This window comes from Ciconia boyciana, chromosome 11, assembly GCF_034638445.1.
Source record: "Ciconia boyciana chromosome 11, ASM3463844v1, whole genome shotgun sequence".
Classification (NCBI taxonomy): domain Eukaryota; kingdom Metazoa; phylum Chordata; class Aves; order Ciconiiformes; family Ciconiidae; genus Ciconia; species Ciconia boyciana.
In genome coordinates, this window is record NC_132944.1 from 11,985,900 (window position 1) to 12,057,988 (window position 72,089).

General features: G+C 40.7%; 1 protein-coding gene across 1 annotated transcript; it reads right to left on the reverse strand.

The window, feature by feature from the left end:
• Window positions 1-4,810: 4,810 nt before the first annotated feature.
• Window positions 4,811-60,576, reverse strand: CHL1 (cell adhesion molecule L1 like). Its single transcript, XM_072875785.1, has 26 exons — window positions 60,486-60,576; window positions 58,384-58,489; window positions 56,560-56,750; window positions 47,662-47,784; window positions 46,388-46,558; window positions 44,545-44,592; window positions 42,467-42,587; window positions 39,207-39,391; window positions 32,973-33,104; window positions 32,184-32,321; window positions 31,378-31,489; window positions 30,515-30,681; window positions 28,830-28,995; window positions 27,539-27,663; window positions 24,609-24,710; window positions 24,202-24,399; window positions 23,268-23,338; window positions 20,627-20,849; window positions 17,931-18,046; window positions 17,559-17,763; window positions 17,197-17,319; window positions 15,705-15,884; window positions 8,679-8,840; window positions 7,870-8,001; window positions 6,943-7,015; window positions 4,811-5,027 (listed from the first exon to the last, which is right to left on the reverse strand). The coding sequence occupies exons 1-26, from the start codon at window positions 60,574-60,576 to the stop codon at window positions 4,811-4,813; spliced, it is 3,678 nt and encodes a 1,225-aa protein (XP_072731886.1).
• Between the last annotated feature and the right edge of the window lie 11,513 nt (window positions 60,577-72,089).

Genomic DNA, 72,089 nt, shown 5'->3' on the forward strand with positions numbered 1-72,089 from the left:
AAATAATCTAGATTTACCACTCATCTGCAAAATAATGACTATAAAAATTATGCTGAGATTTCCTTTCAGAAGTGTGCAAGGATCAGTGAATGTTACTCTAACTTTAGTTGACAGAACTGCATGTGTAATTACCGTTAAAAAACCCACCTTTGTATATAGAAAGATTGTGCTAGTATTTGTTTTCATCTCAAAAATAGTATCAGCCTGAAAAGTTCTATTAAATCCTCTCATGCATTGGATCTGACACATTCAGTCCATGGAAGTAGTTATAAGAAAAAGAGCTAGTCATTAAAATTTGTGTAATAAGAACACAACAGAACAAATATCATAAATCATTAAATGATATGCTGATTAGATCCATTTAAAACTTGAGTTACAAAGAAGGTTTTTTAATTTATTATACATGTGCACACATTTTTATCCAGAGGGGAAAGTAATTTTCTGATTTGGTTCCTAATTCTGCTCTTCCTAAAGATCCAGCCCCAGAAGGGCTTCGATACACAGTCCTGTAGCATTAGACTTGCTGAAGAGCAGAGTCAAGCGCGAGGATTTCTTGAGACTGGGACTCCAAATTTTGCCAGAGAACGAAGCTGGGGCCATTCCTACAAGTTCTCGATTGTGCAATTATATTATATATATTTTTTTTTAAATAAAAACTTAGGTCTGAGATTGTAATCCCTATCAAATCAATGGTACGCTGCTCTGTGAACGCAAATGGCTCATGTGCATGGGAGCTAACACATGGGAGATTTTTCCCATTAGTTGGGAAGAGCTGATTTTATTTGCTTAATCTTATGTGCAGTCAAAACTGCACAGCTTTTTGAGAAACATCCATCCCTCTTTTGTTCCAGAGGAGGCTGCTTAAATCCGCAAGCCAGGATTCCTGGGGCCAGGGAAATGTCTCCTCCTTGCTGGATGAAATTGCAAGCTGGGATGACTGAGATATCAAATCCAAAAGTGTCATTTCCCCTCTCAGACTTGTATTGCCAACAAAATGTAATCGCATATCGTAACCAAATGTAACCGAACTAACAGCCATGGCACTAGGTAATTAATAATTCCCTATCCAACAGGGTCTGCATGCTCACACGGCTGGCTGTCCCTGACTCTCTCCTCTCAGCAGGCAGTCTGAAATTCCCTTCTAGGTACTAATTAATGAAATCACCACAAATTTCCATCAACTAATTTTAATAAATACTCCTGGCCAGAGTAAAAAGAAAAGTTATTTGATTTAATGGACTGTTTCAGAACTGCAGTACAGTTGGTACTTTTTATTTATTATACTTTTTATTCACCCTACATGGCCACACTTCCTCTCACCTGTAACAGACTGCCCCAGAAAAAAATGCAGTGACAACGACAAAAAACTACTCAGGAAAATGTAAGCTTGCTCTGTGAGTTTACTTTTGAAAGCAAATCTCTCAAAAACCATTAGTGTCCTGCACTTTCCAAGGTACACTGTACGAGTGGTACCCTTACAATAGAAAATAAAACACCAATGGGGAAAAAAAAGGAAAAGAAATGATTGGGAAAGAGAAAAAAGCTCAGGTGAGTGAGATTCCCCGGGAGTTTTAGACATTTGTTTAATATTCATTGAGTATATTCCTCAAAAGTCAGTGCGCACTGTACAAATTCCATTGCACATCTTTTTGTCACTGTATGATTTTTAGGCCCTGAGGCATCATGAAACACCAACATTAAGATTTAAGGATCTGAATTAAAATTTTAATAGAAAAAGCACTCATACCGGCACAGATGAGTAGCACATCACAGGAATGTCATAAACATCTCTTAGCAGCAACAGAGCAAGTGACAGCACAGGGGATTTATATTCATTATTCGATAATTTGACACTCACTAATATGATTTGAAATTTGTGTCTGTTTAACATAGGCATTTTCTGGGACAATGAGTCTAGTTGACCTGCAGCAACCCAAAGTACAAGAAAATGGATGACGGTGTCTGCCGATGGGTCGCATCCAGCCTCACCCACATGCGTCTGCCCAAAGCTCTGCCCTCGTTGGTGACCTTGCGGCTGGCAGACCTCTGCCGGGCTCCGGTACAGCCCTTCCCCAGCCCTCACACAGGGAGGTTAGCGAGGCTTTTGGGGGACTCCGCCCTGATTTTGTTCCCTAATTTTGCTTTCTTTCAAAGATCGTCTTTGACTAAGGACACTTCCTCACTGCCCCTCCAGGAATAATGACCGAGGATTTTGTTACCTTATGGAGCTAAGGCAGCATCTCTCCAGCAATCTGAGATCTATCACCCCTCAAAATGCTGGAGAGAGCTGTAACTTTGGTATGGGAAAACTGGTGATTCAGGGCTTCTCCAAGTACTGGGGAAAGCTGCAAGTGGCCCTGCTTTGGCCACTAGAGATTCCCAGCAGCTGGGAGATACAAGATTAGGGCACTAGCTTTAATACTCATGAAGTGTCAGCAGATATATCTCCATTTAAACCACAAAACATTTCAATGAAAATGACTGAGAAAACAAAACAACACTCGCCTGCAATTGGCGTTGCGGCAGCACGCGCTAGTGCGGACAATTGCTAAAGGAAATACATTAAAACCAGCCCGAAACTTGCAACAAAGGTTGTCACAAGCCCAACCAGTTCTTAGACCTCATCTGGTTTGGGCTGCAGCAGAGAGGAGTCAGCAGATAAAGATCCTGGTGGGAAATGTCTCTGTTGACAAGATGCCAGTTTTCACATTTCTCCAATTATGCACTCCCTTCTTTTAAAATTAGTATTTTTTTAAAAAACAATGGAAATGACTTTGGACTTTTTCAGCATTTGGATTGAGAGAAATACAGAAAATGAAACTTTATAAATAATAAAATCAAGTTCTTCACACCACGGGGTCACTGACACGGAGTGGGGTGATTTTTGACTCAGGGCAGATTTCCATTCATCCTTTTATACTCATACACACAGCACCACTGGGGTTTCGGGCTGGCTGTTTGGGGTTTGCTTTTCCCAAATAGAGGCTAGATGAAAGGTCCTTACAAGCAAAAATAATACAAAAAAGAGGAACAGATATGCAGAAGTATCAAGCCCCAAAGGTCTCTTTACTGCTTTCAGAAATCGATGAGCACAACTGAGAATTCAGGCGCCCTGGTGAGGAGCCCAAGTGTAAGGGGAGCTGAGTACGAGCCATGGGCTTTCTACCGGTAACAACCTGCATTTCTGTGGGCAACTAACGGGTCTTAATTGTAGGCATTACTGGAAACTCGTAACCATGTGAGTAATTCTTGCTTCCTCTCTTTCTTCCATTGAAGTAATGGAGACCATGAAGGACCCATTGGGGATATTTGCCTAATTACTACCACGATGCAAAATGGCTTTTAGAACCTATTCCTCCTGCAGTAACTATTTAAAAATACTATAATTGAAGTGACAGTCATTTGTAAGTGCAAGACGAAATGAAGCCACATTGATACTCTACTCAAATAAGCATATTCAAAAATACAAATGCTTTTAAAGAAATTCAGGAGATTCCAATACAAAAAGACCAAAAAAATGTGCTGTACAGCTTTGCTGAGTTAGTGTTGGAGAGGCAAAGAAAAGAACCAGATTTAAACCAGCATTCAGTAAACAAAACATAAAAGAAACTATACCGTAATATTTTGTCTTTGCTTTTGTTTTTGTTTATTTAACAACGAAGAGCTTGAAAATAAATGATCTTTTGAAAGTCAGGTAGGTCTATTTTATGTGATACTAGAAAGATGTGAGATTTATATGACTGGTATACACACAACTCCTTCTGAAAACTAGTTTTGCTGGTCCAAACTCATATTGAGAAGCAATTCTATTCATTCCTACACAGCTATACAGACTCATGCTAGCAACATGTCTCAGTTCAAAATAAAACAAGGCTGATTTTTACTTGTGTCAATATTAATATATGTACAACGTCTCCATGAAATGTATGCTAGTGCACAAATATACAGATATGAGACAGACAACAAGCATTTTGCTTAGAAATGCAGCTTGCAGAGACTCGGGAAAACAAAGTAAAATACTTTCTAACGATGGTGGATGGGAACCCTGTTTTGCCTTGCCACAGGAAAGATACTGCAGCTTAACTTATTTAAGGAAATAGTGCCAGCTACTGGACAGAAGATTCATCCACAAGGCCAGAGCTTTGTCTTTTAAGAGCAATTTTTCTGTGGATGAAGTTGCATCTCTAAGTATTGGTAACTGCAGTCAGCTGTAACCACTAAAATAATTTTAGAGTTATCATAAGCAAAGGAGTTTATTTCTTTATGAAAAATTATACCATATATAGAATATATTTCTCCAGTATTTTAAATTATCATTTTTCTCAGTAGGATGCATTGTGTCACTTTGCAGAGTAACCTGTTGTTTTTGTTTGATTTTTTTGTTGTGTTATAACCTTTGCAATGCCGAGGTCACCATACATGAGGGAATACTACATATAAATGTATGTACAAAGTGACAACAGCCATACAAGAAAAAAAATACTATACAGAGAAACATATTCCAAACCTAAGAAACACACAGAGTAGCAGTTAACTATACAGATGTAACACTGAGAAATTCTGTTTTGGTAAGACTGAGTAAAACATTTTGTATAGTAAAGAATTATTTGTTTTGTTTTAATTAGAAGAAAACACCTAGACATTAGGATGGAAAATCATCTTTTAGTGGCAGTGACTTGTTTTTATATTACCTGGATGTCAGGTTCCTGACTGGGTCAATTGGCAACCTGTTTCCAATCACATATGGTAACTGTGGAGTACTGATCAAGATAAATATCACAATTAAACATTAATCATTCTTGCTAATATTTTAGGCGTGGAGAGGAAAAGTTGCCGTAGAACTCCCAGTGCTTTCCACTGATCCTTTTTCCTTAGATCCAGAATAAGCTCCAATAAATGAACCATCTTCATTGAACATCCCTTGCTCCCCTTCTCCATAATCTACCAGACTATCAGCACTTTCGGTGGCTTTAATGTCCCCGTTAATTGACTGGAGGCTGCCTTTCAGCGGCTTTTCATCGCTGTCACTACAAAACAAAGAAATGCCTTTCCAAAAATCTAGCTTTTAATTGCAAGCATGGAAACTGCTCTTTTATTGTGAAAGAAAGCAGGAGGGAAGAGCAAGGGAAACATTTCTGTGTGGGTTGTACATTGAGAATGATCTGACCCCATGAGTCCTGCTTCATCCGGTGCACCTCAAACAGGTCATCTACACGGACCTGAATTCCCCACATATATGATTTTGTGATTATTACAACAATGGATTTGGTTAAAAAGGCAAACATCAATGAAAACTACACGTGTGTTTTGGTTTTTTCCCTTTTTGCCTTGGACAGACAGAAGAATGGACAGAAAATGAAGGGGGAAGAAAAGGAAGAAGCAAATGCTGGAAAGGATTTGAGGGATCCGTTCCAGAGATCAGTGCTGGTGTCAAGTCTTCAGCACCTTACAGAAAGAGACATTTTCATTTTACAAAACAGTGGGCAATATTCAGGGCCTATTTCTTTCACTTTTCTTTTGAGGTGGGTGGGTGAACTGACGTTAAGTTGTGGGATGAGGCATAAGCTGTAGGTTATACCTCACTGCTTTGTGAGCATTTGTTTGATTTTAGATGACTAACAAAGGGTTTTTTTTCCCTTTTTTCATTTGTTCTGCTGTTATCTCACTGTAACTGATGGAGTTTCTCTCTGCTAAAGGGGAGGAACAGGGAAAAATGAAAGCAGAATCAGAGTGTCTGTATCTGCTCACGTGCAGTCTATTTTCAATGGCAATTTCATGAAAAAGGACAGATCCACCATCAAAATTCAGGAAGAAAAGATAATTCCACTGGCCATTCCTCCTCATGGTACCGCAGAAGAACCACCAAAACAACCTGACTTCTGGCTGAACATGACATTTGGGGGAACATAGATCAAAAGATTACAAAAAAAACCCCAAATTAGGCCTCTAAACTAGGTACATAATTACTCAATTATGGTCCTGGCTAATGCCAATTCAGTGTCAAAGCTTTAGTAATGTCATCTGAGGAAGGACAGAGAAATGCACCTGAATTTCACCTCTTCAGCATATAATCAATAACGCGTATAATCAATGCAGTAAAAATATTTGCTACTTTTCTGTACATGGCATTTCTATTTATAAAAAAGACAAGTGTGGAGTTTGGGGGGAAAGGAGGGGGTCAAAGTTATTAACCTCAGGACTTTCTTACCTTTCTAAATATTTGTCCCATTAGAAAGCATTAAAAATTAAATAAAGATGAAATTATGCAGAAAACACACCCCTATTCCAGTACAAATAATGTAGTATATATAAGTGGGATTTCAACAGAAATTTTACGCCTTTAAGGCAAGAGACACCAGTTTTCCAGCATGGTTTTTATAATGATGTATTTTTCTTCATACCACAGTTATATAATATTAGTAAGCTTTAGTTATTTTAAACCAGCCAAAGTGATTATTTCAGTTCTCCTACAGAAACTTTTGCAGTGAGGTTTGTTTGGGTTTTTGCCATCTCTTACTGTATTTCAAACTTTTCTTACTTTTCTTCCACAAAATGAACATTTCCCATATTACACGATTTTGGCCTGACTGGGTTTCAGAAATCCACTGAAGACATAAAAGTCTTTCTATTGACTTCAATGGACATTACAGCAGGAACCCAAATTATCATATATATTTACACTATTCATACAATGCTAAATAAAAAAACAAGTGAAAAGTAACCACTGATACATCAACGTTTACTTATATCCCAACTTGGATGCATTTAAGTATACTGGATATACCTTTATATTCCTACTATTATCCACTCCTATGAGGTTTGCTTTGAAAATGAAAAATAGTGTTAATTGCATGCTATAAAAATGTCCTAAATAATGATGTCATCTGGAAACAAACAAAACCCCAACAAACACAAACGCTTGTCAAAGCAGGTCCTATTTACCTATATTCCCCAAAGATTTCATCTTTTATTGATTGAGCTTCGGGATCTGGATGCAAATCTTCTTTTTCTTTCACTGTACAAATAAAATAAAGCACAGATCTGTATGCCATGTTCTGCTGTGGACTTTTCTTTTTGCAGGCGCAATGGGAAAACCGCCTGTCATCACCTACAGCCTAAGCTGGAGGGCAGCAGCTTGCACTGAATGTCTGGCTGGACACAACCAGCATGCTTCCATCAAGGGTTTGGTGCCATTCCCTAATTTTTAAGAAAGCTAGCAAGTGTTTATAGAATCATAAAGTGGTTTGAGTTGGAAGGGACCTTTAAAGATCATCTAGTCCAACCCCCCTGCAATGAGCAGGGACATCTTCAACTAAATCAGGTTGCTCAGAGCCCCATCCAACCTGACCTTGAATGTTTCCAGTAGTGGGGCATCTACCAGCTCTCTGGGCAACCAGATTTATACTTAAATATTTATACTTAAATCCTCACTTGTTGCTTTGAAAATTACAGAATTGCTTTGAGTAAAATATTGTATTGTTAAGCAGTTTGGCTACCCATGGAAATTATGTCACTTAGTATGTCAAGTAGCAGTTACCAGGTGGAAAGTGAGCAGGTAGCCCTACCAATGGAGGCTCAGAGGTGCAGCTGGTGAAGGACCTTGGCTCTACAGGTGGATTAAATACTGGAAGATTCAATGAGCGCTATCAAAGGCCTTAGCAAGATCTCTGACCAGCACACAGCACTATCTCACCCAGGGAGCACAGTATCACTTATACTCATTAGAATCCATTCTGCAGATATTTATCAAAAGCTACAAATCCTAATTGGATGTTTCTGCTTGCGGCTTTGCAGCCACCAGAGATAAAAGTCTGAAGGATGCTTGTTATTAACATGTGAACATAGCGAAAGGACAATAAATCCATTTACCTGAATATTTTCCTCCTTTATTTCTTCTGACAAAGCAAATAGTTAGCAGCAGTAGGGTGAGCAAAGCGATCGCACACATCAGTCCAATAAACCACCCCTGGGTGGAAATTCCATCGTAAATGCCAGCATAGGCTTTGTGAAACAGGAGAGCAGTAAAAAAAAAGAAAATTAATCAGAGGAAAAGGGCATCACCCTACTATAACATGAATACATAAAATTTTCTTCAGTGAATCTTAATTGAATCAGACTATCACTACTTATTGTGTTCAACTTAAAGAAATGCAAGACAGAAATACGTCCAGAGCATGACATTTTTAGACTTAAGGGGAATGTGCAGTCTACAAGGCACAACGCAGACATTTTGGAAAGGTAATTCTGAGAGAGTAGTTGACTCAAAGGATTAATGCCAAACAGGAAAGCTGAACAGAGGATTGTTACTCTCATGCAAAAGCAGTTTTGCAAAAGAAATAGAGTTAAAAGTGCACCCGATACATGCAAACCACTGGACTGGCACACTTAAAATGGAATATATCACAGCACTACCCTTTCAAAATCGCATAGGAGGGAAAACTGTTTTGTAAAGTTTGTAATTGTTCCAGGCTATTGTGCGTCAAGTAAAGCATAAGACTCAGCCGAGAACCATGGATGAGTTTATGCTCCCATGGGATTCAAATGCAAGGGTCAACTTAAAAATCACAGAACAAAATTATGATTTTGGTACACTTTCACTGCACAACGTAAGATGTAACCTCAACATTTATTTACATTCAAAATAAATCTGTATCACCTTGAAGGTTTTCATGTCTCACCTCTCCCCCTTGTCTCAATTACATCTTCAAAAATGCTATTGTTATCAACCCAATTCTTAGTCACTAGACGAACTGTATACTCAGTTCCAGGCTCAAGTGCCTCAATGGGGTGAAACTTTTGGGTGGGGTTTACTGCTTCTGAAATCTTGCCGATCCCTTTACCTATGGAATGTACATATTCAAGTCATATTGATTAATTGTATTCATTGAACAAAAGGCCCATGAAATGCACAGTTACAAATAAAGTAGGTAACACACAAATATGACACACAGGGATTTTTAACATTTGTCATCAGATAATCTGGTTTGCAAAAGCAGGCAGTAAAGTAAAAAACATTCTCCCCATTTGATATTTAATATTCCATCAGATAAAATAAACAGCAGACTGAAGTAATCCTGATGTTTATGAAAGGGTTTGTACATTTCCCAGGATGAAAGTTAATATTGATGGGGGATTATGGATCTGCTTTAACTAATGCGTGATTAAAAAATTACAACTTGAAAATGGGCTTGCTTTGTATAGATAATCTGGGGTTTGATGCTTCTCCCATTGAACTGAACTCAGCAGGGAAGCACAGACAGCTTGTTATCTGGAAATGGATTCTTATGTGTCTCATGGAAAAAATTAACATTGGGATTTGTACTCATTTCTCTCCTGACACTGATTTTCCATGTCCTTTTAAATTCCACAATGCCTGCACAATGCACTGTTTTAGATATAGCTGAAGTTTGCTTTTAAATTTATATTTAGGCATTTAAATTTTCCTGATGAGTTTAATATTTGATTAAGACGTAGAAGGGAAATTCCAGTAGCCCTAGTTTTAGAGCCTTTTTACTTGCCAAACACCTACTGTAATTTCTGTTTGCATTAAGATTGCAGGGTATTAAATAAGCTTTTTTAAAGTAGCATTTGTGGATAACAGAAAAAAGGACATCTACAGAGGTTAGCAATCACTGCCTGAATATGAAAAGCCTGTTCATACAAGCAAATTCAGGACTGCAGGTTGACATGGGGGATCTCTCTAGTCAACCAATTGGTACAACACAGAGCTGTGCCTGCCCTTGATGGCAGGAGAGACATTTTGGGGGGCTGCACTTAATAAATGTAACTCTTTAATTGTGTTTAGTTGCCTAATTTGCCTGCTTTATCCAAAGTTGTCTAAACTAAGGATTGAGCACACAGTATAATGTGAAAACTACTTGACCAATTAGCACTGACAGTAAAACAATACTCATTACTACTTAAGCTAGTAAACAAGCAAAGCAAGAACTAGTAAAAAAGCAAAGCAAGAAGCTTTCGGAGATTAAGGCTTAGTTGACAGCTGAAGGAAAAAAAAAAGATTAAGACGAATCAAGCACAATCAAAGGAGCAGTTCAAGGTAAGTTTTCCAAGGCAACTGTACATGTATTACAATAAGCAGTTAAATTAGTAGACCATTGGGACCCAGAGAGAACACATACAGCTGAAATACTGCTGATACTGAAGCACAGCTTATTAGCATAAATTAATCCATCTATCGGTAATTTTTGCTAAGTGAAATATGTGAAACTGAGCTATAATTTTTAATCAAACTGCAAAATAAGCAACAGGGTACCACAGGTATATTTTAATTACATGTTCTAAAATCAAGACATCAGAAAAATGTATTTAATGGAAACACTATCCATAAAGTAACAAGAATGAATGTGAACCTTAAATCCATTATGTATTAAATACCATGTACACTTATGCATGACATGATAACCACATGCTCCAGCTTGCACACAACACAGGTCTCCTTAGGAAGCCTTTCTCCTGAACTCCTAGTAAGCAAAATGCTTAACCCTGAGCTCAGTGGTAGCCCACAGCTGTGGCTCGTTGTGCATTTTCTTAAACCAACTTAACCAGTCCGTATCTATCACCTATTTATTTCCAGCTTGTGCCAGACTCTTCTTTTTGAACGGTCAGCTCCTTACAGAAGCAGAAAGGGGGAACTGATACGGCTGACAAATAACCCCTTTTTCTGCCAGGTTATTGCTCAGCCAGATCAGCCCCTCTGGCCGGCCAGCCATGCCGCTGCCCTGGCACACCGAGCAGCGCAGGGCTGGGACGCACGTACCGGAATGAGGGTCTGAGTCCAACCTGACCTGGGACTCAGGATTTACCATTGGATCTCCAGGCTGTTTAACATCACCTATCCCAAAACACTAAACAATTTTTTTTCTTTAAAACTCGGTACAGGTGTCCAGTGAGGGGTGATTATGAGGTTTCTTTCCATGCGATTTCTTTCTGGTCTGTGTTACACACTGAATATAGCACCTACAGAGGAGAAAGCATTGCTAATTGGGGCAAGTTTGGTGGCTGGAATAGAAAAAGCAGTGTGGCATCCTGAAAAATAAAAGCAAAGATATACAGATAAGCAAAAGCTCAACATACTGAAAGGTCAGTGAGCTGCAGAAATTAGCTTTAGAAAATTGAAAGCAGTTGGGTTAGGTTTTTAATCTACAATAAGGGAAAAGAAACATTAGTAATAAAGGCATATCACCAGCACTTCTCATCTTCCCCCACTATATATCAGCCATACCTTGGGACTCGCATGAACATTAAACACTGAACTGCAATTTTACAATATTCCTACCGGGCTTCAAGATTTATGAGAACAACAGAACACACATTTTTTATACAAGCTTATGGTATAAAGGGAAAAACAATATAAACTGCCCCCAAAGACTTACAAGAGTGCTAGTTCTCCAAAAGTTAGCACATCTGTTATAAAACATACTTATATAAAAAAGCTGGCAGCCTAATAGCTAAATACTAATTGTGGGCAACATCTTAATTTATAACCATACCTGTCTAAATACATCTGCTGCAATAAATGGAAAGTTGAACTTTCATTAGTTTTCCCCTACTGCCTGGCTTTTAAAAGTGTATAAATATGCATCACAAGTATCCTTCATCTTCTGGGGTTTTTTAGTGCAGGAGGTAATTCATGCTAAACTGGGAATATTTTAAGCTATAGAGATTAGTAAACCTGCTGTGTGTAAAGTCTACTGAGACAAATTTATAGATGAGTTACTGATCAGCTATTTGTACTGATTGTCATTTGTAGGAGAAATCTGAGCTCGGACAAGAAGACAGGTTATAGCTTGTTCATCTCTTGCTGCTTCTCTTTAGCTCTCTGGGTTGGCTACCCTGGGGCAGGCTGATAGAAAAGGAAAAATTAAAAAAAAAAATATCAAAGACAAACAGTTCATCACAAATTTGCTTGAAGTACTCCAAGACTGATATATTTAGCACATTATATTTAACATGCCTATTTTTCTTTCTCAGAATGATAGGGGTTTGAAACAGTGATGCATCACATATTCCTTTTCCCATCCAGCCTGTGTGCAGCACCCGGGCTGGCAGGACAGTTCGCTGCCTGTCATTAGCAACAGGGTTTGATGGGCTACAGGTCCGCCGGCCGGAGAAGAGGCACAGAGTGGAGTGGCATAACTGACAGAAAAAGAAACTTTTCACCAAGATTTCATCAGATTCTCTTGATTGTGAGCAAATAGGGTATATCTGGGGGGTTGCTGGTAACAATACCAGTGGTTACATATGGCAAGGCAGTTGTATTTTTCCTTTTTCACTGTGCCTGTGGCAAAAGAGAACTAAAACCATATGTTTTGTTACAAATGGTTACTCTCCTCATCTTATGGTGTGTCATGAAGATTAGTACCCTCCGGATAAGATTTTCAAAAACCCTATGGGAGTTACGTGCCAACTGCCATTGAAATATAATGAAACTGGTGAACTTCTATTCTCCGGCTTCTCTGAAAAATAAAACTACAGTTGTACGGCTTCCTCTGGATGAATTTTTCATTAAGGCTTGAATTTCTGGACACACAGTAATCATTCTCAACATGTAATATGTGTTTAGTAATCCTCAAGAAACACTGGTAACTCTAGATGAAAAGAAGCTTTGTGTTAAAGAAGGACTGCTATATTAAATTAATTTTTTCACTTATGAAAGAACATTATTTCGTGTTATGCTTCTGAGGGCTAATGATCATTGGGAAATCGACATTTTCAAGGGGAAAATTAATTAGCTTGTAGGTCATTTAAGAAACACTGCCTGAAAATGGAAAATTAGAGATAAAACTCATTTTCTAAAGACAGCATACCTTCTTCTGTGGAATGAAACCAAGATAAAGCCACAAAAATTAATCCATTGTTTATTTTGCAGTACAATGCAAATATCCTTTTTCCCAGGTTCTTCATGATTGTCCACAGTATTTTATCAACAACTGATAAAGACCTTTGGTTGTCTATCAGCATTTCTTATCTGAGTTAGTTTGGCTATGTTTAAGATCTTTCATACAAAAGAGGCCTTCTATTTCATTGACTTTGTATTACCTGCCAACGCCAGTGGTGTTGGGTCATGCAACAAGGATGCTATAAATGAAAGCTTTTATATAGCCTACTGCCATTTCTCACTAATTCCAGTGGGCCTGCATTTAATCTTAGAGACAAGTATTAAAGTGTTGTTTTCCTCTGGTAAGTAATTCTACAGAAACGGCCCCTTCTGACAGAGGCAGTATTGCAGAGCAGAGGGCTCTCATCCAGGCATGCACAGGCTGCAGAATGTGGCACCGCTCCACTGGAGAATGAAGAAATAGGGATGTGAGCATGAGATGGTCCTTTCCTATCAGTATCCACTCATTGACCTTTTGGTAAAGTGTTGCTAACTCAAAGCAATGTGTTACTCCTGACAAAAACCTGAATCTGAATAGCTCGTTCACAGAGGAAGATGCTGCAGTTGTAGAGACAGGGTATGATCTGCCCATTTATCTATACAGGGAGTTGTTATTTATTTAATTGAGAGAAACTTTTTTTACTAAATTCAGCCATTCATGCCACTGCAAACTCATTGTTGGGAAATGGGTTGCACATGAATTACAGGCTGGCAAAATTATCATTTAGAGCACAACAATTTTCCCTACACAGACTTGTTTTTAGTGGTGATACATGCATACTCGCATATGTACATATTAAAAAAAGAGATTGACTTTTCTTTCTGATTCCAGACTACAGTAGCAGGGATAACTGCAAAGAAATTAAAGCAACAGCAGTGATGCAGATCAAGTATATCAATGATCAAATGTGAATGAATCCATAGCTTCCACCTCAACATCTCTACTTTCCTGGCAGAACGTGTTGTGAAATTCTGAAATACCCATGGCACAGCCTGCGAAGGCTATATTACAGCAGTGGCAGCTATTCAAAGTCTTAAAATGAGCTTTATGTTTTTATTACTAAAACTAGAACATAGTGGATATAGAATGACTGAATCAAAACCCAAAGAAACTTGGAGTGCTCTATCATGGAGTTGTCATTTCAGAGGGCACCACATTTTATATCTGTCATTTATATGGGTCATTTTAAATGATAAATTTTGACTTTTGAAATCACTCTCTTTCTTCAAAAAGAGAGATTGTTTTAATTTTGAGCAATCGCCTTGCTTCCCATACCACAGCTTAAAACCCCAAGAAGGTCACTGAAAAGAGTAATTTTTTTTTAAGCCTATCATGTTTAGTTGAAAAATATCTGAACAATTTAGCCAGCAAATAATGACACAAAACTCTAATGGCACCTCAGTGACAGATGCAGTGTCCTAATTTAGGGTGACTTGAGAACCAGCAAGGAGCACACATTAATCGCAGAACTGGACCCTTGAGGCTTTTATTAATTATACTACTCTGTTCTACAAGCATTTCACAAGAATCAGTTGTTGCCACTGCTGAAACAAAGTCTTAGGAAAGAGAACAAAATGAATGGCAATGTTATCATCCTTTTAAGCATATCAGGCAGGGATGCATTTCATAAAACCTGACAAGGTTATTTAAAGAAGTTATAGACTTTCAAGGGGCCAAAACACATTATTCTGGCTGCCCAATGAAGGGCAGAAAAGGTAACTAATGAGGTGAAATTGTATATTTTTAGCTTGGGAAAAAAAAGTATCTTTTACTTTCCTTAATGAAGGATAAATTTTAAACCATGCTGATAGATTAATAGTTACTACTACGTGAGTTCCTGTATACTACAGTGAGACTGGAGGCTCCAAGACAGTTAAGAAGGAGTTTCACTACTTGAGAAAACGGATTATAGTTCATTATTGGATCCTGAACTGGGATGTGATGAGTTTAAAGTACTTTTTACTTGTTTTACCAGTAACTGAAGAGATTCTGCAACTTAGAAGTCCAATAGGATGCTGTGCAACAAGGACCATTTTTCCATTTTATATCAACATTGTTCCAGACGGTTATCATTGCTAAAAATTATGAAGCCAGAACTCTGTTGCTTATCACATTCTCTTTCTCTTTCCCCATGGTAAGTGCACAGCAATGGTTTCTGATTAATGGCAAGGACTTGTTCCTTGGTATTGTACAGTTTTCAGACTTGCTGAGCACGGTACATTTTATTTAATTTCAGCCGAATGTGAAAGATGAGCTATCGTATAGTGCTTGCGATTTTCCTTTAAATCACTGAACATCAGTGTTTTAGGATAGTGTATAAGTGGCACAAATGCTCACTTCCAGTCTCTGATAAAATAATAATAAAATAATGGATCAAATGCACTGCAGTCAACTTTATGTTCATCTGGATTTTCCATGCCAAATACCTGGCCCTAATGTTGCTGGCATTCCCCCATCTTCATGCAAGGGCAGAAATTGTTTTTATAATATTACTGAGATCAGATTATCTAGATCTTCAACTTTCTGTTCATGACTAAATGCAATTCACTTATTCTAGTACGGCTTAAAGAGTTGATCGGTGGGAACAGAAACGCAGTACTGTACAGCAAAATGAAACAGATAAGCTCTACTTTTCTGAAGAGCCGCATGGCTGCATTAAAAAGTTCATTGATTGTTGCCACGGAAAGAAAAACAAATTTATTTCCTCTAATTACAAAGGAAATGTCAAGCCTGGAATATTCTCAATAGATTTTTCCATTATTGTTAGAGCTTCTCCACATAAAAACATATTGCCTATTAACTTACTCCCTTCAGCCATCGTTAGTCCTTCTTCTGTGACCGGCTTCCCACAGCCTTTGACTGTACAAGCCTTTACATAGAATTTGTACTTGGTACTGGAACTGAGACCTGAAAGCCTCCAGCTGAGCGTGGAGTGGTTGGTTACGCTGACGTCGTTCAGAGGTCCGATTTCATGCGTTTCGTTTACTGGAAGGAAAAAAGCAGTTGAGTCAAATCCAGCAGCTAAAGGCTACAAACATGAAATGTGTCATACACTCCTGCAAGGGAGGCACTCTGCAGTAAGTAGGAAGGATGAAGTCTGAATAAGCATATCTCACCTTCCTGCCAAGTACTTAAATGGGATTTATCTCGTCCATGTCAATCTCCCAACTACTCAGTGAGCTATTACTGTTCTTAAAAAGCTCTCTGATTCTAGATATGCACATACTGAGTGGGAGGTAAAAATTACTGTCTCCTAGATCATTAAATATATATGAATTGCTTCTTGCTTTGCTTCCAAACATCTGCAAACTTTTGCAAGCAAGTTAACGTATGGTTGTTCTGCTTTGCTCCACTCTGCCTTGGCACAGTTGGCAGCTGAAGGAGGGGTTGCTACTCCCAAACTGCCTGAATGGACGGATCCACTCTCTGCCAATAGTCATCAAAAACAAAGGGAAGATCCAGCCTTCAGCCTTGGCTTGCAAAGGCAACTGGGCAGTTCTGTTATCAGCAGAGATAGGAGGAAAGTACATGGTTGTTTTTTTTTTAAATAGGACACAGTCCAATCCTGGTCCATCCTCAAAGAACATATAAAATACCCTGAATTGTCGCCACACCTCACAGCTGGTGTTGTGACAGTCTGGGACTGATACCAGATCTTGCCTGAGGTTATCTGTTCAAAGTCTCTTCCCAGCTACTCAGTTCTTTCATAGGCAAGAAAGAAGGAAACACCCTTGGTATTTAGTTGTTTCTCAATGTGATTACTCAATACCTTGATGCAGGTGGTAGTTGTTGGCATTTCTGCTGAGGCTTTGCACAGGGAGGAGGTGCTCATTGACATAACGTGAACTTCTGAATAAATGTGGCTAAAGTGCTCTCATTACAAATTATTTTGTGTTCAGTAAGTTTCACTTCAGTAAAATGCACCTACAATTTATGGGTCTTCTTAACTACTACGTAGGTATAATTTGCAAATATGAAGTAACTGAATTAGTGTATAAATGTGGACTAGGGCGTGGCAGCAATGTGAGTTTACATCAGAAAAGTGCATGGTAGACTTCTTGCTCTGGAAGATGACTTTGGCCTGCCCTCTAGCAGGCTGCCTGCACATTGCAGTTCAAAACACACTGTTCTGATGCTATGGCTGTTATAGGGATCTCAGAAACAGCCCTTCTCATCAGCCTCTGTTTTAAATAACTGTGCACGTCAATCTTTTTTTCTTTTTTCTTTTTTTTTTTTCTTTTTTTGTTTTTAACTAATAATGCTTAAATTCTAAAATCAAAGTAAAGTAAGCACATACTTATCTGGTATTGCAAAATGTAGCCAGTAAGGTGGCCGTTTGCTTTCTTGGGAAGTCCCCATGACAGAGTGACAGAGTCCTTGTCAACGTTCAGGATCCTTAGAAAATGTGGTTGTTCAGGGACTGGAAGATACAGGGATTAGCTTTCAGAGAAGACGACTGAACAGGTCTGTCTCTACACATACTTGTTAAATGTTTAGCTTGTAAATAGTTTAGCTCAAAACCTACAGTTCCCCTTTCTAGTGAAGGGTTGATGAATATTGGAGATTTTACAATCACTTTAAATAAGAAAATCAACTTGCCTTGTTACATGGACAATTTCTATTTATGCTCCTCCATCCCATTTTCTCATTTTGTCTTACCTCCTTCTGGAGTTTCAAACACAACGGGGGAGCTTTCCGGGCCATCTCCTTTGGCGTTGTAAGCCAAAACAGTTACGCGGAATTCACTGAAGGGCTCTAGACCAGGAATCATCCCATGGTTTCTGTCTCCTACAAACGTTAGGAAGTGTTTCTCTGGGTGATGCCTTTTTCCATCCAGCATGCTTTTTGTTTTCCACCAGCTGACCTGCATTGAGATTGGCATTTCTATAACAAATTATGTTTTATGGGGCTGAACACAATATTGATTTCTCTCACCTTCCCAGAAATGAGAGACTGCAATCTATCCTTGATCTGGGATTCATTTGATAGTTTATTCAATTGTATACAATTATTTAAAGAGAAATTCGTAACCTTATAGCCTCTTAAATGTCCATGAACTCTGTCCCTTGGTAGTGCAAACCAGAAGACTCTCACCAGCGTGCTGTTTATAATATCCACTGATATGCCGGAAGGAGCAGCACCTGGAACTGTAAAAACAAAAGTGCTGCATATTAAAGACACTTACAAGAGCTCAGTTTCACACTGTTCACAGCTACAGGGCTTGGCTTTCCAGCTCAAGCTGTGGCAGTTCATGCAGTCTTACTGCAGGCAAGAAAAAAGCCATTCCACCTGCATCCAGTGGGTGAAATGGGCCAATAAACACTATTTTGCCATATCAGGGCTTTCTGCTGAAGGCTGGAATACAGGTGCACTGGGACATGTGAATTTCTACATCAGTATTTATGATTTCCTGTTTCAAGTAATGCTTACAGCAGTGAGAAGAATAAAAAAAATGATTAACACAGCACTCAAGAAGGCAATCATGAAGTTTTTTTTACAATCAATTTCATTTTACAACTAAGCTCATTAAACAGTAGGATTTTAATCACTACACAACACAGAGAGCTATTATAGCACCTGAAAAAAAGAGGCCTTGATCCATTGACAACTGAATTGCAAGGAAGATTTTCCACTGATAGATATAAAATTAGATCCATCACAGACACACAAAGAAAATAAACAGGCTGTGGGGTTTCTTTCTCTCTGCTCTCACTATCCACCACCTCTTCTGCCATACACTCCACAGGGGAGAGAAGATGCACCACCAAACCTTCCTCTTGCCCATCTCTGCGTATGCAGTGGGCATTCTCCTGTCTGAACAGCACCAAGACCTTTCCCAGCACTGAAACCTTATGCTGGCTGATAATGCAGATCTCAGTGTGCTCACTCAACAAGAGGAGTGCTCCAGAGAGCCCACCTTAGGATTTGTTTCCCTCTGTAAAGCCGGGAACATTTTTTACATCTGTGGTTATCACAGTAACTTTATTGACCGTTTCGTATCACCTACCATGGATCATGATACTCCATAACAGCTTCTGCGAGAAGCTGCAGCAAGTGGAGAGGTGGGAGAAGCAGCACCTATACTACTGCTACTGGGGAGCGACTGCTGTGGGACGTGGCGGGTTAAATCAAGGATGCGGCTGTCTGGTCATTTTAATAAGCAGCAAAACACACGCTTGTCTTAGTTGGGTAATCCACTGTAGACTTTTCAAAGGCCATTCAAACTGTCAGTTTATTTCATTCTTACAAAAACAACTTAAAGACCTCAGATTCTGCATGGGATGAAAACTGTCTGACTTTAACTCACAAAATTAATCTGCAGATCTGAAACACGGACTATTCACTGGCCCTCCTGGCCCCTCTTTGCCAACAGCTCCCAGTCCCTGCTGCTAAGCGTTTGCAAATGCAATAAGCATTTGTATTTGGGATCAGGGAAGCTTGGTGCCCCATGCTAGCTGGCCACCACGCTGTTTACTCCCTTGCTGATTTAAATCCTTAATTCGTACAAAAAAGATTCTTTTTTTTTGGTGGTGTTAGTGCTTAACTGGGTTGCTTCCTAAAGTGGGGCTTGGCATTTCTTTACTGCAGCTGGATACATTTCCAGTCCTCCAAATATCTTCTGTAGCCATGCAGTAAACACCAACGGGGACAGGCTGCTGTTCGAGATGTTGGGGCGGCCTCAGCAGTGACATTATCCAGTGCTCCATGGACATAGCAGGGCTGTTGCATCCCACGTGGCACTGGCATTAATTCTATTAGCAGGGCAATCCTCCCACATGTTCACCTCTCCTAACAGGACATGATTATTAAAGCCCACCATGAAGGTGGAGCTCAAAGAGCATGTGCAAAGGGTGGGTATTACAGCAGTTATAGTTATAGCTACAGCAGTTATAGGTGGGTATTACAGCAGGTGGGTAATCACAGCAGTTGCTGTGATTTCAGAGCAGCCCAGGGCATCTATTTTGTGAAAATGGGTGGCAAGGGGAGAAAGCCTCTCTGACCTGGCCTGGATGATGCACTGTGGGTCAGGCAGAGTCCAAAATCAGAGGTGGGCAGGCACTGAGAAGACCCGGGGAGAGGGCTTGGAGCAGGAGTAGACCCAAAGCAAAGCCTTACAGTGGAGGAAGACTTCTCCAGAGACACAGGAAGGCCTGAGAGGGGGCTGTGCCACCCGTGAGCCATGGAAAGCCACTGGACAGAAACCCAGGCGGGAGAGTAGGACCCCTTCTTCAAGGACGCAATGGACAAGGTAACACCCAGCGTACATGGGAATGTGGCATCATCTCTAAATTTGCTTACAACGCCCAGCGCCTGAGTGTTTGTGCTTAATTGCCAGAGTACTTAACTTCTGAGAGTGTTACACTATTGAAGCAGGCCCCAGACAAACTAAAGATTTTTTTCCCACCAAGTACAACACGATGATTGCTACACTTCATAGACTTCTTATGGACTGTGGCTTTCAAACAAGTATCCAGATTAAGCCAGCAATGGAGATTAATGAAAGCACAAGTGACCTTTCAAAAAAAACCCTCAAACTCCAGCAAGCTGGCATCCACGGCACCCAGCATCAGTCCTATCTGCATCTCATGTAGCCCATCATGCTGAGTCCTGGCATTTAAGCAGTTTTGGCCGTGGGCTGCCTAATCCATCACTCCATATTCAATCGTTTTGCATCACAAGAATCCCCCCTGCAGCATATTTTTTACATGAAAGTTTCCGCTACTTACCGTCCTCTCCTGAATATCCAATGGTAACGTTTGGTTCAGGACCGGATCCTAAATTATTTACCGCTTGGACTTTGATCTCATAAGGCACAAAAGTGGGGGTGTTTCGCAGGGTCAGAGAATGCTTCTTCACCATCTCCTCGTTCCAGTCCGCCTCGACTCCCTGCTGCCGCCAGCTGACTTTGTACTCCAGCCCCGGCCCATTCCTCTCCACAGGTTTCAATGGCTGCAGAAGAAGTTAAAAGAGATCCTGTCTGCCTTTGTTGCAGTAATCATGAAACAGCAGCTGAGGGGAGGGGGGAATAATTTTGGAGAGCATGTTATAACATTGGGAGAGAAAAGGAGGAAAGAAGAAAGCTTTAACTTTTCGCTGTCATGTTAATTTTAAGACGACTGGAAGAAAAATGTCATGACTTCATGAGAAAGGTGGGTGAAAGGCAGAGAAACAGTTGGATTAAAAACAGATTAAGTGCTAGTAGACATATTTCTGCACACTACATACATCAGTTTTTGTTTTGCCACAGGTTTTCTTTGTTTTCTCGTGTGATGTAAAACCACATGCCTTTTAGCACAACTAAAATGCATGTTTTGGCATAAGACTGTGTATGTCTTTTAGTACAGCTAAAATCTGTGTTTTATCTCAGAATTTTATGTAGCACAGCAAGTTGGGTCATTAAAATTTAGATTTCTTCTAAATATGCACCAAATGCTTGAAACTATGCCTGGACATTTAATGTGCAACTGCTGTGCTACTCTTTTTTACTGATCAGCTGAAGAATTCATCACAGCATGGTTCCCATCTAATTAACATTAATTTATAAAATATTAGAAGACTTATAGCAATGGATTGTCATGAGACATTCTCCAACTGAGTTTATTTCCCTGAAAACGTACGTCTTTAATTAATAAAGTTGACTGGTCACCTGCACTACCAAAAATGATGGGGTTTTTTTCAGTCCACTGAAAGAGCTGTGGGTATTTCCCACCACATAGCCTACTTTTAATAACCTGCCTGACTGCTGTTCCTCATGCATGGGGGGACTTAGGTCTGGAGGATCTGCCAAAATTACCATTTATCTGCTCTGAGGGTATGAGGACCTTTGGGACAATGGTGGCCAAGGAGCCGGTAGACTGGGCAGCTTTCTAACAGGCACTGCTGGGAGAATCACCTCCATGGCAAAGATCCCAGGGAATGGGATTTGCAAGAGAAGCTGAAGAAGTAAAAAATTCCTACTCAAAAATAACTCTCATTTAGAGTTAAATTGCAGCACTGCTTGACTCTTATTTTGATCTCCCTTAATGCTGCAAATCCTTGGCTGAAAAACTAGTCACTAATGCTCATCTGGTCTCTTAATCCAAAGTAGGCAGATTAACATCGTTTTGCAGCCTTTGTCTGCCAGAAATAGCATGTTCAGTGCCTAGCATTTCCTTTGAAAAGCATACAGGGAACAGCATAAATAAACGAATATCCCGTTTACAACATTTAAACGATTCAACAAGATTTAACAAAGCCTGTCCATCCCATTCTCTCCCTTCAGTCTCAGTTTTCACTTCTACTTTTGCCCTGTCTGAGCAGTGGATTACAGGCTTCCCAGCAAGGGGGAGCGCTTGTTCTTTATTCAACAAAGCATTGACCATAGTAGCATTTCCCAGCCATGCTCGTAACTACCACTCTACATTTCTTCCGAGAGGCAGGACTGTCTTCCCTGACTCTGGGCTATGTAGTAGTGTAAAAATCCCCATCCAAATCCATGTCAATAGATCCAGAGGGCCATCTCCTTTTGGCGTAATTATAGCCTAAACCATGAATTCACACTGGGGAAACATTTGTTGTTCTTTGCTGCAAGCAGCAGATTGAGAAGTAAATCTCATGTAAATTGTGTTTAATTCCAGCCACAAAAAAATATGCTTCCCTCCACAGTTGTTGAAATTTGCGTTAAATGAAGGAATATATATCTCTCTCAACTGTTGGCACAGAAGCTGTAAGCTTAAAAGCCAGGGAATTTGAAGACTGGAAACCATCCTCAAGACTTTTACACAATTCCTTTGACACAGATGCTCAGGAGCTTTATCTACACTCCTTTAGTTCTTGGTGTAAAAATTCAAGCTCACATTTTCTTGGCCAAATGATCTGTGTCATTTTTAACCCTCCAGGCTGGAAGGGCAGAAGCTATGTGCAAACCACCCCCTCCCTGGGCCTGGATTCTCCTCCTGCAGAGCAGGGTAAGACCACAATTATTTTAAGCACTTTTTTGTATACAAGGTGCACAGAATAAGAGTGTACTCTGGAGAATTTTCACTGTCCTTTACAGGGCTTTCATATTTCTTCATAACCTGCAAAGTTAGATGTAAAAAATTTACTTTTGAATCCAAATGAAACTAGGGGAGGAAATCCAGAACACATTTAAGTCAACAACTTTACCTTTGACTTCAGTAGCATCAAGGGTCCTACCTACGGAATTTGCAAATATTTCCCAAAAAAGAGAGGTAGGGGAAGGGGAGATAAAGTCAAGGGATCCAGGGTTTTTTTAATGTATTTATATTAAAACAACATCCTGATAAATTCCATGCTGCTTTAGAAACTGCTGCTTGAAGGGAGAACCTGTTTCCAATACTGTAGCATTGACAGACACGTTTGCCTTACCTCCCATTTCATCACCATTTCATTTGGTTCAGAAGCTTCAACTCGGATGTTTTCCGGGTTCTTGTCTGGAGCTGGAACCACACAGGTGATAAGGTTAGTTTGCATATCCTGTGGTTTATTTGCATTTATTATTTAAATACAAAAAAAGGATGCAAAAAACTTTTCTTATTTCCGTATTACTCAGAGTGAAAGACACCTAAACAAAAAACAATCATGAGATAAATTACTTGGATCAGCAAAGCTGCTGTGACCGAAACACATTGTTTATGCAGTTTTGATTCCTAAGTGCCCTTGTCAGTTGGAGCCACCAGCTAATATGAAACTGTGACTTTTGGATTTCAAAGCACCAGATGTAGGGGGATTATGAGGAAGAGATTTTTCTCCCTGTGGGGATAGTAAACAGAAGGTATACCATTAGTGGGACGCACACAGCTGAAAAGCTGAAGAAGGACCTCAAATTGAAGTAAAGGGGGAAAAAAAGAAAGAAAAATGCCAGGGAATGCAAATGCTGTGCTGAACAGTTGGTCTCTAAAATGACTTTCAGGGACACAACATTTTCTGTCACAGTGAGAAATGCACTGTGAATGCAGATTTTTGACAAGCTTAGTGCTGCTGAAAGGCTCCCCATAAGCCTCAGAGATCCTCTCCAGCAACTGCTTGTCCATAAAGGGCTGCAAAGGGCTTTAAAGGTGCAAAATCAGCAGAGCTCAGGAAAGCTGTGCACTACCAGTACCCTGGTAGGAAACATCCTGCTAACCACGGCAGCGTAGACGCCTCACTTTGGCAGCCCTGGGCTGCCACTGAGCAGCGAAAGCAGCCCAAGTGTGCCTGACTTCTTTACATCCCTCTGAAGCACAGGAGGGCACTGTGCTTCAGTATTCCCAGCAAAACACTAAAAATATTAATATTCAGAAAACTAGATGGCAGTGTTTACCAGCTGGAGGTGTTGCGTAGCGCAGTGATGGTTTACTAGGCTGGCTCCTTCCCACAGCGTTCACAGACACGACGCGAAACTGGTAATTTGTATACGGGGCCAGTGACAAAAGGGCTGTGGTGTCATTCCCTGGGGCTCGGGTTAGCTCCTGCCACCTCCCCGGCTCCCACCGGTTCTCTTCAAACTCTATAATCGACTCTGGGGAGGAAAAGAAACAAAACAAAAGAAAAAAGGCAGAGCCTGTGTAAACAGCTTATAAATAGCCAGGGTGGAAATGAACTTACAACAAATTAACTGTCATAGTAAAACCGATTAAGTATGGCTGTGAGCACGGTTTGTTTCCTCTAACAGCCATGACGTGCCATAGTGCTAACAGTGCAAGATGATGCTACTAAAATCCTTCATACCATTAATAGGGCTGTTATGACTGGCCCCAGCTTTCCAGGATAGTCGAACACTTCGGTTTTGATTTTCTGAGAGCTGAAGATCTTCTGGCGGATCAGGAACATCTGAGAAATAATGAAGAAGTGTCAGGAGCATGGCAAGCTATTTCTGTTTGTCTTGGCATTTTCCAAAGGACTGGAACAGCAAGTTCAGTGAAGAAGGTGATAAAACATCTTTTGATTTCAAAATGGACAAAATTAGGAAAGTGGGAATTGCTTTTAAAGATCCGTTTTATTACAGAAAGCCAAGCTGAACCTTCTGGTCCTGCTTCCTCCCTTATAAATGCAATACGCCTTCTCGAGTTCATTTCCATCTACTCTCATTACTGTGCTTGCAGCAACAGATTTTTCTTTGCAAATCAACACTAAGATCTATTTAATCATTAATAGATATTGACACTGCTCTTAGCAGAAAGTTATATTAGCATCACTTGGTGCAAACCAGAGTGGTAGAAGGTGACTCAGCTCCAACAGTTATCGAACTTGGCCTTTAGAGTATGAGCGAGAGGATAACATTCATTATCCCAGCCATGGGGATCTATATTAAAAGGAAACAAGAAAATTCATTACCTGTCAGCTCAACTAATGCTGTCCAGAGACTATATCAAAGTCAGAGTTGTTGGCAGTTGGTGTGATAACTGCACTGTGCCTCCCAGGGACAAGTGCGGGACTACACAAGCTCCGAGCCCAGGACTACCCAGCTGCTGTCAGAGCTCACTTTTCAGGGATGTAGTTCCTGCCCCTTAACCAGGGTGAGGTGGGTCCTTGAAAAACTGCAAACCAGCACCACTGAAATAGGCTGCTCCCCCTTCACAGTCCTGGGAGACGGCAAGGGGGGCACGTGTCTGCAACACCACCCGGTTTCTCAACAGCATCCGGGGCAGAAGAGGTGATCTGTGGCATGGGTCGTTTGCCAAATTGCCTGTAATTGAATGAACACTTTCAAATTTAGCAGATTCAGACTGACAGATGTTTACCTTCCTTATGGCTTGCTTTGACAATTTGCAGTCTGATTGCATTGGATTAGTTTGGTAACCAAAATGTATAGGGCCTGATGTAAAAGAGTAATTTCTCACTGCAGCGAGCTGATGGTAACCCCTCATCCTTCCAAAGTTACACATACACACTCCCCCTCCTTAAACATAGGGCTGGTGTTTCAAAAGCTAAAAAATGTAGAGACCAAGGAAATGAGATTGCACAGCTTCAGGTCTTTGACTTCCTCCTGCCCCAATGTCTCAACTACATTTTTGGCTGACAATGTCATTTCATATAGGAAAACCAGGTACCTCAACCACCAAGACTGCCTCTGTCATTGTGAAAGAAATTAATTGTGTTTGTACTGAATTTTTTAAATAACAATATTGAGTTTTCCTGTTTATCTCAGGGTACATCAAAAAGTTAAAAAGGTTATATTTGGGTTGGGTTTTTCATTTAGTTTTCTTTGCATTTCTTTCCCCTATTTCTGTTGTACTTGGGAAAAATCAGGAAAGCACAAAAAGCTACAGGCATTTTGCTGTTGTATTCTTGGAGCATATCTGGTGTTAAAATTCAGTGCATTAATTTAAAGATGGCAATGGTGCATCTTAAAGATACTCACCCCTCTATCTGTTTATTAATCATAGAACAAATACTTAGAAGGATTCTAACTGAATATTTCTTTTGTCCTTAGTTGCCCATATTCTGATATCTCCATCTGTGCCATATTTAGTTCTTTAGCCATCTCACAAGTCTTTCATTGCAAAAGAAGCCTGAATTTTTCATTTGGAAAATAACAGATATTGTTAATCCACCAACACCTTTCTTATATACAATAAACAAGGGGAAAAGAGCACAAGACTGTTTTTCCTCTTCTGCAAATCACCTTTTTAAAAGGAAATAAAGTGCCTCATGAAATTTTCATAAGTAATGTAACGAATAGTCTACAAACATTTTGAATTATACAGCACTAAAGAAAACAGTACCATAAATAATGTGCATAACATCTTCTTAATTCACTATTTAGGGAAAAATACCATTAATTTAAAGTGTGAAAATATCTTGAAGGTGAGATTGTCTTAGTTCTTGTTGCAATCACTGCCAGAAATAAATAGAAATGTAAAATGAAGCAAAATTTAATGAAATTAAAATGATGCAAAACTGTCCACAATATGGAATTTTAGCTATTGGCTGATGCCGTTAGGTACATGTGCAAAGGACTGCACATCACTCCACAAATTCACCCCCTTAATTTCAAGTGGTCCTTCACGAAGGGTGGCAGGTTGTAAAGATGCTCATACAAGGTCAAGCTTCAGACTCTGTGGGTCAAGGATTTTCTCTGCTGTGGACTTGTTCTTTGCCACTGGACAATAATTTATGCTCAGATTCAGAGAGATAATTAATCCTTTTAGGTGCTTAACTTCCACTGATCTTCAGAGGAGTTGGACATCTAAATACTGGCCTTACGTCCTTCTTCTTCAAAACATAGTCCAAGTGGTAATTCTTGTGCAAATCTCTAATCAAGTGGGGTGAAGGATGGACCAAGGACTTCAAAGCAAAAGCAGAGCCATTCTTAACATGCTATTACACCTTCCAGCCTGGGCAAGCTCCTACAGCCACTGTGGGTGACTCCTGAACTGAGAAAAAAGGCTGCCTTGTCTTGGGTATAACAAATACAAATGAATATGAATTATTATTGATTAAATACAAATGAAAAGTTTGCGTCAGCATCCCCATTCCAGGAGATACAGGGATAGCACAACGGACGTTAACGAGTGAGAGGTACATTGCACCTCTGTGAAACTGGGTTATCGAGGCTCTGTAACTGAATTGGGCAAAAGAAGCAAATAAGCAAAAGTGCTGCAATGGCATTATGTACTGCACAGAGCTGTTTGCACACCGGGAAAATATCCTCTTACCAAGAACAACTAACTGCAATTCGGCTGTGACACTGTCCAGAGAAGTGCTAGCCACACACGTGTAAACTCCTTGATCCTCCAGTGTAACGCTTGATATGAACAGCGTATCTCTGTCCAGAATTATTCTACGGGACAAAAAAAAAGGTACATACAAATAAGGAAGAGAAAAATCTGTAAGATAAGCATATGACAGACAGCATTGTTCTCCGAAAAACTGTTCATAAAAAAACTTGGTAACAGGACATTTTGAATAACGTAATTGCACGTTAGGCCTGTTACTTTAAAACGTAATTGTAGTTGTATTATACACTGTGCTGTAGACTATTATTTGTATTTTGTAGCAATTTAGCCTCCATGGCTGGAAGTTGGCATGTCTCTCTTGGTCTGAAAAGAGCCACATTGATATGCATCGGCTGAGTGTCTGGAACATAGGATTTTGGCACATCATTAATGAGGAAAATACATGGGCTTTATGTCCGAATTTTTGAAAGGGTTGAGTACACTGAGCATTCCCAACCCACTTGTGTAACATCCAATGCACCAGGGGAAGCTGGCATTAACTCAGGCACATGGGCTCTGTTGCAGACATGGCATTTGCTTGGCGCTATCTCCCCACACTACGTGGCCTCAGCAGGATCTTCCACCTCCCCAGCACTGCAGTATTTAGGAAACCATCTCTCTTCTGCGGTAATTAATAAAGACATCCAGTTGCCCACTGTGGGACCCTTCATATGGAATAAAGGCTGAGCTCCATCCCCTTAAGGTCAGTGGAAACACAAGAGCAGGGCAAAACTCAGCCTGCGCTTGCAAGTCCTAAACTCATACATAGGAAAAACTCATTACTTTTAATGTGTATGATTTTAGGCAGAATCCCATAAATCTGTTTTACATTCATTTTAACATTACAAGGACTTGCTTTGGCCAAACAGGTATCAAACACAGGAAAATAATAGTTCCACTGAACTGGAGAAACAAAACCCCAGCTGATTGCACTGGGGCTAGGGCTGTATTTTTGGGTTGAACCAACATCTATGCAATATTCAGCTGTGATGGTGAGAAAGTTAATAAAAACCAAAATCATTTGCCAGCCATGGCTCAAAACTCATATAGATGCATTTATATTTATATGTATATAAAATGCAGATCTATTCACATATCGCATGAAGAATTCTTGCAGACATAAATTTGCATTCCAAGCTATTAAGTCTCATGTTTATTGAAACTCATGTTCCCGCACCATGCAGCATTATTCAGCTGAGATCAAGAAAACTCTTGTTTCTTCCCTGCTTACCTGCCATCTTCCGTGCTGTTGACTGGCAGCTCATCTCCATCTTTCCTCCAGGATAATTTAAAAGTGTGTTTCAAGTGTGAATCACACTCAGACTGACATTTCAATAAAATTGAATGTGATTTCAACACTCGGGGGTTCTTCGGAGTAACAACAAGTTTTGTAGCATCTGATTGATCACAGAAAAACACTTTGATTAGGAGAGAGAGACTATTACATCAAATTTTCACCAAGCACTTCATATCTAAAAATCAACCTTAGGAGCAATGATCATGTCTTTTTTGTTATATATACAAACATTTCAAGTGAAGGATGGTTGTTTCTTAAATAGATATTTGCCAGGAGTTAATTTTCTATCTTGAAAAATTATTTTTTAGTTCAATCCAAACCAAAAAGCTCCAGACAAAAAAAAAAACAACACAAAAAAAGTCACAGGTGAAAATCCTTGTTAGCAGACTGTCATGAAATGGATGATAAAAAAAAGCTTGAATATGATTTTTATGTCCAATTGCCATTTGAAATAGGCTTTGGCAATGATCCAAGAAAAATTACAAGCTTATTAAAGTCAAGTGAGAAAAATTATTGCAATCAAGTTTGTTCTTTTAATTGACTCTAATCTGAATGCAGAAACAGATGAATAAGTAAGAAGAAAGCAGTTGGCTGAATTTCTTTTTACAGTGAAATGTTGCTCTGTGAGAATTTCATTGTACATTTTCATGTTTATTATCACTGTAAAATTTACAAAGCAAAGGGAGTGGGTGGAAAGAGAACACAAAAAGTGTTTCTTTCTCCAGTTTGTCACAGCAAACCTGCATCTGAAAGTCCTTTTGAGAACCTTGCTAACTGAGTATTGAAGGGGGTTTTTTTATTGGCAAGCCCTAAATCCTAAATAAATTTGTATGCAGCCCACTAAATTTAACCTGTGTGCTCAACAGAAGCTGTCTGCTACCATCACCCCCCCAGGGAAAAACCCCTCCTGCCCAACCAACCAAATAAATCCCTTAAAACAGAATTAGAGCACAAGCTATGTACCTGAAATGTATAAGTAAATGCATTTCAGTAATTTTTTCTCTATTTACAAATATCTGTCAAGTTGATAATCAGGCAAAGGCCCACTGCAAGGCCCTCAAACCAGCAGCATCCCCTAACTCATCCTGCTGCAATGTGCTTGGTGTTCGCTGCGGATAGTAATTCCGTTTGGGATGTACCTTCTGCTCAACAGATGGGAAATAGCTTTAGGGAAGGAGGAAGCCCACGGCTGTGGGAGATGCAGGGACACTGCCTGGCTCAGCGAGGCCCCCACCAAGCCCACAAGCACAGGGAGGGCTCTGGGCTTCCAAGGATCAGCCAAGAACCTGCTCTGAGTGTAACAGGGCTGACAGGAAGAAGGAGGGAAAAATCCTTTCAGGATAATAAAGTTAACGGATCTGGGAAGTAAACTGCAAGTTTTTGGTGGCTTATGCAGCTTCTGGAAGTATCAAGAAGAAAGCAAACATCATGTATGAGCATGGAGAAATCACACAGAAAAACGGAGACAATTTCAGGTCATAGTACACAGAGAATTTATAGCCTCACAGAATAAATCTGTATTTTGGACTGAGTATTTACTAAGCACTTATTTACTGAAAATTTGTAAATATAAACCTTACAGATATCAAAGGTCTTTCTATTCATAAGTGAGACATTACCTCTTACATCCAGATTAGCAGTGATTGCTCTTTTTCCAACAGAGTTCGCAGCCCAGCAAGCATATGATCCTGAGTCTTCTTTCTTTGTTTCTTTGATCTCTAGGGTGCCATTCTTATTCAACTCATAGCGTAATGTTGAAAGTGGCTCTATGCTGTCATCCTTAGTCCTAAAGATGATAATAATAGTTATGGGTTATTTCTAGGGCTGCAGGAACTGTTATTTCATGGTTAGCAGATATTGCAGGGGACACAGGAATTTTGGGAGCTGGTCTCAGCTCTGTCACTGAGCAATCAAATCAAGATTAGCAAGTCACTTTACCCACGTGCAGCAAATCGTAAAGCTCCCTGCAAACCAGAAACACACTGACAACGTCTAGCAAGGCCTTTAAACTAGTCTGGCTGAGCCTTTAATCTATAGCTGTCATCTATAATTTTATTGCATCTGTCAAGTACTATGACAATCCTGTCATTTCCAACCATATGGAACCATTTCCAGGTAAATATGCTCTGTAAGTCATCGTGTTTCCACCTCAATAATGTGTCCAAACTTAAAAAGTTGCCAACATTAAACTAAGGCCGATGAAGCTGTAGCAGGATTTGGCTATGTACAGCATGGCTTGGTTCAGTGGATAGCCCAGCACTTCTCTCACACAGGTATTGAGGACTTTCATTAACTTTTTTTATAAGCCAGTTCTTCGGGGTTCTTGAAAGTGCATTTAAACACAGAATACTTATACTATATACAGTTTTGTTACAAATTTCTAATTTTAACTCCATAGAAATAAAAACTAGCACATTTTTCAATGTTTGGGGAGCCTGTATGAACTTGTTTCACTTGAAAACATCAGTTCTCAGTGGCTTACCATCTAATATCTGCTGCAGGCGAGGCAAAAATTTCACAGTGCAGGAAGGCACTGTAACCCACAACTGTGGCATAGTTTTCACCATCTGAGGTCAGTATTAAGGGAGCAATATCTGCAGAAGAGAATGCAAAATGAGCAGCACTGCATTTCAGAACTGGGAATATAAATACTGTCCCTGCATCCTCCCCTTTTCCAGCAAAGGTCAAAGGCTTAGCCACTTAAAGGGAATTGCACTGCCTTTTGGAACCAGTTGCAGTGAGCAACTGAGCTCTCATAAGCTTCACTGACAACGATAACAGTGGTTGACTGCTGGACATGTCAGAACATGAAACATCAATGTGCTCCAGGAGAGAAAGCAGACCTGGTTCTGCTTCCTCTGGAGACCTCTTTTATTAAATAAATTCCCATCGCTCTCTTTCTTCAAAGAACAGGCTGAGCATCACAACTGAAATTAAAGATTAACAATACACTTAATAATTCAAAAACAGAGTTGTGGTCACAATTCAGCCCCCACTGGTTTTAGTACATTTGAATTCAAAAGGTTTTGAGCCCAACCACAACCATGTTTTTAAAATAAAGAATATATCAAAGCTCATGAACACTTATGCTAAGCATATGATATTGCCCATGATAAGGCTTGTTGCATTAGTTTGGACAACGTATTTCCTAAAATCTGGGGCCAATGCAAAAGAACAATGACATGGTTACAATCCCCAAGCTGTTCTGAAGCATTCATTCAGCAGAATGGGACACTTCAGTTAGTTAGACATTTTCTCATGAACAGGAAAGGCTGGGAGGGTACTCACTGAGGACATTCACGTTGGCGCTAGCAAGGATGGTGCCGTGCTTGTTGCTGGCCTCACACTGGTACACAGCACTGTCCTGAATCTGAAGGTTGGTAAGGCTGATCTCTCTGGCAGAGATTCTCCCTCTGAAGGTCCTACCTAGAAAGACCCAGACTATATCAGGAGATGAAGAAAACACCACGGCTGTGGAGTTCACAGTCTCTCCTCACTGCTTGAAAGTCAAAGGCGAAGCACATCTTCAGGATCAAACCAGGACCTTGCTCAACAGCCGGCAAGCAAGTTGCAGAGCCAAACTGCAAGCAACTGCAGCCTTTGCCAGCAGTCCTGTGGCCTAAAGAAAGTCCTCTAGAGCACCAATTTCCAGTAAAATCCCTACATAGACTTTTTTAAATGGTAGTAATAATACTGCTACACCAGGGAGCAGGGCCTGTGCTCCCCAGCCACACAGTCATGTGTGCTTGTTCAGAAGCACAAAGAAAGACCAGGAACCCTCAATGAACATAAGCTATCCCAGATCCCCAAAAGATGGGAGTGTTACGGGGTGAGGCAGAGGCAGTAACTCATGGGTACCACCACTCCACAGCCCTACAGCTTTCACCCCTACTCTCTTCAAGATCACATTTAAACATTAGCTTTATTAAGTAAATAAATATTAACTCATATCTAAATAGATGTCAAACCAGACATCACTCAGTGCATTAGGATTTGTGCGTTCCCTCTACCCGGGCACAACACAGGCACGTCCCACCCAACCACCACCTAAAGGAGGATGCTGGACCTTGCACTTACTATCGATGGGCATCCCGTTAAGTTTCCACTGAATGGTTGGCTCTGGGTTGCCAATAGCTTCGCACAGCAGCACAAGATTTGTTCCTACGCTGTAAACACCACCTTCGGGCTCCTTTATCCACCGAGGAGGCTCTGTAAAGAGGGGACACAGCAGGCATCAGGTGCACAGCAAGCCAAGTCTAACTGCTATTGCTATGGTCCTCCAGGAGATGGCAAACCCTGCCAACAGTTCCCAGCCAGCTCCTAGCAGCCTATTGTGCAGCTGTATTGTATTTCTTGCAAACTGGTGTTACAAAAGGTAAAATTAGCATCCGCACACATCTATTTCTGTCCTTCAGACTTCGTGAAATGTGAGTGTCAGGGAGAGAGCGTAGGGAATGGGCAGTGTTTATGCAAGTGGAAAACAAACGCAAATGGGAGGTGACAGGCTGAGCAAGGAGGTAAACCTGAACGGGTCGGCACTTTCACAAGGCCCCTCAGACATGAGATTGTGGTCTGTGAAATGAAGTGAGACTATTTCAGCAAGTCAAACAAGATGCAAATGTCCATCCAGCTCAAATCCTCCTCACTAGGCATGAGCAAGCGGCTTCCACCAACTTGCCCAGAAGTAGCCGGAGGGCAGAGTATGGCGATGCAGTGGAGCTCCACGACAGCATGCAGCACCTCCATCTGCTCATCTATGTGTGCTGAGGAAATGCATTGTGATTTTCAGTATTCCGGTTTTCCATCCTGTATTCAGATGAGAGGCTGATCCGTGACATATTTAGGAATGATGAAACATTCTCTCACCACTGGGGATGAGAGAACCATCATCCCGAGGAGCGGTCCAGAAAGGTTGCCCACAGGGTGGTGGTAGAGGAGCAGCAGGTGCTGCTGCATTCCCTGTGCTCTCCTCTTTCCCAGCACTGCCAGCTAAACTGGGGTAGCTCTGGGGAAACCTTCTCCTCTGCAGAGCAGCCCCTGAGCATAAGATACTCAAACCTCATTAGAAAAACACAAACATAAGGGAGGGAAGGGAACTGAGGCGGTGGGGAAGCATTTATCTGATGAATGCTTTGCTTTCTTCAGACTGAATGCAGGACCCTGAGCCTGCCTACCCTTCAGTGGGCAGCCTCAATCCAAGACACAGCCTTGAATTCATCATTATCTCTCCCTAAAAAGCAACAAACTTCCAAATTTTAATTGCAGACCTGACACTACCTCTTCTGCGTGTGTGGGGCAGATCACTGGGCCTCTTTCTCTATTTGAAAAAAATGAGCTAACGTATGGGAAACATGAGGATTCATTAGTTAATGCTCATAAAACGCTTCAAAGATTAACAGAGCTGTTGCCCGGTAATACATCTCCAGATGTTATCAGTGTGATTTAAAACAAAGCATCATTGCTCATATTCACATAGATATATCAAAAAAACCACCCCTGAAGGGTGATACACAAGAGCTTCTACACACAGCCCACCATTTCCACAGTAGAGCACCCATGAAGAGACACTGTTAAGCAACATCTGAAGACTGAAGTAAAAGTCAAGACACTGAAGCTTATCTAAAATTATAACATCTTCACATTTCCTTCACACAGTGCAGATTTCTTCTACCACTTTCCTCACACAGTGCTGGTTGCCCTCCCATAGTGCAGTGTGTGACGTGACCATACTTGTTATGCTTCCTTGTATTTGGCTCCAGGAAAAAACTCTGCAAGCAGCAGAACATTTTCGCTTTGCAGATCTTTTTCCTGCTCTCTCTCTCTCATATACATTACGCTTTCATCAGGAAAAGACAGGTCAAATGCATGGAGGTGAAAAGGTTTGTAACAGTCCTGATTAATTTTTTTTTTTTTCCTCTAGGTCTGCCACAAACACAGTACTTGAGACAGGATATTTCCTTGTTTTGGAGGAGGTGAGACACCAAGCACAGACTGAATACAAATCACCGGATGGATCCCTTCTTATTTTCATTTGTGCATGCACTCTGGAAGTGAGCTGCAGATATATTATGCCACTGCTTTCCTTTCTCAGCATGGGAATTGCTGTGGGTGCCCCAAGAAAGTGATGCAGCTGCGAAGCCATAGGCAACAAGATTTTGCCAAGTATGAAACGTAATTTCACAGAAAGGCTGAAGAACCTCTTTTCTGTGTGGCAGATATGCTATACGACTTACAAGTGTATAAAATATAAGAATAACAAAATATAGACGTATTTTTTAGCAACTACAAAAACCAGTGGTCAGATAGTCAAATAGTTAATCTGTGTGAGCAATACAGTATGGCAAATATTTCACTGCATAATATATTCTTCCTGGTAAGAGTTATAAATGTGGGGCTCCTGATTAAGAGATTTATGTCTTTATGGGAATATAATGGTCCAAAAATAGAAGGGATCTAAAATGGGCATCTAGTCCAACTTCTGCAACAGAGCAGGATCATCTACACCTAAAATGCCTCCAATGGATCCAAGCCTTCACCACAGCCTCCCATGCTGTCTATGGCAGCACTACGCTTTTCCCCACGACTAGAATAAATTTTTAACATCTAACCAACTTCTGCCTTGCTGCAATTTAAGTCTATTGTATCTTACGTTATCCCCAGGGAACTTTGTGAAGAAACTTGGGTTCATCTGAAGGCTGTTATGCACTCCCCAGATTCATTCTTCCCTAAATTAAACAGATCTATCATTTTTTTCTCAAATGCCATGTTTTTGAGCTCTGTAACTACCCTTGCTGCTTTCTCCTGAACTGCCTTGAGTTAACCCCAGCCTTGATGAAGTGCACGATGTAAAACTGGTTACATTACGTGAGGCCTTATCAGTTCTCAGTAGTCTCTCCTACAACAACATTTTTCTTTACAATTTCCAGGATGATTTTTGCTTTTTCTGCAACACTAATATTTCCAGGTTGTGTTCAGCCTGCGATCCAGTATATCCTCCAGACTAGTCTAACCAGACATTTTCCATCCTGTGCTTATGAAGCCAATTAGTGCTGCCTGATGAGAATTGCTTTGCACTTGTGCTTACTGAAGCCCATCCTTTTTATTCCAGAGCATTTTCCCAATTTGTCAAGATCATTTCAAATTCTCCTCACATCTTCCCAAGGGCTGGCAATCCATCCCTCTTTGGGGGCATCATCGGCAGCTTCCGCTGCAGTTACCACCTTGGGGTCTGCATCCCCGTTGAAGCAGTTTTCCAGTGAAACACAGAACTACAGTTTGAGCCTGATTGAAACAACCAGCCATGTTTCTGACTCACATTAGTCTCATCTATTTTATTTTTGTCTAGCTGAGTAATGAAATTATTACGAGACTTAACTGCAAAGGCCCTTAGCTATTATATCATTACTATAATTAATCATTATATTGTAATAATTATTTCTGTTAAACACAGTCTAGGAGCCTCAGTCAAGATCAAGGTACCATGAGATCAGGCGCTGTGATAGTGACAAGATTTTGAGGTTATATGTACATTTTATATCGGGTTTGGGGGATTATATACAATAACCAAATAAACAGACATTTGAAGTCAAGACAATTTGTGGGCTTGCTTCACTTTTTTTTTTTTTAAATAATTCTCTCTCATTCTAATAACAACAAGGAGGGTTTTGTGCCTGTTCCAATGTTCCAGGCTACATCTTCCCTTGCAAAGAGAGATTAAAATGCTCAAACAGTCAAGCAATTTGCTAGCTGAATATTTTCATATGCTTGGTAATAATTGCCTGAATCTTTGCCCTCAGACTACTGCAGGATTAGTAAGTGGGCTGCATGCAAATATCATTAATTAAGACTGTTATTTAGAAGGCTGGGGTATTGGTTTGAGATTCTCAAATACCAGAAAGAAGAACAGAAAATGAGACATAGTGCAGAAATGATAGCAAAATCCTGATTTACATACCAGCACTAGATTGAGAATGGTTGGCGGTTAATAACTGAGATCATTTTTTTTCCATGTTTAATTTTCTTCTCCCTGCATGCATCCTTTGAGAAGAGCCTGTCAGGTGCGAGGATGCCCTACGTCAGCATAACCTCCCTGAAACCAACTGAAATTAATGCTCACTTCCACCAACTCAAGATCTGCCCTTGAGTGTGCACACAGGAGTTGCTGCAAGAATGATGAACATGCCCATCTCTGATTAATGGTAGTGACATTTTCTGGTTAGAAATTCTAGAAGAAGATGGTGTTTGGGCTCAATTTTACCTTGATACCCTGCATGTGAGGTGACTCCTAATAGGAAGAATTCCTGCTAGTGACAGTAGCCATCATTAGTTACACACATGGAAAATGAATTTGGTAGCAATTGCAAAGGCATTTTTTACATTGCAATGGCTAGAGTGGGATTATTTCCTTCCTTTTTTTTTTTTTTTAAAGTACTTGTTTGTTAATGAGCAGGAACAACAATTTGCCGGAGAGCTTTCCTCCCTCTAGAGACTGGGGGAAAAGGGGGTCAATATTCTGAACTGCTTAATTAATGTTATTTCTCTGGTATTTTAGTTTTTGCAGCTCCTGCAGTTTCTTTGAAGGATTCAATTTTTACAGCCGAGAAAATCATAGCCAGATTGTTAAAATATTCAGCTAGAGCAGAGATGCTCCAAACCATCTGGAATGATTTCTAGGAGTCAGCACTTCCCCTCCATCGCAGCTGAAAACTTGCCATGCCCTGGTATCCCCCTCTGCCACACTACCAGGAAGGGAAAGAAGACTGTAAGACACAAGGTTGTGTCAAGTGAATGGGGACGATTCATCACATACTGGGAGACAAGGCTTTTCCTCAGCTGATGAGTAAATACAGAGCAGGTAGCTGAAAGTGCCTTTCCTCCCATCAGGACTCCTTGTGACCATGGAGTGAGAAGCAGCACAGATTAAAATGAAGCAGTTGGCGGACTCCGGCAGTTTAATACTGCCTGTGACTTTTTTTTTTTTACTCTGCAGAGCAGAGGCTGGAGCATTTTTCATCAGTAAAGAGAAAATGTTTTCAGCAAGTTTTTCAGCTGTGCTTCAGGATTCTCATTTTGTAGCTATTTATGGGCAGCATTGCTGAAAGAGTTGCAGTGGCAGTGATACCTCTGCAGGGCTCACCTGTCTCTGCTAAGTCTCATCAGAGCTCTGCTTTGCTCCTGGAAAAGAGCATCTGCACCTGCCTCATGTGAAGGGCTCACACCTTCAGGGTTTGGGGAGCAGGAGAAGGGAGAAAGGAGGATGGAGGGAGAGCAGGCACCATGCACCTCTATCTGCACTCTGCATGATGCCTGTTATAAAGGTATCTTGGCTGGCTTCCTTAATCTGCCTTCTTCTAGCAGCAACATAAATAAATGACAACCAAACGGATGCACAAACATACCAGGTTCTCCGTTCTGCTACCCCAGCGCAAGCAGCCAGCACTCACCCTGTTCAGGCACAGACCTGTGCGTACGCTCAAGCTCAGGGACGCACCACCCCACGCACGGGTGTATGATACGCATGAGGGTAACCCTGAGACTATTTATGAATGCTGCTAATATAGTATTGGTCATGCTTCCAAGCACGCAGCCTAGGGTGGGAATGGGCCTTGGATACTCAGTGGGATGACAAAAAGGGTCATATTTCAATTTTTTTAAACTGTTAAAAATTAGTAGAAAGTATCTTTTTTTACTTTGTTTCATAAGTTTTTATGGTACTTTTCAGGAGCTACAGAAACCACTCCTAGCTCAGGTTGTCCCTATACAAAAATGATAGCAAGGGAGCACGTGAAGGAAGGGAAGAGAAGGGTGGTACCGTGTTTGTTCACTGCATTTTTACCATCCTCCCTAGGCATTCACTTTTGGTGGAAGCCAGAGAAAGGAAATTGAGCTAAACGTACCTCTGATCTGACCCAGTATAGCCATTTTCACATTCTTTAAGAGCAAGTAGAATAATTAGATCTTTTGGTCTGATATTCAGATTAATACAAGACATTTCATCAGTATCTCTGCTTGACTAACACACATCTTTAGAACATTGGATCTGCTCACGTATTTGTACTCCTGTTCACCACTTTGTAAAGCCTTCACGGTTCAGGACAAAAAATGCATTATTTCTGTTTTGTTTTTTTTTTAAAAGTTGCTACTTTCTGCAAGCTTCCCAAAGCTATAAGGTGGGTCCTTGGCTAGCATATATTGATAGAGTTGGTTGAATTTATGCATTACACCGAGTGATATTAGCAAAGGTCCTTATTCACTTTCCTTTGACCACCTCTCTGCTCAAAATCAGTAAGCTTAGTAAAGTGTACTCAGCACCTTCCACATGAACGTGGAACTCATGCTTTGCTCTCCCCATGGGGTTGCTTGCTGTGCACTGGTATATTCCTTCATCGGCTGCAGTCACTTGGTCTATCTTCAATATCTTCCCAAAATTTTCTGTTTCTGGTTCGTCCTTGGGCAAGTTTCCAGTGACCTTGACCCAGCTTAGATGAGGAGTTGGGCTAATAGCAAAAAAAAAAAAAAAAGATTTTGAGTTGAATACTAGGCTGCTGTAATGCTTCATGTTAGCAGAGCTGCTGGACTTCATGTATATGGTTTGCAAGGTGAAGTTTTCAGAGTCTTTTGAGACCTTTTAAAATACTGGGGCTATACTAAGGGTTATATTATAGACTACAACTAGTCTATATGGCTTCTTGATTTGAAGGGCCCCTATGAATAGGTTCTTCACAGCCAACACCAGGCCATGGCATGAGGCTGCATTCCTTGTAAACGTATTGGCATGGACTGTGGGAGAGGGAATGGAGCTCATTTCGTCATACTCCAAAAGGGCACCTGAGGACAGACAAGGAGGTAAAGACTTCATTACTGTGACTCCACTCGGTGCCCTGCCTGGTTAGAAAGGTGGCCGGCCTTTGGAGGAGGCTGAAAATGCTCCTTACATTTTTAGAAAGAGAATGGCTGTGACACAGAAATTTGGGACAGACTGTTGTCTGCACATTCCCAGCTGGGCTTTGTGACCCCGACACCGCACACGACGCACATACACAGTGTCATATCTGCTTACTCTTGTGTCCATCTGTTATTGTGGCAAAATGCCCAGGCACAAGCTACCCAAAGCCCCAGGTACCAAGAAATTATGGTTTTTCACGAGCAGTGAGCACAACTGTGCAAATATCCTATTATTACCTGCAAGAGTCCTTGTCCTGCTCTTGTACCAAAGTCAGGCACTGTGTTGCCATGGTGTTGTATTGAGGCAATGCCCTCCTGACACTGTCATTACTCAGAATATAAGTCTTCAAAAATGACAGACTGGAAATGTATTTAATTCCTTATTTTGCAGTTGGCTGCCCCTGATCTTAGTTACTTGAAATCTGGCTCAGTCTATTTGCTTTCGTGGTTTGTGGACATTTGGTGGGATAGATTGGCAAAGATATAGGAATAGCTGATCATTTTTCTGCTGAGAATGGGAATTTTGACAAATAAAAGTATTGTTTTATTTTGGTCTACGTGTTGCATTTTTTAAGGGTTTCAGTGAAAAATGTTTGTTTGGTGATCAACCAAAGAAGTACTTTGTCTTCTTTCAAAAGTGACTACTTTTTAAAAAAAAACTTTTTGTTTGAAAAATAATTTAAACATAAGTTTCTTGGAAAATTTTGAGTGAAACAAAAATATTTCTTTTTTTTAACTTTTTTCCAAATAAACAGTGTCCTTTTTTTACTTTCTCTTCTTGTACATTATATTAATTCTTGCACATGAAAATTCATATTTGTGTATTTCCAAGATGATTTGCCTATTAAGTACCTTGAAAACACTATAAACTCATAGCTATGGACTTGTGGAGGTTTGTGCACCTGCAAATTAGCTTGATGGGTAGTGAATCAGACAAGGAAGTGTTGCAACAGGGAACTAAAACTCACTGCAGATACTTGGAGTGAACCCAATAGAGACAAGTAATTCACCTTCTCTCAGAAATGGCAACCAACTGCAGAGGCATAACCTTGCCAGCTCAAATGAGCAATGCCCTTTCAAGCCTGCATGGAAAAACAAAATAACCTAAACATATTTGTTCAGGCAGATAAATATCCTGATTTTGGAATTTTACAGAGGGGATATAATTGCACAGACTTTAACAGGAATTATCTATCTGCTAACCACAGTCTGCATTCATAGACCTACAGCTCTACCATACAGCATCAGAAGACAATGGAGACAAATTTAAGTCTCCATTCAACAGAAAGCTCTATCACAAATAAACCAGAAGGGACTGTGCTTTCATTGTGGGTTTAGTGGTTGGAGAGATTTTTGCTTTACTATTTCTCTGGGGGCAAGTCTTCTGGGGCAGACTATTGCATCTACAAGCACACAGTAAAAATTGGAAAACTGGACTGAGGGCAAAGTGGAGCTTATGTCTGTCTGAGTTACTGCAGGAGGAACAAGGTCTGAGAGAGGTATTCACAGCTTCATTGGGAGGACTGCACTTAACATTTATTTAGCCATTCCCTTTCCTTACTTACCCTTATTTTGTCCTGTGTTATTTACAATAAGGAACAAAATTGTCCTGATTTCCCATCACATACCATCTACTTTAAATCTTCCCTATATTATTACAGTGAGCATCTCCTCATTGAGATATTCTGCCATGCTTAGTACAGCCAGATCCATGACTAGAGCTTCAGTAGTGCTCTAACGTAAATGCTAATAGCAGTAACAAGCTTGAGATATCCATGCAGCACAAGGCACCAGAGGCATGCACAGGAATTGGCCTAAGCAGAAAACATGGGACTGTAACTAAATTTGAAGTTAGCTAAAACTGTCAGTTTTAGCAGGAGCAAACCAATATGGCTGACTGGTTCACTGTATTTTTACATCGTTGTGGATTTTGTTCCTCGACATACTGTCATCTGTGAGAACATCATGGAAGGAACATCCTTTGTATGGGAATTCTGGATGCTGGGGAATGGACCACTGAAAGCGGCCAGGATCACATGCACTTCCAGGCCAGCATCTCCCACTGCAGCTGGGCTAGGTGGGCCACCAATCTCACTCAACGGGTCATTTCCTTAGTGGATATCTTGTATTAAGTCACTGAAGAATTTTCCTTTTAAAAACCTGAGATCTTAGGAAAAATGCTGAATAATTTTTGAGCATTGAACCAAAACTGAATTGGCAAAACTAGAAAAGAAACATTACAGGTTGTGAGCCAAACCTCAGAAGCTGAATTCTGATGTTATTTAGTTTCTCAACATCTCAAAAGTAGTACTACTGAAAAGAGTTCCATAATAGTTTTTTTTTAATACTACAGTAAAAAAAAAAAAAACAACTTACCATGATATGATTTTAATTACTTATTTATAAGCTATAGCAATAACAAATACATGAATGTTGCAGGCTCGCTCTGTGCTGCTTTACAAGGAGTATGCATACTTTAGAAAAACTCTGTATAGAGTTTCAATTTAAAAATGTTTGGGCAGGTAGGTATATTCATTTGTAGTTGTATAATTTTTAATATAGAGTTGAGGAAAGAAAAGGCTATTTCAAAAGGTGATTAAGTTTGTGCAGTATTGTGCATTACTCACAGCCCTTCAGCAATACATTCGAGTAGCAGGACACCTCCCTTGATGACAGTGACTGATGAGCTACTGCCAGCAGATTCAGGAGGGATCAGCAGTTTGGGTTTTCTTTCCTTGATAAAATTTGCTAAAAAATAAAATAAAATAAAATAAAAGTTAGATATGAAATCTTAGAGCCTTTGCTTATCCCTCAATAATGCCACAAACATCACTTCTGTCAGAGGTTTCGGACAGCAATTTGTAAATTTTCTTTTTTATTTATTTATACGGTTTGAGATCAATCCAGGACTCTCCTGTTTCTCCTGCTTACAGTCAGAAGATGGCCACAGTAATAACAACAGGCAGCAGTGCTGGTGAAGCCCCTTTTCCTATGGTTTCCTGTCCTGCTTTCCAAGCACTGGCCCTTTCTATCATACACCTCTGCCAGTCTTGGTACACTGGTCTTCTCAATTGCTGATCTTCTGGTGTGCACCATCCTTCTTAGCACCCTTCTTCTGCATTGACTCTCTTTCATCTTTTAAATCCCAGATGAAAACCCATCTTTCCTGACTTGAATATCCCACAGAATTGTCCTTCTTGCTACAATTATTAAATCTACAGTAATGGAGATACAATTTGTAAGGAAGACTGTTAAAATAATAAAACAAGATTGACCTGCATTTGATTTCAACGGACCATTTGTTCCAGCCTGCCAAACAAGGGTTTCATGATGAAATATGCATAGAGTTAAATGGCTATCCAGTTATCACTATAATAACAATTAGCACAGTAATGAATAAGTCCCCAAATGGTACTAGTTCTTCAAAAATAGTCAGTTACAGATGATTTGGTAAAAGACCCCATGTATCTCTCTCTGAACCATTTTATAAATTTTTTTTCCTCCCCTTTGTGTCTCTACAAATCCGTGTCACAAGTGCCCAGAGCTGCAGCAAAACACTTTGGTGCCTCTGGATATGCTCGCACATTTTCCATCTGCCCTCTACCTCCCGTTGCCAAAGGCAGGCAGTCCCCCTTCCCGAGCAGCGACAGGAGTTCAGACATCTCTCCGAGGGGAAAATCAGTTTTTGAGTGTCTGTCACTCTGCACAAGCCTTGCTTGTTCTGCTCACAAGGCTTAGCCTCTGCAGGCCAAGGCTTGAGGACTGATTAGTGCTTTGAGTTATCCAGCCCGAAACGCTAGAGGCGAACCCCCTTTTCAAAAACTTCAGTGCTCATCCAGCAAAAGGAAGTCTTTCAGCAGAATAAAATTGGGCATTTCAAAAAACAGAGGCTCTCAGAAGCAATTTAACCAAATAAATCAGAGTCAAGAGCTACATACAAAACCCAAGACTAACATTTTATCCTATTTTAAACAAAATTAACTGGGTGAAGAATTGCAGGAATAGCCACTAGTTGCCTTCGGACTTATCCACATTGCCTGCATAAACCTCAGCAGAATATCTGCAGGATATTGCTCCACAAGGAGGGGAACACAAAGCGAGGGAAGATGTGAATCCCCAGGATGAGACGCGTTTCGTTGTAGAGCTTACGTGTGGTCAGTATCGGACAGGGCAACATACGGCCAAAGAGAACCACCTCCCGTCTACCGCGAGGTACAGCTGTAGATGGGGACAATTAACACAGAGCACCTAAAGCTCTGTAAATCCACACCTTAAGCTCACCCTGGAGTAATGCAGCCCCAGGGTGGCCCTTTAGACATGAATTCATGGTTTCAAACTGCGTGTACCTAATGCCAGCATCTTCTTAACTGCCAGAGGGAGATTCGGAGCATCCAGCTCTGGCTCCTGCTCTGAACTGATAACACAAGAAATCCAGGATGTCAGCCTCCTTACTTACATCACATTATGAAATGTGAATATTCTTTTCTCAAGTAAGAAAACTACCTCTTTGTTAAAAACCCCTCAGATTTCTGTCAAAAAGTACAAGATGAGCAAATTGTACTCCATGGACCACTTAAATCCATCCCATTGCAATAAAAAGGCTTTTGTGATTTTTTTTTTTCTTCTTCCTGAGCAGCAGCTCACATTTCATCTCAGCTGGTAGATTCTCAGTTTAAAGGCTAAATAACAGATGCATTCAACTCACCCTTAGTAACCGCAGCGTTAGGTGAGCCTGAGTCATTAGCATGCTTAACTGAAATAAATAAAAGTGACAACCAAACACAAACATGCATAGTTGATACAGAATCAAAAGAAACAATAAATCAAGCAAAACAAAAACCTGCCCCCCCAATTTCTGCCATAAAAGAAAGAAATAAAGAAAAATAGAAAGTAAAGCAACAGATGAATAACAAATTTCTGAAAATACAAAGAAAATTCTTCAAAGATGTACTATTCTGCAAAATACGTCATGGGTAATATAGTCATCATTTCATCCTAGCTACCTAGTATAATAAAAAATCACTAAGTCCTAAGTATCCACTATAAAGAAATTTTATAAAATTTATCCAGTCTCTTTTTTCTTATTGCCTACATTTTCTATGTATTTTTTTTAATACAGTCCCTCAACAGGGACTTGGCACAGAGAGGAGTGGGCAGTCTCAAGCTGAGTTTACAAAAACCTTCAAGTATGTGCCTCACTTTTTTGCCTGTGCCCAGTCTCGTGGCTTTGATGGCAAGGTGCACGCACTGAAGTGTTTTGCTGGGCCACTGCCAGGGCTGTCAGCAGCCCCACAATCAAACCCCATCTCATATTTCTGTAATCTGTGTGTGCATGTGTGTGGGACTGGACCCATTAGAAAAGCTACGGAGAGCAACATTTCATTTTGATATTTTTCTCACAATTATTATCCCAAGGTACGGTTTAAGCAAGTATTAAGATATACAAACCCACTGCTAATCCTTTATCTTTTTATCCCAACAAGAAAACTCTCAAAATCATATATTAAATATTAGGCTTTCATTCATGAAGAAATCTCCTTGGCTTTCGGGGCTGCATAAGCCCGAAAGGTCAGAAGTATTAGTGAAACAGAAGACTGATATTAAGGGCACAGGCAGCCTCAGCGAGTGGTACAAGTGAAACCAGAAACTATTACAGCCAAAAGAGATTGAAGCGAAGTGGGATGGATCTCCAGCTGGTATAAGCTGCCTTAGTTCCACTGGCTTCTGTCGGGCTTTGCGATTTAACGCAGCTGAGAGCATGCCCTAGAAGGCTGCTTTTTTTTTGCTTGGATATTTGTATTCTTTTCCTCTGTTTCTAACACTGATACCTGTACACTCCTTGCATTCAGTGGCTTTACACAGCTTGAATTAGCTGTTGGATACCGCAATGGGTGGGTATACACTGAACACATATGTGAGGATGGACAGCAAACCCAACTCGCCCCAGTGAGACTCAGATGCAGGGGCAGTACCTGAAACCATCTTTTGTATAAGACCTTCGGAGCCTACAGGAACACAGAGATGTTAAAATGAATAAATAAATGAAATCTGATGTTCCCTACTTAACATTTCATTAAGGAAATGGAAAATGCCTCGTGTGTCATTATTGATGCTCAAGGCAGCCTGCAAAGACCTGGAAAGCACCAGCGTCGTTCCCAACTGCATTGCTGCATCCGGACCAAACCAGGCCTGCACCCAGGGAGGAGGTTGCCACATAAAGTCCTCAAGATCCAGTGAAATCCCATCCATTGGTGACCCACTGGACTGCAAGAGAAGCAGATCTCCCTAATGCATCATTGGCTTTCACTGGGGGGAGACAGGAGGAAGAACGGGGCACTTTCGGGGCCCAACAGCTGCGAAAAGCTTTTATCGGTTGAATTTAGCCCTTAGAGTAAAGTTAATAATGCAGGAATAAGCACAGTAACATGCATTTTCTTCAGAGAGAATCACATCAGAGACACAGGGCACACATCTGCATTCACTGATGCCTGGGGAGTTAAAAAAGAAAAAACAATAGAAAACAAGAAACTACTCATCCACAGACTTACAACGGGAAACCTTCAGTGTCATTGGCATTTTCTGTACAATCGTCCTCAGTCTCGGAAATGCTGCAAAGCAACAATAATCACTTCGACTGTCATTTTCTTCCACGTTTGCAAAGTAGAGATCTCCCTTAAGGCTCATGGAGACCCTTTCATCTTGCGGAATGTGCTGCAAATCTAGCAAGGAAAAATAATTATGATATGGTAATGATACTGAGCTGTTTCACCAATATGACCGCTAATGCTCTCCTGTCGTATGTTTGCTTCCAGATACAGAAAGTAACTTTGATGCGAAAGAGACAGAAAGCCCAGCATAACCAATGGGTTATTTACCAATATTCAACATAAGACTGACAATTGATAATAAATATTTTATATATTATAATATATTTTTATATAAAATATATGAAAAATAATTGATGATGAAAAATTGATAATAAAAAAATACCCAGTACAAAGTTCCTGCTCAAAGGAAATTTCCAGCACCCCTCCCTGATACAAAGGCCTGTAATGATGATATGGAGGTCACCATTTACAGATGTCCCCCCCAGCCAGTTTCCCAAGCACTTTGCTCTTCTGTAACTACAGATTGCAGCAGGGGAGTGTTAGTATGAACTAAGGTTGCTGTACTGTCTCATTGTTGATCCAGCCAAATGCAGGTCTGTGCTAAATATGTATGTCAGGAATAGAGAGGCTGCCTTATAAGATCAGAGGTTTCATCTGGCACCCTGTCTCTGCAAGTACTTGGTCAGCATCAGAAACAAACACTTCATGTCATGGAGGCAATCCGAGTTACTTTGCTTCCCAAGAGCCAGAAATTCTTGGTAAACACAAATGCTGAAGAATAACATGACAGAAACCCACAAGGAACTAATTATACTTACCTGACAGAATTTTTTTTTCTTAGTATCAAATCAACCATTAGTTTATGAAAAGAGGAAAATAGTAATGATAGAAATAATATATTGACACATTTTATCCACTCTACTGTAAATGTAGTAGTCCTCTTTACTGGTAGACTCATTTACTGATATGCAAGCTTTCTGATATCTCATACTTAATAATATGTTGTGTCATTGCATTCTACAATTTACCTTTGTGTTATGTAAAAACATATCTCCATTCTCCATTTTTCCATTTTGTTTTTCAATATCCTGATCTTTTTCCTAAGCACTTGCACAACTACCGTTCCAATCAATTATGAATCTGTAATGAAACTGCTCTGGAAGACAAATGTTTTGAGTCTCCTCATATGAACTGTGTAAAAATTGTTTGCTTACCAATATTCATCCAATAGATATGCAAAGGCGGGATGCCTTTTGGGGGGTTACAGTGCAAAATCACAGAATCACCATGCTCCACATCAAGGGGCTCAATTTTTTCTTTTGGGAATTTTGGTACACCTGTACAAAAACAAAGAAGATGCTCTTTTATTGTTACCTTTTGAAATTTTGCCCTTTGCTTCCCCTTAATATAGTTCTTAATAAAATATTTACTTTAACATCATCCTTTGCATTCTCTGCCTTTAGTTACTACTATTATTTACAAAATTATAAGGAGTAACAATGCTTTTTACTAAGAGTAAGAAATCTCTGCTAGCATTCTTCATTCATAAAGGGCACAGACTGTAGTATTGAAAGTCAGGCAACTGAATGGTAGTGTTGTCTGTGATGTCCGTGAGGCTTTATTCTAATGCATTTATTTTCAAATGCTTTCTATAGTTCATTGATTTGTACCGTCTGGAAGGGACAGCTCAAAGCCACACAGAACCGAAGCCTGAGGCTAAGATCGGCATAGAGGACTGTGCACTGATGGGTCCCAGGCTGTTCCTGGGAGATCAGAAACCATTCTGGGAGTGCAGGATGTCCTCGGAAGTCTTGGCTAAAAAGTGGTTCCCAAGAAGCCACTGCAAGTCAATGCAGGTCAGGACAGACATCAGCCAGCTATTCCGCCTCGTGCCTGGAGTTGTCCCAGTTCTTATCCATCTTCAGAATCAGATGAAGGAGAAGTCTGATTTAAAGACTATATTGCCTCCTCATCCCCTCAGGTGTAAAACCTCGGCTGTGCAGATCTGCAGACTTTCTCAGCAAGCTTGTCCCTCGGAATGCAGAGACAGGATTTGCACAAAATGATACACACGGTTGCACAAGGGCTGCACTACTTGTGCTTAAATATAGATTAAATAATTAATGGATCAAGGACTTGTTTAATCACCTAGAGCATCAGCACTGATGCTAGCAGACTGTTCAAAGCCTGAACCGCACTTGGCAAACCTGGCAACCTGGCCAGCCTCAGCAGCCCAAAATGCAACGGGAGCACATCCAAGCAGAGGGGAAGCAGAGCTGGGATGGAGCCCACACCAAACCAAGCACTGGGAAGCTGCAGCTCAGAGATTATTGCAAAGAAATTAGTCTGAAAAACATAACCACTCCTTAAAAAAATTTAGCTAAGATAGTTTCAGGGCAGACGTTGTCTTCTGCTTTCATTCCAGACAAGTTCAAACTAGCGAAAGTTTCAGTCCAGGCAACTTCATTAAACAGCAAAATTAACAGCAATTGAACAGCAAAGGAATGAAAGCATCCTGGCTCTGCAAAATAAACTGGCACAGCAAATATTGCCCGGTGTTCAAGTCATGACAGGGAACTCTGATAGCGAATAAACAACATGAAACATCAGTGGTCCAGTGGCTCCACAGGATATCTACAGTGTCACATCGCAGGAGTCAAACCAAAGAAGGAAGGTGAGAAATGCAGCGCCAGGACTCTGAGGAGACTTTATACACTGTAGGATTAGTAAACATAAAAATAAGCAATCACTACAATGTTGATTGCCTGAATGCAGATTGTGCATAGATTTTATCTCCAGGAGGATTATTAATACGTTATGAATTCTTAGGAGAGGCAAAATGGAGCTAAATGAGCATTACTCACTCGGTAGGTGAAATTTCTGATAATGAAGGGAACTATATGTTAAAATCCAATATTTCAATAACCTACACTCTTCAAGCCCTGGAAAATACATCTACTGATTACTGGAGAGGTGGAACATTTTCCAGTAGGAAAAAGCCAATTTGTTGATCTAAAGCTTATTTATTCCCAAAAGCACATCAGTCTTAACAAAACATTAAGAAAGCTGGATCAGGTGAAGGATAAGGGATTTCTCACTAAGGCAACCAAAGAGACCAGCAAATAGACTAATAGTGAGATCACTCATCTAGGACATTGGAAACTCTTGTTCAAACCCATTTTCTGCCTCATTTGGCACAACTAAATCTGGGTCTCCAATATCCCAGTTGGGTGCCATAACCACTGGTCTTCTCAGTCAATTTCTGTAGCAAATAATTACAGAATTATACAAAAAGATAGCAATTTCCACCAGGAGTCAGTGAAAAATTATGGTCTCGGTGTCATTAGCTGCCACACGGGCATTCATCTCCAATGCATGGCCCAGATGTCTGCCTTTGGTCCCCAATGGGGGAAGCAGCAACCTGAATGCCGGTGTCCTCCATCTCTAATAAGTACTTGAACTACAGGCGGTCAGGTCTTCTGGGTTCTTCCATGCTGTTTTGTTTCACTTTGTTCATTGTGAAAAACATTGAAAAACTTTGATTTTCCCCTCAATACATAACTTCAAGTGTTTTGAATCCTTGAAGTTTTGCAAGGGAGGAAAACTCAACTTTCACGATAAATTCCTGAACCAAACCTTCTGACAAGCATATTTTCTCGCTGGGGTCCCACAGGTCTCAAAGACTAGAAAAATAACTGCTTCTGAATTCTGCATGAGGAGATTTATTAAAACTAAGAAGCTAGCATCACATTAGGCTTTGGCTCTTGCACATTTGTCTTCAGTATGTATATGTAGGCAATATTTTTTTTTTTGCAGTGTTCCTCTGTTTTAATTAGTGGATATTCCAGAATCAATCACTACTGATTTGTGGCTGATCACAGAAACTATCACAGCTGAATTAAGCTCGAAAGTATCATACAAGATTAATTGTGTCATGAAAGTGTTTAATACTGTATGGAGTTATCAATGCAGCACATGGATGCTATAAAATTTACAACCAATTGATCTCTTTGCAGCGATACCATTAAAACTGTCATGTCAATCTTTCATGCAATTCCCCACACACAGATATAATGAGAGGGGACAGAGAATCCACCGTAGCTCCAAGTGCTGCTTCTCACATATCCATAACACACAGGAGAACAACATTATTTAATGACTCTGAGAAAGGCTTGCTGAAGTACCAGTAGGATGGCTCTCACAACACAAGCAATCAAGTGGCACGTATGAAACAGCCATAGGAAAGATGAAAAACTGCACACCTGACTTCTGTTATGGAGACATCTTCTAAAAGCCCACCATGACATATAAAGCTCTCTAAACAGTCTTGGGAAAGGCTCCACTGCTCAAATATTATTTCCTGACAAGGCTGTACTGTGAATGCTGTACAGTACTCAAAAACCAGAATCACAGGGCTTTGACAGTGTGTAAACCATGGAAATGGTAGATTATCAGTGTCCAGAGTCATTTGTGCAAGGAACCAGGCTCTGATTAATCCCTGGGGTGACTCAAAGTTTAATGACTGAACTGTACTTGAGATTAGGCTGCAATACCACTGGCAAACTAGGTTGGCTGAGAGAAATTTCAGAAAGGAGGCTGGGTCACTCCCTCCTACTTCTTATCTGTTCAGAAAATGCAGTATCTCGACGAAAAGCAAACAGGAGGGAGACCATTACAATGCAATATAAAATCTAAATTTGAGTTTAGCAGTATAGATTCAGAAATATAGCAACCAGAGTTGGGGTACTCCAGTCCCCGGAAGGATTGCTTCAGATTTACTCAGGTACCTATTAGCACGCTTTGTCCTACAGCTTAGTTTTTGTCCTACTGCTGACTACAGTGACTTCACACAACTATAACTGTATTGAGTGTGGGGAATTTATACCAGTTTATATGAGAATGGAGCCCATTCAATCTGACATTTTACACGTAAAGTCTCAAGAAATTGAACTGAAGGAAAAGGGTTTCTCCAGGTAACTGTAGAAGTCCTTGAGACCCCTATGTCTGGTTTCTACCAGTATCTGGTGTAAAATGGGAGTCAACTTATTATGTTAAAATCAGCAATTAGCAAACATTTTGGGAAACTATTGTAGGAAAACATCACTATACACTAGGTCTGTTTTTATAACCTTCTCTGTGGATGCTGTTGGAGATGTGTCCTGGGCTAGATGGATGCTTAGCCTGACCCATCATGGATATTCTGAAGTTCTTCCATGCAAATAAATCCTTAAAGGATGTAAGAGTGAGCAAAAGTGGAAATAGTCAAGAATTTTCTATATCCTGGAAATTCCCAGCTCCTCAAACATTTTAATTAGTAGCTGACTGATTTGTTACACAGATCTATATCTTGTGCAGTGAACAGCCCAACATATCAAAGAATCATAAACATGACTTACAGTCACTGACCACGAGTTGTACCGAATACAGCTTGGGCAGCTTCCAGTACTCATCTCAGTACATCAACTGATATTCTGATCCATGTAGTATACGCAGTAGTTAAATCTGTAATTTTCATTGCAGCCTTTGAACTGTTATGAGATACGATCCTGCTTATTTACGGATTTTTAATTGCTGCATTACACTGAAAAAGTTAGGAAAGTCTGGCTGTCAGGAAGACCGTAGCTGTCAGTCCACTTGCTCTCAAAGAAGCTTTTATGATGGAATCAGTGACAGTCTTTTTTTCTGTGTAAATTTCTCTCTATTGCCCTTTCCAAAATGATGGTCACTGGCAACAGTCAGAGTGATCTCAATGATTTAGATGGCCAGAAAAGTTGTCAAAGGTATAGGACACTGGCTTAGGAGGCAAGAGGTTTACATTTTATTCCCACCACCTGCAAAGACTTGGTGAGTTACTCTCTTTTGTTTTCTCTTCCAAAAAGGCTATACTGAATGCCTTCGCAAAGCGTGTTACTGAGACCTCCTGCTTTAGTATCAGCTCAATATCTTTTAATGATCTCACAATATTCACGTCAGTTTTTTTGAATATTAATACAGGTTTTGCTTTCTTTGGTAATGCTAGAACTAACATCATTGGCATAGTATAGCCTGCTACTGGACAATTTTATGTTTAGGCTATGTTTCCATCCTCAGATCTTCAGTCTTTTAGAGCAACAGCTTTAAAAATACTGAGCATAAATCTTAATGCAGCCTACCATGAAGAGTCTTCTACACTACAGTTAATTAAAGAAGTTTAAACCGTACTTCTTCTTCCTCTGGCATTAAGCCTACTCAGTAATTCAAGCAACAGATTCCCTAAATACAGGAGGAGGGTAGATGAGGTCTGTGTTCACACCATTTAAATTCATTTTCATGCTGCATGGATCTTGTACCAATCTGAACTTTGTAAACAATGCGAACATATAGAGATCCTCAGACTCGATTCTTCCCCACTCTCCTTAATGTCATCATATATAGGGGAGGTGTGGTATTTTCATTATGTAGGTGACATTTAATGATCATTTCTGCTGACATTTCTATTGCTTTCCTGGAATGACTACTGTGAGTAAACAGTCTTTTGTTTTCCTTTTCAGCAGCAACCTTACTTTCCTTACAGACCCGGTATTCTCCTTCTGCAGTGTAAATGTAATTTATGAAAAAAACTGGCCTAGTCTGACTTGCTGGGTTTTTCTTCCCTTCATTGGCATAGTGACTTGCCAAGTAGCTTACACTTTAGTTGAATACAGCTGGCAAAGCACTGCCACCTCTGCATCATTATCATGAATGCATGTAGTGATCTCACATGTACCAGTATCTGCTTCAAAACTTGTGGGTGAATAGAGGTAATTTATCCCAAACTCTTCTGTGTCAGTGATTGCCTAATTTACAGCGGATCTGTGCACCAGCAGCTCTCTTTCACTGGAGTACAGTTGTAGACTATGCAGCACTTTAGAAAATCAAAGGTGTCTTCTATTACTCTCTGAATCCTGATTTAATTTGCGGCATCTACACTGCACCACTAAATGAAAGAATTTATGACAGAAGAGTATGAATAAAAGTAAATGTGCCTTAAAAGGTGTGGGAGTCGGGTAAATCCCTGTAATATATTATCTGTACCATTTATTTATTTTCTGGACTTAGGACTTCACATGTATTAGCACTAAAATTCCTCTTACATTTGATAACAACCATATTTGTAACTTCTCAATTAATTTGTTGCTAACTACCCCCAGTATATTTAATATCTACTCAAGCTAGTACAGACAATTTTTCATTAAAAGCAAAAATTATCTGCCCTGAGTACAGATTCAATAATCCCAGATACAGACATCAACTCATTCTTGTTTAAGCATATTTTTATTTTTAAGCATATTTTTAAGCATATTTTTTGGTTCAGTAGCAATGGAGTATCAGAATATTCTGCTGCTGGAGGTGATATACCTTCACTGAAACATGACACTGAGGTTTTTAACTCCTCTGAAAATTAATGAGTCTGAGACACTTTGCTTAAGAGAAGTCATATTAACCCCACTGCCCTGGCGAGACTCCAAAGTGAATAATTATGTCCTGTCTAAAGCTCTGAGTAACTGCATCACTCTCCTGTTCCTGCCTGAAACTCCAGTTGACAGCAGCTGCACTGTCCTACCTGTGGAGCCAACTTACATCAGAAGTTCAATAAACTTCAACTTACTGTCCTAAAACTTCATGCAATTCTCTACTAAGGAATGCTATTCCCTTAAAGCAACTGCATAAACCATAGAGCAATAGATGTAATCTTGGTAATTCCTCACCAAACACCAAGCTACTGCATTAGGGAATACTATTCACAGTGCAATGTGAAATACATTTAGCAAGGAAAAAAAATCCATAAAACTGGCTGGAAGGAAAATAAATCCTGTCTTTCATGAGGAGCACTGATAACAATACATTTACATGGCATCCTTAGCAGCCCTCTACCAGGAACTCTCCCAGCCCCTGCAACGTGTCTTATTTCCAACATGACCACACCGCCACGACTCTCCCACCCTGGCTATGCCTAAAATACTTCCCAGGATTCTTTCCTATGATAAAACCATGACAGAAATTATTATGCATGCTTCCCATAGTGTTTTTCATCTGCACTGACCTGCTAGAAGTCGTTTTTGTAGCTAGGTGGCCATTTCTTGTCACTGCAAAGCCTGAGAAGACTGTGGAGATATCCCCCGCCATGTGGACACACCACTTCCACATGTGCCCAGTCCTTTCAGATCCCCTAATAACAAAATATTATAGGAACTTGGAAATGCAGGATCTAGTCCGAAAAAAAACTCCACTGCGCTGTTGATTCTCTTCTTCTATGCCACTTGACTACATCATACAGTCTGTTTCATGTTCTCACCCTGCTCCATTATGGAGCCAGTGAAGTTTCTTGTCCTTCTACTAGGAAGGTTCTGCCTCAAATTTTCCTCTTCTCATTTAAGATATTTTGATCCTGAATTTATGACCAATTGTGTCTTCATCTTCCTATGTTACTTCCAAACTAAAAGTGCTTAAATGTATTGGTACAAAGCTGGTTGTATCAACATTGTCTTGATCAGGACCTTGAACTTTGCATCAGTAAATTTCATCCCACTTCTGTAGCCCTGGTCCTCAAAATCACCCATTTCCTCCTCTGCCCTTGCTCTATGCTAATGATGGAAGGACACATTTCTAGAATCAGTAATTTTCACTACTACCTTTTTGAGCTCATTTTCCATTCAGTTCCAGGTCTTTAATATTCTCCCTGTAAGTATTTATACCAAACCCTGAACGCTACTGACATCAGACTAAGGAACTCACAGTTGATTGGATCACTTCCCCTTGAGCTTTCAAACAATTGCATCAGTTGCTGTTTTGCAGTAACAAACTGCTATTTCTTCCATCCTTCCCCCCAGCTTCTGATTTCATGTTCCTTGCTCTGAGACGGAGACCATATTGTCCTCCCAATTTCTGGGCACTCAGTCGTGGTTGCCAAGCTGAAATACTACAGTCATGACTCTTAACAGCATTTGCTTTCCAGTAAATGTTTGGAAAGTGAAAGCATCACATGATTCCTAATTCTTTATCAAATAAATTTCTCCACTATTAGAGATGTCACTCCAACTTTAATTCAGGAGTTTCCCGAAACTCGGAAAGTGTCTTTTACAACACTTCCCCTAAGTGATTTGACTCAAACCAATTTTGTTTTCTTTGACAATGACTTCCTATTCCTTTATTGCCCACTACATTTCTAATTTTTAATACATTTATAACACTATTTAATTATCTATGCCATTATTTGTATCTTGCATGAACAGTTAATATCTTTCAATAACGGTACTGTACTTTCAATAACTGTAAGATGGCTACTCTGCCATTTTTCTGCTATTTGTTTTATCTCTCCAAATATTTTCATTTCTGTATTTCCGTGATGTGCTGGCATCAGCTCACAAACAAATTGTCCCTGCCCAGATTAGGTAGAGAATTTACCAGACTACAACTCTCATCAATATTTACGCTTTCTTCTTTACAGAAAGCGAAACGTATTAGAAGTGGAAGCACCACAAGAGCAAATAGTGGCTCTAACCAAATACAAACCAGAAAAGAATTCTTATAGGTTTTATGGCAAAGGCAAAGCAAGTGCTTTATAAAGGCATTTAAATAGTCAAGTCAAAGCAAATAATAATTTTCTGTCATTGAACATTCAGCTCTTCTGAGATGGCTATTAAAAAGTTTATACTAATTTACCCACTAACCCACCCTCTAGAGGCAAAGCGGGGCAGACGATACGCAGAAAGCAAAAGTAAACAATAAATGTTTTCCAAATTAATATATCTGGGAAAACATACACATAATCTACGCAGTTGTGTTTGTATTAAAGTTTGTAAGGAGCGTCAGTATCAGCTCTTGGAAACCTGTAAGAGGTTGATAGTCCACTGGTATTGTCTGAACTCCTGCATTCAGATTTGGTCATTTAGATTTCTGTCCTCAAAACCAGGAATGAAATGAAATCATTCCAGGGAGCACACAGATTTTTTTTCCTTCCAGTATGCACTGAATAACAAACAATGCATGTTTTACATATACCCTATTAGTAACTAGTTCTTCTCCATTTAATTTGAGGAAACACAGTTTTTCATCTTAAAAAAACAAAACAAAAGCAAAGCAAAAGCCCTTACTCGGAACAATTAGTTCAATTTCTTCTGACATGGCAGTTCCCAGCACGTTGGACGCAAAGCAACGATATTTCCCTTGAAAATTGGTGATGATTCCTCGATTTTGAATCACAAATGTTCCAGAGTTGTTAAATGCAACTATCCTCGGGTCAGATAATAAATCGAACGGTTTGCCATCCTTAGTCCAGTTAAAGCTGAAAAATAATACAAGTGTTACAAAGGACAGGTCACAGAACAGAGAGCACTATGGTACAAAACCAGCGGTAAATATGGCTCCAGTAGTGTACTATTAAAATAAAAGGAAAAACTTGATGTAAGAGGAGAGAGTTGAATGGTAGAATGACCACTGTGCTACTATAACTTGTGTTAGCTATTGGGCATGTCTCTCCTGTTGGACACTTTACTTTTGGATAACTGACTGTGACATGAAATAAGAATACACAGCTTAAGGCAAGGACAATAAATGAGAGAGACCATCTGTGAAAGCAAGAGCCACACAGTGAAAGGAACTAGAGGCCTGCAAAAAGTTGTGTCTGTAGGAGAGTTGGTACTTTAGACTGGCAAGGATTGACAGGAGCTCTTCTCATCCACAGGAGATACCATGGTTGAACCCGCGAGAAACTGAGATGACTCGACTGAGTTTCTCCTGGTCTTGATGTAGAATTACTTGTAGTTTTGATGTTACTGGGGTGTGCTTTTGACGAATGCTGAAGTACTGGTCATAGTTTATGTATCTGGAAGTCTCAGATGACTTGAAATTGGGCTAAACTGATTTAAAAGCAGAGACAGTTGGAAATTATAGTATAACATGCATTTAGTGGAACACGTACCTTTTTCAACATTTTGCAATGTTTTAAGAGAATAAATTAATGTTAAAAGAAATGTATGTTTTGGCACTTCACTAAGGCAAACTGCCTTGCGACTGTATGGAGAGGAATATGGGTTCCTATCGCCTAACCAGCTCTTTCACATACATTTAAAAACACCAGAAAACTTTTCATCGATCCACTGACAAACCATGAAACAAAGGAAAACTACAAATCTCCATTCAGAGCCCAATTAAAAATGATCAAATTATCTTGATATAAAAATGACAATTGCTTTTTTTAAGCAAGTTTAAATTGTGTTGCAGAGAAAAAAGAAAGGAAGGATTAAAGCGTAAAAATGACATGCAAAGCAGCTATTAATTTAGCCCATACACCATCCAATGGCAAAAGTCTCAGGAGGAGCTTTTACTATGTTGTTATTACATTTTTGTTAATCACATTTTCATTAAAAATCTTTTTCCTTTTTACATTGGTGTAAAATACACGAGGCTTATCTTTGGATATTTATTTGAGTTACGCCTTATGTGTATATTTGTAACATCACCACGGCCATGATGATGTCAGGTACAGACAAGGTATCTGATAAAATGCAAATGTGATCTCTGAATACACGGTTTAATGTGTTTGGTATTTTTAGGGTTGCTGAAAGGCAGAAGAACAGCTGGGACCCTTTGATTACCATACACCTCCTATCTTTTGCAGCACAGCCCAGACAAGCTCTTTTAAATCATGGGGTGAACTTAGCACATGCTAGAGAAATGGAATATCTCCCAGGAAGAAGAAGGCATGTTGATACCTATTCACAGAGTGAGTGGAAGTGATCGAGCTACAAAAGCTGAACGGCCTAAATGGAAACCCAAACCTTAACCTCGCCTTACAATGATGAGCAGGTTACTGTACACCAGCTATTCCTCCCCTCCTCAAAAACAGAACAGTGTTTGGCAAAGGCTAAAAGCAAACTCAATTTCTGCTTGCTTCTCCAGGTGAAAGCAGTACTCACGTGGGCTGTGGGTTTCCTCTAGCTTCACATTTAATTGTAAAGTCCTCATCAAAAGGGTAGGCAACCTGGGTGTGAGATTGCTCTGTGATGGTTGGAAGCTGCACAACTGAACACAAAGAGGTACTGGGTTAAAATGCCATTCAAGTAAAACTGTGCTCCGCTCAGGTCCTTTCTTCAAAAGAGACAATGTCAGGATTGCCTTACTGCTGCAAAGAGTGAGGCTTGCCTTAAAAGAAAAAGGATGACGATCATCATCTTCCTGGCATCAACAATACTCTCTCCTCCCAAAACCGAACACTACCATGGCCTCAGCAGCCAGAGGAAGGCTTGACAGCACTGGCTATGTTCAGCCAGCCACTCAGGGGCATCACCCGTGCACGCTTCCATGTCAGACCAACCCATACAGGGCAGAGGAGAGCTGGGGCCATGCTAAAGCTAAAACCAAAGCATGAGTGTGTGGACTGGTAAATTTACTCAGCGGTGAAGTCAATAACCGGCTTTTTAATCCAGACACAGATAGACACACATGAAGTAGCAAACTGATATCTCCATCCTGGATAAAATTGCCAGGAAATCCATGGACTGCAAAGATGACTTAATACCCCCTCCAGGGTACAGCGCGGGAAGAGCCGTTACCAGTCACACAGTCACGCAATGATGTTTCACTAACTTTTTTTTTTCTAAGGGAATTAAAGTGTTGCGAATGTCTGTGTAACAGAGCCGCACGAGGGAGAATGCTCCCCGCAGTGGAGCTGGTGGTAATAGGATCATCACATTGTTATAAACAGCCAGGAAGAAAATTAACATGCTCTTTGGCTTCTCTTTTAAGTCCAGGAAGCTCAAAGCTGGAGCAAAACGTGGTGTCTTGCCATACCATGTGGTCTCAAAGCCAAACACTTCCAAGCCCACCAGCTTCACTGATCACACATAATTCCTTTTTATTAAAATATAAAATGCTTCATTAAAGCAAATTAAGGGCTAGATGGTTCCCCTGTGTAGGTACTTAAAAGCAGTGGATGCCCAGACAGTTTGTCCTGCACTTTACAGTCACAGCTCCACTTTTGCTTTATTTAAACACAAGGAGCTACTGCGGTACCTTCCTCTAAAAAATTTCACTTCCAGATGCTGTTAAACAAGTTTGGATAGCTTTAGAAAAATATCTTATAAACCTGCTTGCTTGCCTTCTCCTTTGCAGCCAGGGCTATTGGCAGACTCCAGAGTGCTAACAGCTCATGGCAGGTCTACACGATGCCCTGAAACTGGCCCGTGTCCTACTCTGAGGCTACAGCACCCAAAGCCCTGCGAAGAACCTATATTTCTTTTTCCTTAGGTTTATTTATTTATTTATTTATCACCACCATAATTCATTCAAAACCCAATATTGTTGAGTTCTGCTTTGTTGTGGGTTTTTTTTCCCCCAAAAAACCCTGTAGTTTGTAATCCTCCTGGTCCATTTATGTTTGAAAAACACAAAGCTTGGGAGATCTGGGCTGTACTCCAGGCAGTGGGGTCCACCGGCTTTCATTGGATTGTCCCCTGTGAGCCTCATCCCGTATTTTACACATGTCCTGAAACCACACCAACCGTGTAAAACAGGCAGTTTGAATGCATCGTAGCCAGAGAGGGATAAAGGAGGTGCTCCCCAGGGCGGTATGCGAGGCATAGGAAATTCTACTCTGGGGACTAATGTACGCCCTGAGACATACACCTGCTCCTTTTTCAGACTGAAACGGCAGGTTGCAAGACAAGTAAGTAAGGGTATATGTACATCAAACAAGCTTCAGGGAGATTCAGAGCCAAAATGAGGAATTTATGTGAAGGACAAAACCAGACCCTTGGAGCTAAGCGGTGTGTTGGATCGCAAACATAGATACCTGTTATTAGACAAGTTTACTGCTACATTTAAACAGGTCCAAACAAAGCAGCTTACATTTTTATCACACCTGAATTTCCCAAAGGCCATGTTCTGGCAGAATTAAATTCAAAATGGAACAACTGAAAAGCAGGATTTAATATTTTTTTCTTCAGGGAAAGGTTAAAAAAAAAAAGGGGGGGATACCAAAAGAAAACAGCAAAGTGTTCAGTAAATACCTACAACTCACCTGATAATGGTATTCCAATAGCTACTGCCAAACTCAATACAAAGAAAAACGGGCATATGGTGATGCCTTTTGTGCTTAATAGCATCTTCATCACTCTTCTGTAAACAAGGAGTCCAAACAGAATGAGAGATACCTTATGCTTCCTCTCACCGTAACTTCAAATCAGATGTAAGGACGTGAAATTGGAAGTCTAGCAAGGAGAAGAAACAGCCATATTAGCTTGCATTATTAACTTGGCTCTAACAAGGTTACTAAATTAAAGCAATGTTTCAGGATTTGCAGCTAAATTGCAAATTGCTCTAAGTGGTACAATTTCCTCTCCTCTCTCCCCACCCCTTGGCTTCGGGAAGGTCCTCTATTAAATTTCTAACAAAAAAATACATGCACAAAAGTACAAATGCATTATAGCACAGAAGTATAATTATTTTTTTGTTTTGCAATTAAAAGTAGGGACGGTTTAAAAGATGGTATATTTGTAATCATTCCAGTTCATAAATTTTTCTAATGAGAGTAGTGTAAGTTGGAAAGTAATGTAACAGATCTAATGAGAGAAATTTGGTACACTAATGACCTTGTTCATAAATCTCGTATGTCTTTTATCTTTCATTTATGTTTAAAAAAGGACACAATCTAGTTTAATTCATTAATAAGGACCAGAATATGAAACCTTTGCTTTTCCTCCATAATCCCAGAACTACTATACATAGGTTTTACACAATCCATTATACACCCTTAGGTTCTGCATTACAAGGCAAAAATGTCAGGCGGCCGCCAAAAGGAGACATATTCAGCTCTAATGAGCATTTAAGTGTAATTCACAGAGGCGTAAAGGAGAGAGAATTCTACAAACGTGGGCATATGGAAAATTTCAGTCTTCAGCATCATACACAATAGCTCAGTGAAATATTAACCGGTATAAGATATGTTTTGTACCTGTGCATCTGCTAACATATAGCACTTATGGGACATCAGTCTCAAGAGAATTTAGACCTCAGTTGTCAACATAATTTTGCAAGAGCAATGTTCAAGACAAGGCTACTCTGATGAAGGTAAGGGCCAACCCACTGGCAGCCCAGCCCTGCACAGCGAGCTCCGATTCAAGCCACTGAGTTCACAAGCAGAGCTGTACAACCATGGCAATACATTTCCAGACTAAGCCTGGCTTGCACACAGCTCATGTATCTTTGCACATACCACCTGGTTAATCCATGGATCAGAAAAGCAATCCCAGGATCACCGAGAGCAGTTGGCATGTGGGGGCAGGCAGGAGGTGGGACCTGGCTAGTGTCCTGGGGATGCTTTCCCTTGCCCAGCACAGCTGGCTGCAGCTGGAGCAGCTGCAGCTGGAGCAGAGACAGCGTCGAGCCATGCAGCCCGCACACTCTGGCCCATGACACTTTGATGGCTGGTTTGCTGGACCTCTACAAAGCACAGGCATGAAGCAGAGATTTCCCTTTTACCCAGCACGCTCCCTCTTGCGTCAGTTCTCGGAGATGAGCAACAGCTTGCGCTGTGGCCCTTTCTCCAGGGGCATTAGCAGGATAAATTCTGTTCACTTGGTCACTAGTTCAAGAAAACTTTCTGGAAGTTAACGTCTTTGAGACCAAAATCCCTGGGTGAAGATTGAAATTGGCCAATGAGGGGACAAGAGACAGACACTATAATCACATAAGCCTCATTTCTTTAGAAATGAGGCTAAAAAGCAGATGTCTTTTAAGTATCTTAGGCACCGAGCGTTCGCTGATGGAAGAAGCCGACTAATCTGCTTAGCGCCTCACTCCACAGAGGGGGACGGCGCAGAAGGGCACCAGAGGGGACGGGGACCCGCTGGCTGAGCTGCCACCCCCAGGTTGTGTCTGGGTGCAAATCAGGCAGAACCAGGCAACATCAGTAAGTTCAGTCTTGTGGCAGTCGACATTTCCCTCAGTTTGACTTCTTCTAGCTCTGACTTGTGAGCAATAGACCTTTCCAAACCTCAGTCCAATAAAATCTGGGCTGTATCGCAGCATGGGGAGGGTACACACTACCCACAGCCGCACAGCAGCCCCAGCCAGCAGCTACCTGATGGCTGCCCAACTTCTGTCACGGCAGGACTGGGCTCTCCTACCCTGCCTTACCTGGTCCTGGCAGATGCTCAGTTCCAGTTCTGTCTGTGTCATCGATGGTAAAACAGATGCTCTGGCAGCAAACCCTCTAGCCACACAACTGCAATTCAGGCTCATAAAAATCTGACCAGTGTCATTGCTTGCAGATGGTACATTAGTGGTAGTGAAGCCCTCTTCTTCCTGATCTGCTGACAGCTCTGGGGACCAGAGCAGCCCGTGTCAGGATGCCAACCAGAGGAAGGGGAGCTAAGATTACAGGAGGTGTGCAGCTGGCTAAGGTTGCAGACTGAGGAGTAGGAAGTTTCTTTTTACATAAATGTTGCAAAGCATTGTACAGATTGAGATTAAATTCAAGAAAAAACAGGAAAACAGCTTGATTCCTTAACCAAACCCATTAGCTCACACTTGCTTTTTTCTTTTTTTAATAAAGTGACAGAGAACAAAGAAGAAATGCACTAAATAAAAAGGATATCCTTTATCATGTGGTACAGCACAACTTGCCTCTGCAGGCTGCTGTAATTAGTCGGTCTGTCTAGCGCCTCGCTCTTTTTCCCTGTGTTGAATACTAATGCAGGGGGCCGACAGCACCAGCATTTGGAAGCAGCGAGCTCTTCCGGACCGATGGCACTGGACTTGTGTACAGCAATTGGATACTTCCAAAGGCCACTTGCAAATCTCCCTGCAGCTGCATTTAACCTCTGCCATTTTACTCTGTGGCAGTTTCCATGAGGTACAATCCCAGGGTGACGTGAATTAAGCTACAGTATCTTTGTGGAGGTATTTACCTAGTGATAACTATCCAGCAAGGTAAGCCTCCTGTTTGTATGTTATCTATATTACCCCTAATGGAATAGCAGAGGCATTATCCTGGCTGTGCTGGTTGTGACAGCAGTTATTATGGAAAGCTAACACTTAATGCGCATCTCCCCTGATGTGCCCCGCTCAACCGGACACTCCTCTGTTCCCTGTTCTGGCAGTGACAGTCCTCAGCAGACAGACAGGTCGAGACATACGTCCTCCCCGCAAGGAGACCTGTGTCAAGCGATTAACCTTATTTAAGGTGATGTATAGACAGGGCTGCCAAGCGTTAGGCGTTTTGTATGGCTGTCACACGTTTGGCTGTCCTACCAAGCCTCAGGCCCAGAGCTCAGCTGAAACTGCAGAGTCCCTGATTAAATCACCCACCTTCCCTCTCACCTCCAGCACCCAAACAACCCCAAGCCCCTTCCTAAATGAGCAATGTCAGACATCCTCCAGACACCCCGTCCATCCCAGCCTTAAAGGCAGCTGTGTACCCAAACTTCAGGCAGCACAGTCTTTCACTCCTGTGATGATTAAACTCCAACCCAAAATTTCTCATCTTCTGCCAGTTCCTAGCAAATGAACAATTTAACTGCTTAAGTAATTTGGATAAATAAATGAGGTAGCTGCGCAAGCACTTGGCAGCTACGGGCAGGTTTCGGTCTCACTGGTGCCAAAGCACAATGCTCTCCTGGGGTCTAGTAAGTGCCAGAGAGCCACTTGCAAAATCTTGACCTTGGTAAAAACCTCAGCTCTGCTCTTTAAGCCAGTGTGCTGGATCAGGCTCAGAGCTTGGTTTGGATCCCTGCTTTTTCCCAGAAATCCCACATCCTCCTTTGTTCTCACAAGGAGTTGGCTGCAGCACCCCTTGCACCGGGGAGGGGGACAAAAGATTACCGAAGAAAACCTTTCCTTGGCACAATGAATGAACATGTACGCTACAACAAATGTTACACTTACGATCCCTCCTCTTCCTTTTTCTTTTTCCCCCTCCTTCCTCCATTTCTATCTTTATGTTCACTTTTCTTCGCCTCAGGCTTAAGTCAAGTAATTTGAATTCACTGCAAATACTTATCTGTAGTTCCCTACCTGCAATTCATTATTTACTGTGCTGTTCAGTTAATAGTAAATACTGATTGCTCTAAGGACAGCTCATTTGTTTGTTTAATGAGCTGCCTTTAACTTACAGTGAGCAAATCTTTCAAAATATCAGTATTTCTAAGGAGTGATGCAGTTCCAGATTCTTTTATTGTATACCATTGCTTCCAGAAGCATGTAATAAAAATATTGGACAACTAAACAAGAAAAAAATTAAATTTCCATTTATCTCATCAACCTAGTGAACAATTTTCCCTATATGTAATTACTACATTAAAATTGCTCATAAATAGTAGCAGGATGACAGCCAAAATTCCCAGATTACTGGTCTACTGCTTCCAAGAGAAATTATATTGGACTACTAAATATGGCATCAATCTCAGCTATTTGGTTCCCTCTTAAAATATGTAAGATTTGGTCCTTGTATAAGTCCTATACAGCACAAATATTCATGAAAGTACTGGATTCACACAGCTTAATACTGGTACATTTCTGGGCTGACCTTTTCATTAGCTAGAATCAGATTTAATTTCTCAGTGACATATATGTTACAGGACTGTTAAATAAAAGCTATTGGTAATTAGAAATTACAGCCTTCGGTGTGGCCCCAGTTACAGCATAACAGAACAAAACTCTGGAAAAAAATTGCTTCCTGGGATGAAAACCAAAAATTTGGTTATTTAATTACACCATATGTTGCAAGTTAAGTGACTATATAGCACAGGAGCTTAATTAAGTACTCTCACTCTGTCTCGGTTACAATCACAGAAGAAGAAAAAAATCCCAGACACGGCCAAAAATGCCCCCCATCCCACAAGAGCAGCAGTCCCTGCCCAGCCAAGGGCGATGCCTGGATTGTACCCGCAGCGGACAGTCCCACTGTGAAGTACATCACGTCTGCCCGCGTCCTGGCGAGCCCCAGACGGGGCAGTTGGTGCTCAGCTCGGTGCGCACCGATGCTCCAGAAGCGATGCCTCCACCTCCATCCCTGCACAGCTCACAGCTCGAGGTCAGCCTGGACCTGGCGGCTGGCGTGGCCATACACCCCTCCGAAGGCAAGCTTCCTGAAGCCCCATCACCTTTGAAGACCTCTTTGGTGAGGCTGGTGGTATGAAACTCGGAGAAGATGGGACTCAATCAAAGATCATAGTGAGCGACCTCAAGTGCTGAGGAATTTGAGAGTGCAGGGCAGCAGGGATGCTCTGCCTGCCTGTTTCCACCCTCACTGCTCCAAGCTTCAAGCCCTGGTTCAGGGGATACTGCAGGTGACACCTATAATGACAAGGACTTCTACTCAGAGAGTGTCCATCTCCACCCCAGTGAGCCTCCATGCCCTCTTCTCCCCTCTGCTGCAGAGCCTTTCAGCAAATGAGTAACAAAAAACTCAGGCAATCAAATGTGTTCAGCATGGGACAAAGCGGTCCCACAGCAGCTCCCAGAACAGGGGCCACGGTCCCCTGGGATACAGGCAGAGCCCCAGGTAGCACGCAGAATTAATCACCCCTGCGCTTTTCCATGCCACAAGTGGGAATACTTCCTTACTTCACTAATTAGTAAGAAAGGTTGAGATTTATGCTAGTGAAACCTTAAACATAATGCTACAGCAACAGTATTTATGCAGCTACAGTTCTTTTTTTTCCCCCCTGAAAACCCCCCCACATGCAGAGTCACTCATGTTTGGAAAAGATGAGAAGGAATATTCATAAGGACCCATCGTTTTACTTCAGGTGTCAATGTTATACGTAGCTTTTCCCCTAAAAGCTTTTTGACATTCCAGTGTTAGTACCAGGGAGAAGATAACCTTCACTTGACTCTATCCCAATCACCTATTTTTGGATGTTGTCAGTTCTCAGAAAAGCAGCCCATGATGCCTATGCTGGAGGTGATTAAAATAATCATCCAAATCACAAAGACGTTCTTCCTCCCATGGTAAAATATTTCCAAATAGACCAGCACATAGGCATGAAGATTTTTTTTGATGCAATTCCGCTCTCAGGAGGTTTAGTGAGAGAAGTCTGTGTATTATTTATCTTGCCAAGGACTTTATAAACATTACTGGACAGCACATGTAAAGTAAAAGTTTTCAGTGCAGCTAAACAACTTCAACATTATTTCACAAAATTTATGTGTTTCAAATATGATTGCAACTATTACACCTTCCGAATTTTGTAATCCATCAGTCTTTCAGTTTCTGAAACCACAAAAAACCTCTAAAAATGTGATAAAACGAATATATATAATAAAGAAATATGTACACAAGGCTGTGAAATGTTTTACTGCAGCACAAGCAGCAGTAAAGCATTCAATTCAATAAACAGTGTAAGTATTAGAATTAATTTCCCTGGGACAAGGTTTTAAGAAATAAGTAGGGATTTTGGGAGCCCAGCTTGTCAGGTCCTGGTTTTCTGGAAGAGAATTCAGGCACTGGCCGGGCAGGGCATCTCCCCAGCCAGGCAGACACAGCAGGGTGACGGCTGGTGCCTGTCCCCGAGCTGTCGGTCTGCTATTGCCCAGATGTGACCGACGTCTCAGTTTGATTGTTTGTGCTGATTGTGTGGAAACTCAGTTTATGCCATTTCTGTCCGAGAGCTACCCTGCGCTGAGTGGAAGCTGAAAAGGCATACAAGCATCTCCTCGACCCCCGGACAAGGCAGCCGGCACCAGCTATCCATTTTTGCAAATATTCCCTGCCTACTCCCAGCTGTTCTCAACAAAATCCTAAAATGCCATCCCCCTGAAGCCTCAGTAGATCGCAGCCTGTGCTCTCAAACCATTTAAAAGCTAGCTATAAATGGTTACTGATTTCTCTTGGTCATCACTCTGCCCATATAATGGCACAGCACCTGACAGATTTGATTTAGTTTGTTTCATACATCTAGTAGCTGAAGCACTGTACTACTAAATCACAGAGTACAAGGACCATATTTCTTAAAGCCTTGCGTGTCTTTTACACACACGATGATTGAAAACTAAAGAAATGTGGTTTCTAATCAGTACAAATGATTTGCTTGTCGGTAGCTGTCTGCTGACATTTGCCAGTGTGAAGCCTCCTTCCTAGGCTCTAGAGGTACTTGCTGCCAAAGAACATGAGGTCTTCAGGTTTTCCTGAAAAAAAAATAAATAAATGGGTTCCCTATTGTCATTTCACCAATAGGATTCATATAAATTAGATTATCTGAATTATTTTTTTTTCCTTTTTTTCCCCCCCCTTACATCTTCCAACATGCTCCATTAGATGGCTCCTTTCAAGTCAGCAAGAGTTTGGGTTTTAAAAACAGTGTGGAACTGAGCAATGTTTCTGGCAACACATAATATTTAAACTTAATAAATAATTCGTCAGTACCCATTTTTGTCTATCTGCTCAACCCATCTAATGCTAACTGGACTTGACTTAGCCAAGCAGAGGATCATTTGTAAACTTTAAGGCAAGCAATCTTAAATAAAACTCCTACTTTTGTATTTGCTTCCTGTGAAAATTTGTGTGAGCTAGCTTAAGACCTGGAATATTTGAAAAACCAATCAATTGAATACAAATTACACAACTGCTGAAAACAAAGTTCACTTTCGCAGCTCTGGATATTCATAATAGAAACCTACTCAAAAAGTAGCAGCCCTGCAAAGACAGTCAGGAGACCAGGCTTGCCAGACCCATCAGATCAGCTCTGCTGTAAGCTCAAAATGCCTCTGAGCAGCACTTATAATAAAGACTCAAAAGAAAATCCAGTGTGGAAATCAATACCTGGTTTAGCTTTTTCATAACCAAATAAATAAATGTTAACTGTGAACGGTAGATTGTTTATGATGAATACGTCATTAAACTTCAGTTATAACATTACTGACACGGTGCTTACAAGTAAATTGAGATAACCATTGATGTGGTTATTCCTACCATTAGGAGCACATAAACCTGAATACCTTGCAGCCAAATTTTACCATTATGGATGTTCTTAAATATGTGAATAAATACAAGCATCTATTGATTTAAGGAGAACAACAGTGCTTAACAACAAGCGGGACACCAGGTCACACCAAAGTTGCTCTGGCTCAGCCCTCCTGATGGGGCAGGCAGCAGAGAGAGCGCAGGAGAATCCTCTCCTGGTACATACATCCTCCCCAACTCCTATAGCTCTTGGGGACTTTCTGAGACAGATTCTGCATCTAACCTTTTGTCCATAACAGCTACCAATGGGCCTTTCTTCCACAAATTTAAGTACCTTTTTCTTTTTTCTTAATTGATTATATACTTTGACCTCCATCACCTGAGATAATGAGTCCCTCAATATGTACAGTGTTAAACCTGCTGCTTAATAATCTCACTGGCTCTCCCCGACTCTCTACGGGTCCTCCCCTCTGCAGCACTTCCGACTGTGCAATTCCCTGTATCCCCTCTTTGCAATTCCATTGCCAGACTGAAGCCCCCACAGAGCACCAGCTTACCCAGAGCATGCGCATGCGGTGGGGTAACTTAGCTGCCCACTTTGGTCTCAGGTCCTGCTTCTCTGGCCATCCTCACTGCATGTAAAATTGTTCTTTCCCCAGTTCACTTTTGGACTGGGTCAACTGGACAGCAACTCTGAGCAGTGGGAGCACTGGGCCACTACAGCAGCTCCTGATGAGTTTAGGTCTGTAGACACAAACTTAGTCTTTCCTTGAGTGGGAACCAATCCATATCTTTACATTCATCATCTTCTAGCCTTCTTCCAGTTCTACTGTGGCAGTAATCTCTCTTTCAGAGGAAAATCTGGATTTAAGATAGTGTACTTGAGATGTATATACCACATCCTGCAGCATAAATTGTTTGTGTAAATGTTTTGCAGACTTCTGAGAAACCTACAATTATTTAATTAGCAAGTTTCTAAGGTATTTAAAGTTGTATTAAAAATACCATGATGAAACTTAGATTATATTTCTTCATTGTACTATAAAGCGTACTTCACATAATACTTGTACAAGTCACCGTAAAATAAGGTTCCTGGCTTTATATATATGCACATTTACAGATGTAAGAGCAGTCTAATCCCCCTACATGTATCTGTTGTATCTCCTTTTCTTAAAGGTATGGCCATATATTCATTTATTTTTTTGTTAACCAATGAAATCAGAGAAGTTATTCCGGCACAAGGAGATAATGCTGTAGCAGAGGAATGTTGTGAGCATGGCTTTTTCACAGACCTACAAATACACAATGACTATCAATCCCCCTTGCTGGTAACAAAACAGCACAGACTGGAGCTTTGCAGATACATCTGAAAGCATACCAGCTGGTTAAAAATTAAACTATTGTCTTGAGGCTTTTGCCATTATATATTTCCTTGAGATACTACATCTCCTAAATGAGGTTACCACATTTCTGGCTGAAACTAGTTTTGTATTAATTGAAATTTTCATCAGTGATTAGCATTTCAGCTCATAGGTCAAGCATGAAACATAAAACAAAGTACAGTAGCAACTGGGCTGGATGACTGGGAATGATGGCATGTCAGCCATGCACAAAGGAAATAAAAGCAGGTTGCAATTTGTTTTCAGATGAGACTGCTAATGACAGCCTCCTCCAACAGAGGCAATGCAAATTTTCCCGAATTTCAAAATTAATTTGTGGCAAAGGCACTTTCTTCTTTTGTACGCTCATTCTCCCTCTTTCAAAGCACAAAATAATAGCAAAATCATGAGCCTTCTCATGTTAATAACAACAAACAAATGCATTCCAGTAAAGCAACACCTCCTAGGAGAAATCCTGCCTCACCTTGAAAACCTCTCTTGAAAACCAGCTCATGCCACAGTTAGTTTTAGCCATTCCAGCTCCTGCTCGGCAGCACATCGTTCAGCAGCCACAAAGCCAGGCAGAGTCCTATTGAATTGGAAATGCGGTCAGGGGATCTGCCAAGCAGAGCTCCTTGCAGGCCTGGAGTCTAATGAGATTTTTCATTCAGCATAAAGCTCAGTGAAAACAGCATATCCCCCTCCCAAATGCACATGCACAGGCTCCTCGAAGTCTGCCATGGGAGAAATTCTGCACTCTATCAGGTAGTAAAGGAGGGGGAAAAATTTCAGCACCCAGCACCTGATGGGCTCCATCCAAGCGCATGGCGTGCTCGCGGTGCGGGAGCAATCCCCATGCCAGGAAAATCACCTGACAACAACAGAAACCACTGCAGAGCAATGAGGGTTCGACTTTGTGTTAGTGATTTTCACAGCATGGGTTTGTGTTTACTTGAGAGTTCCCTGTGCTGGTAGCAAGGTGACAATATGAACGGGGTGGAGGGAGGTATCTAATTGCAAATGAATTACCTCTATAAAGAGCAGAAAACAGCTATTCTTCCCACTGGATCCATTAGGGATGTTTTTTTCCTGATGTATCCCAGACAGGTAAACTCATTAATAATGTACAACACTGCCAAATACTGTCAAATATTAAAAAACCCTAAATCTGAGCCCATTACTTCATCTGTGGGCTACTTCACCATGCAAGATGCACGCTCACAGCACTTTTCTCCCTCGAGGACTTGGGGGAGGCTCAGCTTCTTCCCAAGATCCTGAGAGGAAAATCCTGGCAGGCTTCACACATGAAATCTTAAAACCAAAGAAAAACTAACATCAAACCTGAAGCTAATCTCCTTCTATATCTATGTTATTCCTGTATCTCAGCACAATAATGCTACAAGACAGCGAAAGTCATTGGGACACTGTGTTTCTAATTTAAATTGCAGTCAGTGACTCATGATAACGGAGAGTTTCACGGCAAGCAATCTCATGTACTTTCTGCCTTCCTCTGATTTTTCTTCCTACTGTGCAATAAAAGAGATTAGCTCTTCCAGCTTCGTGGAGGACCTCACAACGCTTGCTTTTCCTGATAAGTCAAGTTCATTAAGCTTCCAACATTTTCCACATTACCAGAGATACAAGGGATTACTTTAAAAAAAAAAAAAAAGTGAAATGTAATGATTTAACCACAGATGCTGCATGAAAGCATTTAAGGATACAAGTTAAACACCATCCATATCACTGCAGGACAAATTTTGAAATCCTGGCACACCCTGCCTGGACAGGGAGCACCTCCTCTCAGTTTGGTTTGCTTCTACAGGAGGATCTATACTTTCCGGTGGGATTTGCAGTCTACCAAGGAAGAAGTACCAGAGGAATTTACTTAGGGCAATAAGTGCAGGACTTGGCCCAGTTTATGCATTAGGAAGTATAAGCACTAGAGCAAACATGATAGCACGAGAGAGGAATGGATATTTCATCCTGATTTTGCATTTCCTAATCTCCTTGTGTTTACCTTAGATGCTAGAGTCTACAGTAATTTCCTTTTTCCATGAACAACTTTATAGCTAAAAAAACCCAACCCAATAAGCTTAAAGAAAAACACACGAAAGTTCAGCCCACATATGTGAGATGGTCTTGTTTCACCTATATTCTTTAGGAGCTGTTACAACCCCAGTGGAGGCTTATGAGAAATTGATGGGACAAGTTTTCGGCTGGGATGTCCAGGGAGGAAAGAGTTTATAATCTTAATGGAAGTGCCTGAGACATTCTTCTAAGTAGCATAATGCTACAATTTATCTGGTCATCATCTTGTTTCAATACCTTCTGTAATGGAAAC

What these genes read in the sequence shown, in the direction of transcription:
- CHL1 (XM_072875785.1), bottom strand. Translation starts at nt 60,576, where the DNA reads ATGAAGATGCTATTAAGCACAAAAGGCATCACCATATGCCCGTTTTTC. An exon ending in TATCTATTGGATGAATATTG is followed by an intron (nt 46,559 to 47,661) that starts GTAAGCAAACAA and finishes TTTCCTTGCTAG; the next exon opens with ATTTGCAGCACATTCCGCAA. An exon ending in TGGATATTCAGGAGAGGACG is followed by an intron (nt 18,047 to 20,626) that starts GTAAGTAGCGGA and finishes TTGTTTTTACAG; the next exon opens with TTCCAGGTGCTGCTCCTTCC.